This window comes from Rhinoderma darwinii, chromosome 3, assembly GCF_050947455.1.
Source record: "Rhinoderma darwinii isolate aRhiDar2 chromosome 3, aRhiDar2.hap1, whole genome shotgun sequence".
Taxonomy (NCBI): Eukaryota; Metazoa; Chordata; class Amphibia; order Anura; family Rhinodermatidae; genus Rhinoderma; species Rhinoderma darwinii.
In genome coordinates this window covers 346,351,869-346,423,957 of record NC_134689.1, presented here as the reverse complement: position 1 = coordinate 346,423,957, position 72,089 = coordinate 346,351,869, and positions in this window count along the sequence as shown.

Below are 72,089 nucleotides of genomic sequence, written 5' to 3'. Positions count from 1 at the left end.
TCTCTCAAGTGTCTTGCATTAAAAACGTCTTTGTGAAAGGGACATATTTCACTGAATGTTGTTAGGAAACTGCAGAGAGACTTCTTTCCCAGCTGTTCATAAAACGCCAGTGACATTTCTGCAATAAGCTCATCTGTTGAGCAGATAATAGGATTAGCACCTCTTGTCCTTCAAAGAACTAGGAGGGGCTGGCCACATGTGTGTCTCGTGTCCTGACCTGCTGCTGGGATCTTTAGTATTAAGAAAGCAAAGCATCTCATTTTGCAATTACTGAGATATTTATAAGATATTTATAAGTATATTGTATGTTTTTGTCAAAACTTGTGTTAAGCTCGGAAACAGTGACCTTTGCAAACCATGGTTTGTAAGGATAAATATGGTACGGATGTGTGAGAAGGGAATATGGGAAGAAAGTTGTAAAAAGCGAAAAGTTTAGCTGAATATCGATCTGTTATAAGAGCATTTTATAAATGTGTGTATTGCTATTTATTTCACAGAGAATTTTAATAATAAATGAATCACAGATTGTTTATGCAGCAATCTTCAGCCTTACAGGTCTAGAAACAGAGGTCAAGCCTTTAAAGGGGTATTCCATCCTTTAGTATATCCAATCAGCTTGGACCCACCCCCTTCTATCCCCACCACCATCAGATTTTGGCAGAAAAAAAATAATATGGACTACTCATCTTTAGACTGCTTTGCAGCGCACAAAATATTTCTCCATGCAGTAGTAAAAAAATACTGTCATACCCATAAAATTCAATTATAGCATATCCAAAAGAAAGAAAATCTGCAACATTCCCCCTTTATTTTATTGACAAATTCAATCTATATATTTAAGAGACCGTAGGATATGAGAATTAGTTGACGGCCGTTTTGTGTTCACTCAATCTTCATCTTTGCACTTGCGAGCCTGCCACTTTCTGCAACAATTTTGCAACATAATAGGCATTCTGCAGATTTCAGCCCCTTGGTGACATGCCACGTTCATGTAAGTGGCAGCCGTTAAGGTGGAAGTATGGAGCGGGCTCACAGGTTGTGCGCCCCATACTTAGCGGGTGATGGCTGTGTTATACAGCCGACTCTTCACTGCAATGAGCAGAATCAAAGATCACTTTGATTCCGCCAGTTTAACATTTTAAGGCCGGGTTCCAACGGAACGGATACGCTGCGTAAAAACCACGCAGCGTATCCGAGCTGGAACCCGCAGGACCTTCCGTCCGAAAGATCACACCACATTGTGGTGCGATTTTTCAGACGGAAATGACGCTGCATAATTAAGCCCACATACTTACCCCTCCCTCCTCTGACGACCGCTCCGGCTTCCCTGGATGACGTTTCAGGCCATATGATGCTGCAGCCTGTGATTTGCTGCAGCAGTCACATGGGATACAACGTCATCTGGGTAAACATGTTTTTGTTTTTTTCCGGCGTTGCAATTTTTGCGGAGCAAACGCTGTGATAACGCCGCAAATGTCGCAATACATGGCTTTCTGTTGCGGGTTTTGCATCTCCATTGAATTCAATGGGGAAAACCAGCAGCAGAATACCAATGAAAACGCAGAATAAATTTACATGCTGCGGAATTAAATACCGCACCGCAGGTCAACTTATTAACGTTTACACTGCAGGTTTTTTTTCTGCAGCATGGGCATGAGATTTACTTTCTTCTCACCCATTTTGCTGTTACTGTAAGCACTGTGGAATTTCCACACAGAATTCCGTTGTGGAAACTCTGCAGAGTTTACACTACTTGGGGACGCGGCCTTAATGCCATGGTCAATCGTGACCGCTGCATTTAAATTGTTAGAATCAGGAGGTGGCTCCCTCCGACGTGCCATCGGCCCGCTCACAATGCGATCGTGGGGCTGATAGTCGTCATGGCAGCCTGGGGGCCTAATGAAGGCCCACAGGTCAGCCATCTTTGTACTACTTTGCACTCCTTTGAAGCCCTGCCTCAGGCAAGGCTTTAAAGGACACTGTCAATATAGCAATATACTGCAATACATTAGTGCAAGTGACCCAATGATTGCTGGTTCAAGTCCCCTAGGTGGACTAATAAATAAAGTAAAAAATTGTTAAAGTGTATTTAATGTTCAAAACAAATATTTCCCATTTTTTCCCTAAAGCAATGTTAAAAAATATAAATGTTAACATAACTGGTATATCCGTAAAATTAGGAACTATCACAATATAGCATTGTTTAACCTGCTCAGTGAATGGCATAAAAAATATATACATAAAACACGCAATTGCCATTTTTTGGTCACATTAGCTCTAAAAATATTGAATAAAAAGTGATCAAAAAGTTGTATGTACCCCAAAATGGTATCAGTAAAAACTGCAGCTCGCCCAGCAAAAAAAAAGTGCTCATACCATTCAACTGACGGAAAAATAAAAAGAGTTATGGCTCTCAGAATATGGCGACACAAAGCAATTTTTTTTTAACAGCTGGTTTTTCTTTTCTAGTGTTAAAACATAAAAAAAAGTATAAATTTGGTATGGCCATAATTGTATCAACCAGTAGAATAAAGTGAAAATGTCGTTTTTACCGCCCGATGGATGCCGTAGAAACAAATTCCCAAAAATTGGCATAATTGCTGTTTTTTGCCCATTTCACCCCATAAATATATATTTTTTCAGATTCCCAGTACATTATAAAATAAATCATGCTATGAAAAACTACAACTTGTCCCGCAAAAATCAAGCCCTATGTCGACAAAAAAAGTTATGGCTTTTGGAATGCGGGGAGGAAAATAACGAAAATGAAAAAACGAAGATTGGCTGTGTCCTTAAGGGGTTAAAATCTGCAGAATATTTTGAAAACCCCATTCACATTTATCAAACTGTAATTTTTATCAAATTTTCGATGCGGATCGGCAACAAATCTGCCACATCTGAGAGAAATGGCTAACCTGCAGGTTAGCAGATGGGGAGCACTAAGCGGCTTGTAGAAATTGAGTCCTCAGTAGTCAGCAAGGAAATGGGGATGACTCTAGCTCCTGCTGGTGGTGGGGATGTTGGTAGAGAGAAGAAGTAAGATGCTGATACACAGAGAAAGCTATGTAGAAGGTCCTGAATGGTGAGAGGGATCTTTTTCCTGCTCGGAGGCAGCAGTTGTTTTCTCTTCTGTTCCAGGGCCTCCTAACTTCATGTTGCCTCACTGTCACACTGATGTGGTGCGGAGGAGCCTCTCTTACCGTTGCGACCCCTATAGCTTTATCACTGTTCCCCATGTAGTGCTTTTTACTATTTTTGAATTTGTTCAGCATACGTAATTCTGTAATGCACAAATACTGTGTGCTTGACCCAGAAAGTACCCCAAATTAGAAAAAAATGATTAAGTCTTCAGAATGTTCATTAACCCCTTCCAGCTGCAGCCAAATTTAGTTTTTTCCTCCACACTTTCCAAGAGCCAAAATGTTTTTTTATTTTTCTTTCAACGTATGTAGACATTTCAGGGCTTTGTTTTTTGCATGGCGAGCTGTAGTTTTTCTTAAGACCATTTTGGGATACAACTAATTTTTGCGGAGCATTTTCTTACGCCATTTCCCATGTGGGATAAATTATGTTATGTTGTAATAGTTCGGATCGTTACACTTGTTGCTATACCAATTATGTTTATTTTTTGTTTACATTATTTTATGGAATTGTTTTTTCTTTTAAGATTTGTTCTTTTATATATATTTTATACTGTATACTACTTTTAAATTTGTTTTTGTTTCACTAGGAACATGCGATCATTGGATTACTGCAGTACTGCAGTACTTATGTATATATTGCTGCCTTTTGCTGTTTCCCTTAACCCCTTAATGACCAGCCTATTTTAGACCTTAATGACCAAGCCATTTTTTTACGTTTTTTCATCGTCTCATTCAGAGCTATAACCTTTTTATTTTTGCGTCGACATAGTTGTATAAGGTCTTGTTTTTTGTGGGACAAGTTGTAATTTTTAATAGCACCATTTTGGGGAACATAGAATTTATTGATTAACCGTTATTAACTTTTTTTGAGGGGGGAATAGAAAACAAACAGCAATTTCGCCACACTTAATTGGGTCCTAAATTTACACCGTTTACCATGTGGTATAAATAACACAATAGCTTTATTCAGTGGGTTGTTGCGATTGCAACAATACCAAATTTGTATAGTTTTTGTATGTTTTACTACTTTTACACAGTGAAAACACTTTTTTTTCAAAATTATTTGTTTTTGTGTCTCTATATTTGAAGACCCGTAACGTTTCTATTTTTTCGCCGATGCAACTGTAGGAGGGCTTTTTCTTATCGGTACTATTTTGTAGTAGATGTGACTTTTTGATCACTTTTTATCACATTTTATTTTAAGGCTGGATTCAAAGAAAACAGCAATTTTTGCATTGTTTTTTATTATTTTTTTTTACAACGTTCACCGTGCGGGTTAAATGCTATAATAAGTTTATAGTTGGGGTCGTTATGGACGCGGCAATACCAAATATGTGTAACTTTTTTACTTTATTTTGTTTGTTAATAATAAAGCAGTTTATAAGGGGGAAAAGTGGGATTTAAAAAAATGACACTTTTTTTTTCCCACTTTTTATTAAACTTTTGTTTTACTTTTTTACTAGTCCCACCAGGGGACTTCACTATGCGATTATCCGATTGCATTTATAATACACTGCAATACTTCTGTATTGCAGTGTATTATGCCTGTCCGTGTAAAACGGACAGGCATCTGCAAGGTCATGCCAGAGTCATGACCTAGCAGGCATTCACTACAGGCAGACCTTGGGGCCTTTATTAGGCCCTCGGCTGCCATCGGAGACACAGACACTCGGTGATCTTATCACCGGATGTCGGTGGGATGAGAGGGAGCTCCCTCCCTCTCTCCAAAACAACTCAGATGCGGCGCACGCTATTGATTTAACGGCTCCCTGCTCTGTTTATTTATTCTGATGCAGTGACGTAAAAAGGCTATTGCATTGGAATAAAGCCCATTAGTGACCGACGTAAAAACACTATGGGACGGTCACTAACGGGTTCAGTCCTGCCCTGGCTTAATAGGGGGCCAAAAATGGAAGACCTGGGGGTCTTCCTCAGGCCCCTGGTGGTCATTACATCCCATTGACGCCATGCGACTATGCCTATGGGGTAACAGAGGGGCAGCCCCATCTGTCTAACGGAATAGATGCCACGGTCGCAATTGACAGTGGCATCAGAGTGGTTAAACGACATGGATTAGAGTTATCTCCAATCCCAACTGTTAGAGCAAGATGACAGCTGTAATAAACAGCTGCCACCCACTTTGTATGGAGCGAGCTGAGCTCCTGAGCCCACTTCATACCCCCCCCATCAACTATGACATACATGTACATCGTTGCAAATAATTTGTGTCTCTCTACATGTTTGTTGAGAGGGCGGGCTCTGATGTCTTGTCAAAGCTGAGCTGTGCTTTCTGAGCAAAACAGATGACTACCCCCATTGCTCCTCCTCTCCTCTAATAGCATGCAGTCTCATACAGATACAGAGGGAGAGATACTGCTGCAGCATCCCCCTCCTCCTTGTCTTCTCTTTACGGTTTTACTCTTGATGGATTTCTTGATAAGTGAAGAGATTTGTGTCTAGCTTTAACCTCTATTACAAAGTTTAAGGTGGTGATGTAATTACTCACTGTCTGATACTGGGACCCAGCTCTGCCGTTCTGCTGATATACAGCTGCCCAGCATGTGAAACATGATCCCTCCAGAGACAGGGAGAGGGGAGAACAGACAGCACTGAAGATTATAGGCATGTGTTATGTCCCATATTACAAGAAGAAGATAACCATGTATTCAGTATACAAAATGTCACACAAGCAGAGATAAACACCAAGAACATGGTCATGTGACTGCATGGGAGATTGACTTACAGAGACATTTCAGCTACAGACAGTACATTAGTAAGTGACTAATTTTAATGCAGTTAAATCATATGCAGACAAATTTTAATGATTGGAAAACCCTTAAAAGGTGAGATCCCTCCAAAATCAACTTTAACCAGGAATTAAGGATATCCTCTGCTATTCTTCTCTCCTCAAAGTGTGTTCTTACTCTCTCCCTACCACATTGCTCCTTCCTAATGTTAGAATTAAATCCCTCATATCTTACTTATAAATCTCTCCTGCAATACCTTAAACCAAATTATTCATTTAAAGCGAATAAGCTATTTTATTTAATTTAACAAGAAATTTACAAAGAGGGAACTGGACAGAAATCTGCCAAAATATAAATCGCAGTCTCGAGAATCTTTCTTATTATATGTAGAAACAGGTTTATTCTGCATTGCCAGTAACATAACTGAACATGCAACACAGGGTTTCAAAGTACTGCACACACTTTGCATTTTAATCAAGTACCGAACGGAGCAATATGGCTGGAGCTGAAATTTGCATAAACAAAGAAAAAATAATGACTCTCATATTTCTCATATTTATTAAAGCGCTATGGACGAGTAACTGAATTCTCCCTTCGAGGCCTAACTGCCTGTTTTTCATGCATGCAAATGAGATGCTAGTCTTGCACAGTAGCGAGTCCGCAGTGATGGGCAATTAGCACGTATATTTCATTCCCTATAACAAATGTACGTATCCTGAGACATGCCTGCTGCTCTAGAACTAAAAGTCAAAGCTTGCGTGCCCTGTTAACCATAAAAGTATTTGTGAAACCACGTCTCCCATTGTTTTTCTCATTATACATACAGGATATATCATCAATAAGGTCTAATAGGTTATTTGTTATCAGCTCATAAGAAATAAACCCTAGTGGTAAGTGATTGGCTGCAAATGGGGTTGCCTTCTGCTGGTACTTTGGGGCACTTTGTTTTGTCAGGGACCCACCAGAGGATCTTCCGGCCAGTCTGACCCTGTGCAATATAAACCCTGATAAGCCCCATCCTAGTCTTTTTATCTGATTTTAGGAAACTACATAAATTGGCATATTCTCTGAATACTGAGATGGAGCACAGGCTCTGCTGTTAAATCTCGCAGACCACAGTCAACCTTAGGCTTACGGATTACGAAAGGTCAAGTCTCATGCATAGGCAGATGTGATGACATCATCCTGCCTGCATGCACTGTACCACAAACTACCCAGGCTACACGTCAGAGGAGGCCTGTGTTCTTCACCACTGGACGTAAAGTGCAAACAGGGTTAGGTGAGTATTTGAATTTTTATTTTTGGGGACTTGGTACTCTGGGGGCACTATTACTCTCACAGCAGGGGCGTAGCTAGGGGGGTGCTGCAGAGCTGCTGATCGCTGCTAATAGGCACCCTGTTTGTTGGACACCTGCAGCAGCTATCAGGTTTAGGAAGGTCCAGGAAATCACGCAGCGGCATTCTGACTGGGGTCTGTGACAGCCAGGGAATAGACCAGTCCAGTCACCTGACCTGTCACCTGACCTCACGTCAGTGACATAAGGTCAGGTGACTCAGGTCAGGTGACTCTACAGGTCCACTCCCGTGCTGCAACCTCCCAGCAAGTAGGGGGCGTCACTGGGCTCTGCCTCTACTCTGTGCTCTGCTGTTACACACATGGAGTAAATAACAGCCAAGAAGCAGAGGAGGAAGCTCTACCCACAACCGGTCCTGCAAGAAAACTATAATCCTGTCAGCAAGGATACATGGTCAGTGTCTATGTGTGTCTGTGTGTATATGTGTGTGCAGTGGGTATACAGTATGTGTCTCTGTGTTTGTATGTGTATATGTTACAGTGTGTGTGAGTGTGTATGTCACGGTTTTTGGGTATGTGGACCCACTAGGCTGCACCGCTGTAGCAGGGAGGCAGCTGGCCAAACAACAGGAACCCCAGACATATAAAGTCCCGCACAAGGGTACTTGGTTATTCCAGACAATGGCCGCAGCTCTGGCACGGATGGAGGTGGGTGCAGCAGGTAACGCCAGACGTGGCGGATGACAGCAGGTGCCGTAGGTTGCGCCAGACATGGTGAATCCCTCTAGACATGGCCGATGAAACAGGACGTGGCAGATGACAGCAGGTGCCGCAGGTTGCGCCAGACGTGGCAAATCCCTCTGGACGAGGCAGATGACACAGGACGTGGCAAGGCAACAGCAGGTGTAGTAGACACGACTCCAACTAGTAGGCACAGGAACAAGAACACAGCATGGAATACAGGAACCGGTAACAGGGCACGGGTAACAATTGGAATAGGAAACACTAAGGGACCATTTGCAAGACAGACTTGGGAATACTAACAACGCTCAGGCAAGGATCAGAAGGGCTAGGGCCTTCTTATAGACCAGGAAGTCATGTGATTAATAATGATGATTATTTTACAGGTGCGCAGGCTAGCCCTTTAAGAGCGGGACACAGCAGACCGGAGCAGAAGTGAGCACTGGCGTCTCCTAGGAAGGAGATGGGGACCAGTGCTCATGGATCCATGGCTGATGGCGTCGGGAGGTGAGTAAGTCCAACGGCCCGTGGCCATGGACGCTACAGTATCCACCCTCTTACGCCCCCTCTTCTTGGGGCCAGAGCGAGAGAGGAATTTCTTAATGAGAGCAGGAGCACTGAGGTTCTCTTCCGGCTCCCAGGACCTCTCCTCAGGACCAAACCCTCTCCAGTCCACCAAATAGAAAGTCCTTCCTCCTACCCTTTTGCAGTCCAGAATCTCCCTTACCTCGAACAAATCAGAAGAACCGCTGGGAGCAACTTGGGAACTAGAAATCTTGCTGTAGCGGTTCAGGACCACTGGTTTCAGGACGGACACATGAAAGGAGTTGGGGATTCTCAGGGTAGGAGGCAGCCGCAGCTTGTAGGAGACAGGGTTTATTTGTTGCAGAATCTCGAAAGGGGCAAGGAACACGGGAGCAAACTTGTATGAAGGCACCTTCAAACGAATGTTCCGAGAGGATAGCCAGACTTTGGTACCCGGAAGATACTGAGGTGGCTCTCTTCTCTCGACTGCCAGCAAAATAGAAGACCGGGTCTGTTGCCAGATTTGCAGAAAGTCCCCAAATGCAGAGTCAGGAGCGGGTACCTGAGATGTAGTTGACACTGGAAGAGGGACTCTAGGATATTGACTGTACACAATGTGAAATGGAGTGGAAGTCGTGTACTCACTTGTGTGGTTGTTGTACGAGAACTCGGCCCATGGAAGAAGCTGTACCCAGTTATCGTGCTGTGAAGAGATGAAGTGGCGGAGATAATTCTCCATGATCTGGTTGATCCTCTGGACTTGCCCATTGGACTGGGGGTGATAAGCTGAGAAAAAGTCCAATCTCACATCCAGGAATTTACAGAGGGCTCTCCAGAACTTAGAGGTAAACTGAACCCCCGGTCGGACACAATGTGAAGAGGCAAGCCATGCAAGCGAAAGATGTGTTGAATGAAGAGACTCGCCAGTCGAGGAGCAGAAGGAAGGCCGGTCAACGGGATAAAATGTGCCATCTTAGAGAACCGGCCCACCACCACCCAGACAGTGTTGCATCCTGCTGAGGGGGGAAGGTCTGTGACAAAGTCCATCGCAATGTGCTGCCAGGGGGCATTGGGTACAGGCAGAGGTTGATGCAGGCTGGCAGGCTTGGAGTGAGTAACTTTAATAGAAGCACACACCGTGCAAGGAGAGACAAAGTCCAGAACATCTTTAGTTAGCGCGGGCCACCAGAAGTGACGAGCAATCAGGTCTCGGGTTTTACGGACACCAGCGTGCCCAGCCAGTTTAGAACTGTGTCCCCAGCAGAGAATTCTTCTCTTGTCTGCCAACCGAACAAAAGTCCTCCCGAGGGGATGTTTCTAACCTGCAGAGGATTAGCAGTGGCAATTCAGGACGGGTCTATGATAGTCTGAAGGGACTCCACCGTGTCATCTGTCTCAAACGATCTTGACAGGGCATCGGCCCCCACATTCTTGTCAGCAGGAAGGTAGTGGAGCACAAATTGGAAACGGATGAAGAACAGCGACCACATGGCTTGACGGAGATTTAGTCGTTGAGCGGACTGGAGGTAGGTAAGGTTCTTGCGGTCGGTGTAGATCAGGATGGGGTGATCTTCGCCCTCCAGAAGATGTCTCCACTCCTCCAGAGCCAATTTGATTGCCAGTAGCTCCCGATCTCCAATAGAGTAATTGCGCTCAGCAGAAGAAAAAAGTCTTGAGTAGTAGCCACATACTCCTGCCTTTCCTTTGGAGCTCCTCTGGAACAGCAGTGTACCTGCACCAACAGAGAAAGTGTCCACCTCTAATGAGAACTGCCGAGATACATCAGGATGATGGAGGATCGAAGTTGAAGTGAAGGCTTTCTTGAGGCTAATAAATGCGGACTCTGCCTCTGGAGTCCACACCTTGGCGTTAACACCCTTCTTTGTAAGGGTAGAGATGGGAGCCGTCATAGATTAAAAGTTTGGAATAAACTGCCGATAGAAATTGGCGAATCCCAGGAACCGCTGTATGGCCCTTAGGCCTTGAGGACGTGGCCACTCCAAGACAGCTCTCACTTTCTCAGGATCCATCTTGAGACCTTGATCCGAGATGATGTAGCCCAGGAAGGGCAGAGAACTCCTCTCAAAGACGCACTACTCCAGCTTGGCGTATAAGCAATTCTCCCTTAATCGTAGTAGTACTTGACGGACATGCCTCCGATGAGTCATCGGATCTGGGGAGAAAATCAAAATATCATCGAGATAAACAACAACGCAGACATAGAGGAGATCTCGGAAGATATCATTCACAAATTCCTGAAACACTGCAGGAGCGTTACACAGTCCGAAGGGCATCATTAGGTATTCATAGTGCCCATCCCGGGTGTTAAATGCCGTCTTCCATTCGTCACCTCGGCGAATCCGGATTAGGTTATAAGCCCCCCACAGGTCTAGCTTAGAAACATTTTGGGCTCCTCGTATGCGATCAAACAGCTGGGATATAAGTGGCAACGGGTATCTGTTCTTGACCGTGATCTGGTTGAGACCACGGTAGTCAATGCAGGGTCGAAGGGATCCGTCTTTCTTTTTAATGAAGAAGAATCCAGCCCTCTTCAAATTCTCCTTGATATAGGCCGACATGGATAGAGACTCTGGCAAGGAGAGAGGATATACACGGCCACAGGGAAGAGAGGCATTAGGAACCAGTTTAACGGGGCAGTCATAAGTCCGATGTGGAGGCAGCGTCTCAGCCTCCCTTTTGCTGAAAACATCTGCAAACTGAGAAAACTGGTGGGCTGGCAGTCCCTCCATTGACTGAAGCTGGAGAGGCTGGACAGGATGGATCTGCAACAGACAATGACCAAGGCACTTGCAGCCCCATTGGAGAACCTCTCCAGAATTCCAGTCCAGGACTGGGGCATGTAGTCGAAGCCAAGGCAGTCCCAGCAGAGCAGGATTAATAGCCTTGGGCAAAACAAGGAAAGAAATCAGTTCAGAATGATGGACTCCAAACTGGAGCCTCAACGGCTTGGTTTTAGAAACGATGGGATCAGGCAAACGCAGTCCATTTACTGAGGCAACAGCCAAAGATGTCTCCAGGGTAACTGTGGGCAACTGAAGATTATCCACCAGCTCCTTTTGGATGAAGTTTGCCGCAGACCCAGAGTCAAGATTGGCAGAAACTCGATGCGTCCTCTCGCCGGATACTAGGGTTACAGGAATAGTCAGCTTGGAACAGAATGCTTTATTAGGTACCATTCCACCTAGGCAACCAATCCTAGGCAATGTGGTCTCTCTGGCCTCTGGGGGCACAGATGCACAATATGGCCTCCGAGGCCGCAATACAGACAAAGTTCGGAAGTTCGTCTGCGTTGTTTCTCCTGGTTAGACAATTTGACATAGTTAATCTGCATAGGATCCTCTGGTGGGACGACTGAGGAGGATAGTAAGGATTGCTGGAAAGTAGAATCCAGCCTAGGAAGTTCTCTGTCCCGGAGAACCTCTTAAGAACGCTCCTGGATCCTCATGTCAACCCGGGTGGCGAGTAGTATAAGATCGTCCAGGGCAGATCGCGAGCAGCCAGCTCGTCCTTAATCCCCGAAGACAGTCCCTGCCAGAATGTGGCCACCAAAGCCTCATTGTTCCAGGTTAACTCAGCAGCCAGGATACGGAACTGAATGGCATACTCGCCCACAGAGAGGTCTCCCTGGTGTAGGGTCAGCAAGGATGCAGCCGCCAAAGAAACTCTCCCAGGTTCCTCAAAGATCGAGCGGAAGGACCGTAAGAAGCACTGCAAGTCACGGGACTCAGGTCCCTGATGTTCACACAGAGGATTAGCCCATGCCTGGGCTTTGCCAGTAAGGAGAGAGATGATGAAGGTGATCCTGACGTCATCCGAAGAGAAGGACCTGCCATGAAGTCTGAGGTGGATCAGGCACTGATTCAAAAATCCCCTGCAGGACCTCGGGTCTCCGTCATAGCGTGGAGGTAGCAGCTAGAAGCACAGGGGGTCGGCACTGTCACAGACCGGAAGTGTAGCAGGAGGAATAGCAGGAATGGGTAGGGTGACTTCTGTGGTTGGAGCAAGCAATCTATGAGCAATGGCGTTCACCGACAGGAGAAGTTGGTCTTGCCGTGACTGGAGATCCTCCATCTCGGCCAGCATGGCTTGTGTCGTCAAGGTAACAGGTTGACCAGCGGGGTCCATGGCTTGAGTGTACTGTCACGGTGTGTGGGTATGTGGACCCACTAGGCCGCACCGCCGTAGCAGAGAGGCAGCTGGCCAAACAACAGGAACCCCAGACATACAAAGGGTACCTGGATAGTCCAGACAATGGCCGCAGCTCTGGCACGGATGGAGGTGGGTGTATAAGGTAACGCCAGATGTAGCGGATGACAGTAGGTGCCGCAGGTTGCGCCAGATGTGGCGAATCCCTCTGGACATGGCAGATGACAGCAGGTGCCGCAGGTTGCGCCAGACGTGGCGAATCCCTCTGGACGAAGCAGATGACACAGGACGGGGCAAGGCAACAGCAGGTGTAGTAGACACGACTCCAACTAGTAGGCACAGGAATAAGAACACAGCACGGGATACAGGAACAAGTAACAGGGCACGGGTAACAACTGGAATAGGAAACACTAATGGACCATTTGCAAGACAGATTTGGGAATACAAACAACCCTCAGGCAAGGATCAGAAGGGCTGGGGCCTTCTTATGGACCAGGAAGTCATGTGGTGGATAATGATGATTGTTTTACAGGTGCGCACGCTAGCCCTTTAAGAGCAGGCAGGAGCTTGCGCGCGCACCGTACGGGACACAGCAGACCGGATCGGAAGCGAGCGCTGGCGTCTCCTAGGAAGGAGATGGGGACCAGCGCTCACGGATCCATGGCTGCGGGCGTCGGGAGGTGAATAAACCTGACGGCCCGTGGCCATGGACACTAAAGTGTATATGTCTCTGCATGTGTTTATGTCTCTTACATCTACTACATTATCTGTGCTCAGAGAGTTATCACTGTGTTATCTGTGGTGTTACATAGGACTGCAGGTAACATCTACTACATTATATGTACTCAGTTATTACTGTGTGTTATCTGTGGTGTTACATAGGGCTGCACGTGAAATCTACCACATTATCTGTACTTGGTATCTTTGGGTCTGTTTGTGAATGTGCCTTTTATGTATTTGTATATGTTCCAGTCTGTGTATTTATCTGCCTGTCTGTGTGTGTGTGTGTGTGTGTGTGTGTGTGTGTGTGTGTGTGTGTGTATGTGTATGTGTGTGTGTGTGTATATGTGTCTGTACATCTATATATATATACCTGCATGTATATATTCCAGAATGTGTCTATGTATATTTGCATGTATGTTTAAATATCTGTCTTTATGTATGTACAGTACTGTATATATGTTCCAGTATGTGCGTGTCTATATACAGTGAAGGAAATAAGTATTTGATCCCTTGCTGATTTTGTAAGTTTGCCCACTGTCAAAGACATGAACAGTCTAGAATTTTTAGGCTAGGTTAATTTTACCAGTGAGAGATAGATTATATAAAAAAAAAAAAAAGAAAATCACATAGTCAAAATTATATATATTTATTTGCATTGCGCACAGAGAAATAAGTATTTGATCCCTTTGGCAAACAAGACTTAATACTTGGTGGCAAAACCCTTGTTGGCAAGCACAGCAGTCAGACGTTTTTTTGTAGTTGATGATGAGGTTTGCACACATGTTAGATGGAATTTTGGCCCACTCCTCTTTGCAGATCATCTGTAAATCATTAAGATTTCGAGGCTGTCGCTTGGCAACTCGGATCTTCAGCTCCCTCCATAAGTTTTCGATGGGATTAAGGTCTGGAGACTGGCTAGGCCACTCCATGACCTTAATGTGCTTCTTTTTGAGCCACTCCTTTATTGCCTTGGCTGTATGTTTCGGGTCATTGTCGTTCTGGAAGACCCAGCCACGAGCCATTTTTAATGTCCTGGTGGAGGGAAGGAGGTTGTCACTCAGGATTTGACGGTACATGGCTCCATCCATTCTCCCATTGATGTGGTGAAGTAGTCCTGTGCCCTTAGCAGAGAAACACCCCCAAAACATAATGTTTCCGCCTCCATGCTTGACAGTGGGGACGGTGTTCTTTGGGTCATAGGCAGCATTTCTCTTCCTGCAAACACCGCGAGTTGAGTTAATGCCAAAGACCACAATTTTAGTCTCATCTGACCACAGCACCTTCTCCCAATCCCTCTCAGAATCATCCAGATGTTCATTTGCAATCTTCAGACGGGCCTGTACATGTGCCTTCTTGAGCAGGGGGACCTTGCGGGCACTGCAGGATTTTAATCCATTACGGCGTAATGTGTTACCAATGGTTTTCTTGGTGACTGTGGTCCCAGCTGCCTTGAGATCATTAACAAGTTCCCCCCGTGTAGTTTTCGGCTGAGCTCTCACCTTCCTCAGGATCAAGGATACCCTACGAGGTGAGATTTTGCATGGAGCCCCAGATCGATGTCGATTGACAGTCATTTTGTATGTCTTCCATTTTCTTACTATTGCCCAACAGTTGTCTCCTTCTCACCCAGCGTCTTACTTATGGTTTTGTAGCCCATTCCAGCCTTGTGCAGGTCTATGATCTTGTCCCTGGCATCCTTAGAAAGCTCTTTGGTCTTGCCCATGTTGTAGAGGTTAGAGTCAGACTGATTAATCGAGTCTGTGGACAGGAGTCTTTTATACAGGTGACCATTTAAGACAGCTGTCTTTAATGCCGGCACCAAGTTGATTTGGAGCGTGTAACTGGTCTGGAGGAGGCTGAACTCTTAATGGTTGGTAGGGGATCAAATACTTATTTCTCAGTGCACAATGCAAATAAATATATATAATTTTGTCTATGTGATTTTCTTTTTCTTTTTTAATATATGATCTATCTCTCACTGGTAAAATTAACCTAGCCTAAACATTCTAGACTGTTCATGTCTGTGACAGTGTGCAAACTTACAAAATCAGCAAGGGATCAAATACTTATTTCCTTCACTGTATGTGGTTAATTTTTGGTTTGTGTAGGGGGCGGCAATAGAGAGTCCCGCACAGGGCGACATCCAACCTAAGACAGGTCCTGGCTGTCACCGACCCTAGTCAGAAGGAACTCCGCCGCTGCCTGCGCCACATGACCTCCTCGGCTCCTTTGCTAAGTCACGCCAAGCAGAGCGGTGAGTGGTAGCGGTAGGCTTCCGCTCACCGCTCTGTTAACAGTGTGGCACTATGTACAAGGGGGAGTGTGGCGCTATTTAACCCCTTCCCGCCCAACCACGTACAGTTACGTGATTAATACTGGTGTCTTACCGCCTTTTCACGTAACTGTACGTGATGGAGATGAAGCTGGCTCAGGAGCTGAGCCAGCGACATCACCACCGGGTGACAGCTGTATGTTACAGCTGTCACCCTAAGGTATCAGCCAGGACCGGAGCGAGCATCCGATCTGGCCGATTAACCCCTCACATGCTGCGGTCAATAGAGATCGCAGCATGTGAGGAGTTTATAGGCACCGGCAACCCAGCAACGTGATCGCTGGGTTGCCGGTGGCTGCAAAGGCGATCGGAGGGCTAATACTTACCTCCCTGTCCACCAGTAATGGAATCCTCCTATGCCCCGTAGTCGGCGGGGCCCAGGAGGCTTCCGGTACTATCGGCAAGATGGCGCCGGCTCAGCTTCCGGCTCAGAAGCTGAGCCGTCGTCATCAGCAGTGGGTGTCCGCTGTATGTTACAGCGGACACCCCGATCTATCGCCAGGAACCGGAGCTAGCTCCGATTCCTGGCATTAACCCCTTCGATGCAGCGATCCATTGTTATCGCTGCATCCTAGAGGTTTGTAGCAAATCGGCAGCCTTGCCACGCGTTGGCAAGGCTGGCGACTGCTACCATGGCAACAAGAGCCCTAACAATGGACTCCGTTCTGCCATTACGTAAGCTGATTAGGCCCCGCCCAGAGGCGGAGCCTGATCGGCTTGCTGTCAGTGAACAACTGACAGTTCTAATACATTGCACTACATAGGTAGGGCAATGTATTAGAACATCAAACAAACAGTTGGACCTTCAAGTCCCCTAGTGGGACTAAAGAAAAGTGTAAAAAACAAAAGTGTAAAAAAAGTAAAAATAAAAGTTGTAAAACATACGAATAAAAGTTTCAAGTAATAAAATAAAACACAATCACCCTTTTTCCCTTATCAAGTCATTTATTATTGAAAAAAATAATAAAACCATACATATTTGGTATCGCTACGACCGTAACGACCTGAACTATAAAAATATTATGTTATTTATTCCACACAGTGAACGCTGTAAAAAAAAACTCAAAAACACTGCCATAATTACTGTTTTTTTGGTCACTGTCTTCCAAAAATTGAAATAAAAAGTGATCAAAAAGTTCCATGTATCCAAAAGTGGTACCTATAAAATCTATACCTCGTCTCGCAAAATCAAACCCTCACACCGCTCCATCGACGAAAAAATTTAAGTTATGGCTCTCACAACATGGCGACAGAAAAAATACATTCTCTTTCCAAAAGTAATTTTGTTGTGCAAAAAGTTATAAAAAAATTCTATAAATTAGGTATCGCCGGAATCGTACTGACCACCAGAATAAAGGTAACATGTAGTTTATAACGCGTGGTGAACGCTGTATATTAAAAACTAAAAAACTATGGCAGAATTGCTGTTTTTTTGTCACCTTGCCTCCCAAAAAAGGATAACAAGTGATCAAAAAGTTGCATGTACCCCAATATGGTACCAATAAAAGCTACAGCTCGTCCCGTAAAAAAAGAGCCCTCATACCACTATGTCTATGAAAAAATAAAATAAGTCAAGGCACCAATAAGCCAGGAAATAAAAATATGCAGTTTTGCCGGCCCGAGGGGAACGTTTCTTCTGTTTCAAAAGGCGATGTATCAAGGCACTAAAATTAGGGAACCAGGAAGGGAAGGGCGCCCGTATTATACCAGGACAACACTTTCCCGGCAAAATTCCCCAAACTGCAAAGGTGCGGAGTGTGGACCAAAATGGGGATAAGTAAGGACATTTATCAGTGCGACACCGGCCTATGCAGAATGGATCGATCACAGCGTAATACACATCTATGAATTATTTTATTAATTTTTTTACCTTATTATTATACCACGTAACTATGCCCCTGATGTACTCTGCCGAGCTCACATATGCCCCACATTATAAACGGAAACAACAGTGATACTCCAAACAAAACTATTACCAAGCAAATTCCACGCTCCAAAAGCCAAATGGCACTCCCACCCATCTGAGCCCTACAGCATGCCCAAACAGCTGTTTACGTCCACATATATGGCATTGCCACACCCGGGAGAACCCTTTTAGCAATTTTTGAGGTGTGTGTCCCCAGTGGCATAAGCTGGGCACGACATATTTGACAATGAATTGGCATATCTAGGGAAAAATTTTAATTTGTACCTTCCGCAGCGCAATCATTTATGGGAAAGACACGTGGGGTGAAAATGCTCACTACACCACTTAATAAATGCCTTGAGGGGTGCAGTTTCCAAAATGGGGTCACTTCTCAGGGGTTTCTTTTATTTCACATCAAAGCCTCTGCAATTGTGAAGCAATACTTTATATGTCGCCAAATTAGGCCTCAACTTTACATGTTACTCTTTCACTCCTGAGCCCTGTCGAATGTCCAGGCAAAAGATTAGGGCCACACGTAGGGTGTTTCTAAAACAGGGAAAAACCGCATAATAATTAGGGAGCTGTCTTGTTATGGTGGCACAAGCCGGGCACCACATATTGGCATATCTATGGAAAAAAATCCCATTTTCACTCTCCCACATCGTGTGCACACGAATTTCTGCAAAACACCTGTGGGGTTAACATGCTCACTACACCCCTAGGTGAATATCTTGAGGGTGTTGTTTCCAAAATGGGGTCACTTCTGGGGGGGATCCACTCTTTGGCTGGGTTCACACGACCTATTTTCAGATGTAAACGAGGCGTATTATGCCTCGTTTTACGTCTGAAAATAAGGCTACAATACGTCGGCAAACATCTGCCCATTCATTTGAATGGGTTTGCCGACGTACTGTGCAGACAAGCTGTCATTTACGTCGTCGTTTGACAGCTGTCAAAAGACGATGCGTAAAATTACAGCCTTGTCAAAAGAAGTGCAGGACACTTCTTGGCGTTTTTGGAGCCATTTTCTCATAGACTCTATTGAAAACAGCTCCAAAAACGGCCGAAAAAACGGCACGAAAACGCCGTGAAAAACGTGAGTTGCTCAAAAAATGTCTGAAAATCAGGTGCTGTTTTCCCTTGAAAACAGCTCCGTATTTTCAGTCGTTTTTGGCTCAGCGTGTGAACATACCCTCATGGTTCCACAGGGACTTTGCAAATGCGTCCAGAAACCAAATGCAGCAAAATCTGTACACCAAAAGCAAATGGCGCTCCTTCCCTTCTGAGCCCTGCCGTGTGCCCAAACAGCAGTTTATGACCACGTGTGGGGTATTGCCGTACTCCAGAGAAGTTGCTTTACAAATGTTGGGGATTCTTTTTTTCCTTTATTTGTTGAGAAAATTAAAAATTTGGAGCTAAAGCTACGTCTTATTGAAGAAAAAGGATTTTTTTTATTTTCACTGCCCAATTCTAATCAAATCTATGAAACACCTGTGGGGTCAAAATGCTCACTACACCCCTAGATGGATTCCTCAAGGGGTGTAGTTTTCTCAATGGAGTCACTTTTTTGGTGTTTTCACTGTTTTGTCCCCTCAGGAGCTTTGTAAATGCGACATGGCCTCCGCAAACCATTCCTGCTAAATTTGAGCTCCAAAAGCCAAATGGCGCTCTTTTCCTTTTATGCCCTGCCGTGTGTCCAAACAGCCATTTATTACCACATGTGGGGTATTGTTTTACTCGGGAGAAATTGCTTTACAAATTTTGCGTGCTTTTTCTCCTTTAGTCCTTGTGGAAATTAGAAATAATTAGCTAAACCTACATTTTATTTGAAAGAATGTCGATTTTAATGTTCACAGCCTACTTCCAATAATTTCTGCAAAAAACCTGCAAAAAAATGCTCACTATACCCCTAGATAATTTACTCAAGGGTTGTAGTTTCCCAAATGGGGTAACTTTTGGGGGGTTTCCATTGTTTTGGCACCGAAAGAGCCCTGAAAACCTGACATGGAGCCTAAAATATTTTCTAATAAAAAAGAGGCCCAAAATCCACTAGGTGCTCCTTTGCTTCGGAGGCCGGTGCTTCAGTCCATTAGCACACTACGGCCACATGTTTGATATTTCTAAAAACTGCAAAATCTGGGCAATAAATATTGAGTTGCATTTCTCTGGTAAAAACTTCTGTGTTACAGAAAAAATAGATTAAAAATGAATTTCTGCAAAAAAAAAAAAAGAAATTTGAACATTTCACCTCTACGTTGATTGAATTCCTGTGAAACGTCTAAAGGGTTAAGAAACTTTCTAAATGCTGTTTTGAATACTTTGAATACTTTGAGAGTGAAGATTTTAAAATGGGGTGACTTTTTGGCGGTTTCTAATATATAAGGCCCTAAAAGCCGCTTCACAACCGAACTGGCCCCTGCAAAAATAGCCTTTTGAAATTTTCTTGAAAATGTGAGAAACTGCTGCTAAAGTTCTAAGCCTTGTGACGTCATAGAAAAATAAAATGACGTTCAAAAAATGATGACGATCTAAAGTAGACATGTGGGGGATGTTAATTAGCAACAATTTTGTGTGGTATAACTGCCTGTCTTACAAGCAGATACATTTACATTTAGAAAAATGCAAATTTTTGCAATTTTTCACAAAATTTTGGTATTTTTCACTGCTAAATATTGAATTTATCGACCAAATTTTTCCACTATCATAAAGTCCAATGTCTCACGAGAAAACAATCTCAGAATCGCTTTGATAGGTAAAAGCATTCCAGAGTTATTACCACATAAATTGAAATATGTCAGATTTGAAAAAATGGGTCTGGTCCTGAAGGCCAAAATTTGCTCGGTCCTGAAAGGGTTAAAAGGGGGGAATGTTGCACTATTTACAAGGGGGGGGGTGTGGCGCTACTTACAAAGGGGCAGCGGGCTGTGTGTGGCACTATCTACAAGGGGGAGTGTGCTGATATTTTCAAGGGTTGGAGTGTGCTGCTATCTACAAGGGGGAAGCGGGCTGTGTGTGGCACTATCTACAAGGGGAGCTTTGTGGCGGTATTTACAAGGGGGGCTGTGTGTGGCGCTATCTACAAGGGAGGGGCTGTTTGTGGCACTATCTACAATGGGGCTGTGTGTGGCGCTATCTACAAGGGGGCTGTGTGGCGCTATCTACAGGGGGGGGCTGTATGGTGCTATCTACAACAGGGGGGTTGTGTGGCGTTAACTACGAGGGGGGCTGTGTGTGGCGCTATCTACAGGGGGCTGTGTGTGGCCTCTTTAATTTATTTTCTTTTAATTTATTTTATGCTAACTACGTTATATAACTATATTGCTTGTAAAATGTAGAAATGCATTTATGCTCAAGTTACATTAAAAAAATTGTGGAAAAAAAATTACACCTCATTGATTGGTAGAGAAAGCAAACATGGCGAGGGGGAAGAAGATCGGGAAATAAGTTGGGGAGGGGCGCCAATCTGAATCTTTGCACCGGGTGCAGGAGAACCTAGCTACGCCTCTGTCTCACAGGTACTCTGCTTGCTACAATTAAGGGGCACAGTAAATTCTGGGGACACTATGAGGGCACTCTGATTAGCACAATTAATGTGGGGACACTATGTGAGCACTTACTGTTGGGGCACTCTTCTAGGCACTATGGGGGCACTCTAATTCATACAATTATTTTGGGTCATTATATGGGCACTTACTGTGAGGGCAATTATCCGCTTAGTGAAATTATTATAGTGGGTTCTATTACTGATAGAGGGAATGTTCTGCTTGGCACAATTATTATTGGAGACGGATTACGGATTACTGCCAAGGGCACTATTTCTTCACAATTATTTTCTGAGGGTGCTATGTGTGACTAATTACTAATGACTGTTTGGGGCACTGTCTGTAGAACCCCAATTCAGAGGTATTTGATGGAGCAAATTCAGGTTCTGTGCATGCCACTTTAGTTCCTCCACACCAAGCTCGTCAAACCATGTCATGCTAGAACAGTAGAGGGCTTCCCCAAACTCTTGCCACAAAGTAGGAAGCATACAATTGTCTAAAATGTCTTTGTATGTTGTAGCATTAACATTACCCGTCACTGGAAATAAGGTGCCTAGGCCAACACCTAAAAACCAACCCCATAGCAATATCCCTCCGCCACTAAACTTTACAGTAGGCACAATGCATTTCAGTAGTAGAGTTTTCCTGGCCTCCATCAGTTCATCCATCAGAATGCCAGATAGTAAAAACTGATTAATCACTCGGAGAAAACATTTCTACTGCTTCAGAGTCCAGAGGTTTCATATGCCAGTCTTAATGTACCAGGGCCATGAATGCAACGCATCACACTACATCACACACATCACATCACACTACACTATTATTCAACTTATTTATTAATGATATAGAAGATGGGATTAATAGCACTATTTCTATTTTTGCAGATGACACCAAGCTATGTAATATAGTTCAGTCTATGGAAGATGTTCATGAATTGCAGGCAGATTTAAACAAACTAAGTGTTTGGGCATCCACTTGGCAGATGAAGTTTAATGTAGATAAATGTAAAGTTATGCATCTGGGTACCAACAACCTGCATGCATCATATGTCCTAGGGGGAGCTACACTGGCGGATTCACTTGTTGAGAAGGATCTGGGTGTACTTGTAAATCATAAACTCAATAATAGCATGCAGTGTCAATCAGCTGCTTCAAAGGCCAGCAGGATATTGTCGTGTATTAAAAGAGGCATGGACTCACGGGACAGGGATGTAATATTGCCACTTTACAAAGCATTAGTGAGGCCTCATCTAGAATATGCAGTTCAGTTCTGGGCTCCAGTTCATAGAAAGGATGCCCTGGAGTTGGAAAAAATACAAAGAAGAGCAACGAAGCTAATTAGGGGCATGGAGAATTTAAGTTATGAGGAAAGATTGAAAGAATTAAACCTATTTAGCCTTGAAAAAAGACGACTAAGGGGGGACATGATTAACTTATATAAATATATTAATGGCACATACAAAAAATATGGTGAAATCCTGTTCCTTGTAAAACCCCCTCAAAAAACAAGGGGGCACTCCCTCCGTCTGGAGAAAAAAAGGTTCAAGCTGCAGAGGCGACAAGGCTTCTTTACCGTGAGAACTGTGAATCTATGGAATAGCCTACCGCAGGAGCCGTCACAGCAGGGACAGTAGATGGCTTTAAAAAAGGGTTAGATAATTTCCTAGAACAAAAAAATATTAGCTCCTATGTGTAGAAATGTTTCCTTCCCTTTTCCCGTCCCTTGGTTGAACTTGATGGACATGTGTCTTTTTTCAGCCGTACTAACTATGTAACTATGTAACTATGTATACCTTCATCAGAATTATGTGTGCTGAATCGCATATAAGGCCCTGATGCTACCCAGCGTTACGACCTTGTATGTGCTGTGGCCTGATGTGTGAACCTGAGGAGATCAGGGGGGGGGGGGGTGGAGTAGAAAAGGAGCAGTGAGCTGAGTAACTTTTTACAATTACTCTAATGTATTTTAATATCTGATGGGGTGGGGATACGGGGCCTGGCCATTGACGGATTAAGTAGACCATAAGCCCTGGGCTGTTAACCAAACTTTCTCCACCACCGCCCTGCAGCGCTGTAACTATTGTTAATACTACCTTTTTGTGCAAGCATTATCAAATGGGTGTTATGATTCCCCTTGTCAAAGGGCTGTGTCCCTACATACTGACAGTATCACACTGTGCAGGGACACATCCTCCTGACAAGGGGAATGGTAACACCCATTTGTCTATACGGGACAGACTGCACAAAGACTTTTTGTGAAATACAAGGATTTCCTATAATAAACATGTCAGGAGAGGTGACAGATTCTCTATAAATCCAGGTGACGACTTCTCAGATTCTAGTATTTTTTTTTCCTCTTTTCTTTTCCATCCGGTCCAAACTTCATGACGACTTCCCCCGGCCATAACCCATTTCTGCAGAATTTGTCACTCAGATGTCTTCGGTTCCTCACTTTTTCAACATTTCCACACCTATGAACAAAGATAAATTGAACAAAAAAAAAATGACCATGGTGCCACACATGGTGCCCCTCTTGTAAATAGTGCCACACAGCCCTCCTTGTATATAGTGCCACAAGCTCCCCCACTTGCATATAGTGCCACACAGTCCCCCCTTGTATATAGTGCCACACAGCTCCCCCCTTTTATATAGTGCTAAGCAATCCCCCCCTGTATATTGCCACATAGCCCCTCCAAAAAAAAATGTTGTACTTACCTTGCCCCATTGCCGCCGCGAACGGAGCGCTGCACATCCTCCGGGCGGGAACCTTGCGCAGTGCAGTGCATTGACGTCATCAGGCCGGCCTGCGCATGGAGTCTTCCCAGCGCCTTATAGGCTGCAGGTCGAATGTGGCCTGAAGCCTATAGTATTCATTTGTATCTGCATCCTTTGGTGCTAGCGACGCCACTGGGCATGAGGGGGGCCTGTGCCGCCCTGCCCATAAATGTTATGGGCCGGGCGGCCTGGGCCCCCTCATGCCTTGGGCTCTGTAGCAGCAGGGGGCCCTCGGCAAAAATCCTGTCCCCTCCCTAGAGCCAGCCCTGTAGGGCGGTCATGGGCCCCCTGGGAGCCTTGGGCCCCGGGTGCCACCTGAATCACCCTTATGAGGATTTGCCACTGGGCCTGCCTCATCCCTGTTACACCCCTGGTCACTGATAATTTACGAGTTATAATTTAACATTTTTTGGCGTAAATTATAATAAATTTGTTAGCCCGCAGGTTGCCCTGTACCCTTTCACTAAGCTATGTGTACTTTTTATAAAATTGGTGAGAGCGGCACAAACATCCACAAGCTCTTCAGTAAGACCCATACTACTAGCAATGTTTGTCTATGGAGATTGCATGGCTGTGTGCTTGATTTTAAGCACCTGTTTGCAATCAGTGCGGATGACGTACCTGAACCTCTGGTGTTTTTTAACTGGGCAATTATCGGGCAAACGATCTTTCATAGAACACTCTTTGACAATAATTGCCCTGTGTAAACGATCAGCAGATTAATGAGCAAACGCGTCCGGTGTAATAGGGCCTTTAGGTAGGGTACCCACACACCTAGCGAATTTGTTGGGGATTTTTCCATAGAAAATCTGCAGTGAAATTTCACTGCAGATTTCAACCTTTCTAGATTGAAAAGGGTGAAATCCACTGTGAACAGCAGCAACAGAATAACCATGCTCAGATTTAATTGCGGAGAATGTTTCCGCAGCATGTAGGTCTGTTCAAATATCAACCACATGGCTGGTTCTCTAATCCGATTCTGATTTCACACACGGACAATCCGCAATGAAAATCTGCAGCATATCGGTCCTGTGTGGACTGGGCTTAATTAGAAGGGGTGTCCACATACTTTTGGCCATAAAGTGTTTGTAAAATAGAATGTTGTAAGTGTTGCAATTGCTGTCTTTTTTTATTTCCTTATTAATGACTGTATATTTAGACCACAACAAAACCAGCAGCAGCAGGAGACTATAAAATAGAAGCAGTTTTATGTTATTACTTTTCAGTAATACAACACCCAGCAGTGCTGTACAGCAATACGTTACTTATAATAGCTGTAAAAGATTAATATACACTACATGAAAACAAATATATGACTGAATGGAGGAACTTTTCATGTATTCATGGCTTAGGTTTACTTTTGATTCATTTTATATACAGAAATAACCTAACATGCCAAACATCTATTTATAGGCATAATTTGATGCTCCTGGGCCCCAATGCAAAATCTGTAACATCCCCTCCCTAATGTACCATGTAAGATATGCCATTTATCACTGGCGTCTTCTTATGTGGCAGAAGGGCCTTTATGTTCCCTTAGGCCCTAGGGCCATGTTGCCACTGATTCCTCTGCATCTCCTATAGCTTCATAGGCCAAAACATTTATTATACTTTTCCGTTTCCAATGGAGTTAATCCCATATCGGAGCAGGGAAACCTAAAGGAAAGACATTCTCACTACTCTATAGCCAGTCAATAGACATAGCTTGCCCTAGACAAAATTTAAATGGTCTTCTAGGGCCAGCCATGGTTGGGGTCTGATCCAGCCATGCACATACAGGCAGCACTTCCAATAATAGATGTATATAAAGAATCACTGTATTTACCGTTCTCTACCATATAAGCAAAGGTTTTTCTTTAGTTTAAGCAAGATGTACTTACGTTTTCAAATGATACCCAGCGCTAAAAAAGTACAGTATTTCTTCTCACAATCAGGTGCCATCACCAGGAGAAGCCACGTTTGGTTATGCAGCAGCCACTGGTAAATGTAACATAACAAATTTGGACATTAAAATTAGTGGCTAACCATGTAATGTGTGGACGAGTTGAGAATGGCTCTCCATTTTGGCTCATAGAAGGGGTCGCAAGGGAGAGATCCCACCTGATGTCCAAATGCCCTAATACGGCAAGTGGACAAGGGTTGGACAACCCTTTTACTTTTTGATACACTAGTTTTCAGAATACAATATACAATTCTGGCTCCCCTATTTACCAGCCACCTTCCCTAAGACCTTACCTCCTGACAAAAAAAAAAACATTCACAAAACTAAATGTAGGCAAGATGGGTAGACAGGGAAAAAAAAAAGATCTCCTTTGCTTCAGCTATACTAATCATAATGAGGTCCCCTCCTGCCTTGCTTCCCTCGGTTTGCTCCTCTCTAACTTGTTCTCCTCTGTCCGCTCCTAATCAATTCTTCCACTGTCTGCAAGTTCTCAAATGAAGATTTAATGAGTTCAGTGGTTACTTGGTTTGTCTAGATACTGCGTGTCCACTTTGTCATTGTTCACCCATCATTATGAGAGATTATTCATATCACCTATTTCAATTGGAGTACTCTTCACTGGCAAATATTTTTTTTACATATGGAGACCTTTGACAGTAGATCTCATCGAACAAATATTTCTCATTAAGTTGCAATTGGCGGACCACAGATTAAGTTGCAGCAACTAATAGTCAAAATATCGTATTGAACTAAATAATAAAATAATTATAACTTTAATTTAATGATTTCAGCTTTAAAAAACTTTATGTGAAAACACATCAAAACTAGTTTCTTCACTGACAATAAAAAAAAATTACATCACCCAAAAAACATATGAAGCCAAAAGAACTATCTCATAACAGCATGCCAAGAAATGTAGGCACAGTATTTGCAAAGGGTACAAGTAGCAGAGATGATTTGTAATTTTCTTTCTGCTAGTAGGTGTTACTGCACTTAATAAATGGTCCCAAAAGTGATCAGGGAGGCGTAGAAAGAGAGTAAAGCAGCATGTATCTTTCGTTGGATTGTCGAAGAGGGATTGTGACTGGCAAGAATCACGGAGCCGGTCAATTTAGTAAATTAGTTGTGAAGAATGATCTGTTTTACATCCTGACAATTCACTAGGAGTTCACAGGGGGTATTATGGCAACTTTAAGATAACTCTTCTGCCTATACAACTGTGACCAACTGTATTACATAAATATATAAATACTTAAAAATATTGCAATTTTCACGCTGGCCACTAAAACAGTTACAATAGTTTGATGTTCTCTGTAGCTCACTTGTCAGCTTTGTTGTATACAGTATACAGGCACAGGGTGAGGAAAATTATGTCATTATCATTAGAGCATGGGCAAGTTAAGATAAGGTAAAATAGTAAAGGCCCTATTACACCGGCCAATAATCGGCCGATGCAGCGAGTGCCGATCAACGAGACATACTCTATGGGCCCTCATTTGCTCCTGTCACACGGAGCTATGGATAGGGACGAGCGGTCATTACTCCGATCGCTCATCCCCATACATTATTATCATATCGGCCGCATGTCTCCATGTTTACACAGGGAGATGTGATGCTGACAACGATAATATTTTATTTTTTTAACCCCTTCGCGCACCCAGACGTGCTATTACGTCCGAGTGCGGGGGGAGGGTGATGTTTGGAGCATGCTCACTCGTTCCATATGCTGCAGGTGTCGGCTGTATTTTAAAGCGGACACCCCGGGACTAACAGCCAGGAGCAGCGGTCGCGCTGTACCTGGCTGTTTAACCCCTAAAATGCTGCGGTCAATAGCACCCACAGAATCGACGGTGTTGAAGAGAGGGGGGCGGCCCCCTCCAACAGCTCATTGCCCCCACCTGCAGTGAGATCGGGGGGTGACGACGGTTATTATGACAGCCCAGGCTGCCTTCACTCTGCCTCTGTTAAACCCTGCCTGTGGCAGGGCTTAACAGAAGCCTGTAAAAATGACGATATAATGCAATACGTTAGTATTGCAGTATATTGTACCAGTGATCTAATGATAGCTGGTTGAAGCCCCCTATGGGGCCTAATAAAGTGTGTAAAAGTTTTTAGTAGTGAAAAAAAAAAATATATATATATTAAATGTTCAAAAAACCTACATTTGCCCATAAAAGTAATGTCAAAAATAGAAAAAGTAAACAAAATTGGTATTGCTGCGTCTGTAAAAGTCGGAACTATTACAATATAGCGTTATTTAATGAGCACAGTGAATGCCATAAAAAATAAAAATGTAAAACGCAAAAATTGCTGTTTTTTGGTCAACTTAGCTCTAAAAAAAATGTAAGAAAATGTGATCAAAAAGTTCTACATACCAAAATGGTACCGATAAAATCTACAGCTCGTCCCACAAAAAATAAGCCCTCACATCGCTCAATCAGTGAAAAAAAAAAAAGTTATGGCTCTCAGAATGTGGCGACACAAAACATTTTTTTTTAACTAAAGGTTTATTATCAATAAAAGTAGTAAAATATTACAAAAAAACTATATAAATTTGGTATCACCGTAATCGTATTGAGCCACAGAATACAGATAAATTGTCGTTTTTACTGCACGGTGAAAGCCATCAAACTAAACCTAAAAACAATTGAGGAATCACAGTTTTTTCCAACTCCAGCCCGCATAGAATATTTTTTCAATTTCCCAGTACATTATATGGAAGTATAAATGGTACCAAAATAAACTACAACTCCTCCCACAGAAAATAAGCCCTCAAACCACTCTATTGACGAAAAAAATAAAAAAGTTATGGCTCTTGGAATGCGTGGAGTGAAAAACAAAAATAAAAAATGGCTTAGTCCTGAAGGGGTTAAAACTGTACGATCAGCAGATTGCTTGTTCATCTGCTGATCACTGCCCTGAAGGGCAATTATCGAGTACGAGTCTTCTTTGAACGCTTGTCTGCCCGATAATCGCCCAGTGTAAAACCCCCTTAATACTATATACTCACAGATAAGGCTCTGTACGCACCACCCCTGGTCTCTGCGGGAAGGGCCTGCACTCCATCACTACCTGGAGACTGTAATAATCTATGACATTTTCCTGTCATTTGACTCCTATTCATTTCAGCTGCCATAAAGCACCTACACCCTGCAGCCCTGTTTGTGTATAACAATACAGTAGGGAAGTGTGTGTGTGTCTCCAATATGGCAGCCAGTCCTTAAATGGAGAATAAAAAATAAATAGCTACATACAACATTTAAAAAAAAGACACATTTCTCGTCTACACACTTACATCTACTGAATAAAACTAAAATTAATATATGTAACATTCCCTTTCTGGTGTTGTCTCACAAGGACAACCCCTGTCATAAGCCCCATTATATATGTATATGGACGTCATGGAATGGGGTTCCCTGCTCTGGACGCCCCCTCTATGAGTCAGTATGGAGATTATCTCTATAAACAGCAGCTTCCACTCTGGCAGATTCTGGGTGTCCATGTATTACATGGTAGGCCTTCATCTGAATGGCGCACATGCAATGCTACTTGTTCCCTGCAGCATCTGGAAATCATTGAGCTGCAAGGCCCATCTCCTGGTGCACACCTTCACATGGTTGGGTGGTACAAAAACAACCCCTCACCCAAGCAGTATTTCCGGTACCTAGAATCTGAACTTAGGGCTCAATTTAGAACCATGTCCCATAGAAGTAGCAGAATCGGACTTTAACTACTTGACATGACACTTTTTTTTAACACAAAGTGTAATTTAATTACACTCACGTAAAAAAAATCTTGTCGTATTCAATAATGGCGCACTTTCCCATTGATGTCGACATTAGGGTTAAATCAAGCGTTTTTTAACGCATATTTTGGCACATTTTGCACATCAAATACACTCCGTGTGAACAGGGTCTTAAAGTAAAAGAACATTGTAGAATTGGTTTACAAAATATTATTCATCCTCTAGTCGGCTTTGCAATGCGTACCCTGAGAATGAAATCATAAATCATGGGCATTCTCAGACTGGCACATACCTAATGACCCATGTCTTTGAATATTTTTTTCTTTAGTGGTCATCCAAAAGTGTGAAAGGCTCATGACAAGTTTTAATTTTGTATTCTCATTGTTGTCCTATTTCCATCTGCCTCCTCCTTCACCTGTGACTGCATTTGGAGGTTGTCATGAGTTCAGCAGGGAACGTAAAGTTCTCTTCATATCCTTCTCCTTAAGCCAATCACCTTTTTAATCGCTGTTATTTCAGCACTCCAATCAGAAGGCTACCAAAGGGCTGACACCGGCAATCATTCTCACTGCCTGCCTGTACATAGCTGTATTTTGTGGTAAGCAGGGCAAGCAATATCATAAATTTGCTGATTTATGACTCTCCTTGGCAGGTGATGGACTTACATTATGTTTGGTTTTGGTGATTGTACAGAAATAAAATATATAGGGGGCTGTTAGTCAGAGTCAAGGAAAGACTTACAGGTTTGCCGCTCTTCCTTCCCATTGTACCATGGCTTTAAAGGGTTTGCAATGTAAACTGAATTTTAAGTATTAGTTTATCTTGTATTGGTTTCTGCAAAATGATAAACATGTGGATGATCTCTCTTTATCAGTGTGATTTGTGCAACTTTATAATTAGTTTTTATTAAAAAATATTTTAACTTTTTGAGATACAGCTGATTTGTATCCTTGAGGGCGGATTTACACAAACGTGATTTGCGTCCGTGCAACGGACCTATGCAAGTCTATGGGGCAGTGCAGACTGTCCGTGATTTTTGCGCAGCGTAAGTCTGCTGCGTAAAACTCATGACAGGTTCTATATTTCGGCGTTTTCCGTGCATCACGCACCCATTGAAGTCAATGGGTGAGTGAAAATCACGCGCTCCACACGGAAGCACTTCCGTGGGACGCGCGTTATTCGCGCAACAGCAGTAAAAAGATGAATGTAAACAGAAAAGCACCACGTACTTTTCTGTTTACAAACATCCAAACGGAGTGTCATTAATGATGGCGGCTGCGTGAAAAGCACGCAGCCGAGCACCATATGAACAGGACACAAGGAGCTATTAAGTGCCTTTTGTGCACGCAAAATGCCGCATTTTTTGCATGCGCAAAACGCACACGCTCGTGTAAATCTGCCCTTATACAGAGCAGCTGTATCGTGCACTAGGACCTGAATTTGTCAGGTTCGCAGGACAGATGGGTTCAGTGTAAATGGGTCCTGCGTGTTTCTCACTCACAGGATCCACCTTGTAATCGATCACTTAGATGTGATGGACAACACGTGGATCCTGCGTGTCGGAGACACACTGAACCCGTCAGTGCCGCTAACGTGATGGGTACAGGATTCAGCGTAAGATACAGCTGCTCTGTATACAGGGTAAAAAGCAGCTGTATCTCAAAAAGTAAAAATTATTTTTAATAAAAACTAATCATAAAATTGCACAAAACACACTGATTGACCTTTTTATACAAAAAACTAAATTAAAAATAGCATTCAAAGGTTTACATAGCTTTTAAGTTCCTTTTACATTCCTATAATCTCCTTTTAAGCAGTTAGCTGGAAACGTTCAAACACTATAACTATTGGGCATTGAGTAAAGCTATATTTTAAACAGAACCTGCACTCAAATAAAATAAATATAAACATATTCATAAATATTCTGCACATGACTGCAGGATCAGACATCACACAGGGTTTGTCTGCAGAGTGTAACCATGGACACACATTGGTCTTTATAGGAGCTGTATACACAAAATGGTAGTTAGTCAAAACTATTTGCAATGTATCTTTATTTGCATTGCTGCAATAACAAAAATGTAGCAAAAGTGTTCAAATACTTTTATAGTACTGTCAATTAAGATTAAGTTGATTATATGACATGGGTGGTTGTGTTATGTACATCTGATTAAAAAATGGATGTAATACGGATGTGTCCTCCTTTACTTTCTCTCTAATTCTGACATGTATGGTGCATGGTGTATGGTGTGAGATGTTAAACAAACATGTAAAAAAAGCCTTAGGGCATGACCACACGTGGCGGATTTCCTCCGCAACTGTCCGCATCAATGCCGCACAGAATCTGCGTTGCAGATTCTGCTGCGGATCTGCACAAAATGTGCAGTAAATTGATGCGGACTAGCTGCTGCGGACTGCGGTAAAAGTACTTCCCTTCTCCCTATCAGTGCAGGATAGAGAGAAGGGACAGCACTTTCCCTTGTGAAAGTCAAAGAAATTCATACTTACCGCCCGTTGTCTTGGTGACGCGTCCCTCCTTCGGCATCCAGCCCGATCTCCCTGGATGACGCGGCAGTCCATGTGACCGCTGCAGCCTGTTATTAGCCTGTGATTGGCTGCAGCCGTCACTTAGACTGAAACGTCATCCTGGGAGGCCGGACTGGAGACAGAAGCAGGGAGTTCTCGGTAAGTATGAACTTCTTTTTTTTTTACAGATACATGTATATTAGGATCGGTAGTCACTGTCCCGGGTGCAGAAACAGTTACTGCCGATCGCTTAACTCTTTCAGCACCCTGGACAGTGACTATTTACAGACGTCTCCTAGCAACGCTCCCGTCATTACGGGAGCCCCATTGACTTCCTCAGTCTGGCTGTAGACCTAGAAATACATAGGTCCAGCCATAATGAAGAAATGTCATGGCAAAAAAGCAAGACGCATCCGCAGCACACATAACATGTGCATGACAGCTGCGGACTTCATTGCGGAACTTAGAATCTCCATTGAAGTCTATGGAGAAATTCCGCCATGAGTCCGCCACTGCTCTGCAACAGACAGAGCATGCTGCGGACACCAAATTCCGCTCCGCAGCCTATGCTCCGCAGCGGAATGTTACGCATCGTCTAAACGAACACTTCTAAATAGAAGTGGAAGTCAATGCAGAAACGGCTCCGCTGCGGATTAACGCTGCGGAGTGTCCGCAGCGGAATTTAAGTGAAATTCCGCCACGTGTGAACCCAGCCTTATACCTCTAACGGATGCCTCCAACGGATGTCTTCTTTCAGCGATCTGTCGCTCATAGACTCCTATGTTAGAAAACATATACATCGCAGCCATCCAGTAAAAAGACGTATATGTTGAATGTATATATTTTTTGACATGATAATCTATAGAGGACGGATGGAATTCATCAGAGGCATCCATCGGCCATTCGTTGCCCATAGAGTCCCATGTTAAAAAATCTTATTCGTTCAACGTATTCATTTGTTTTTTTTACTGGGTTCGGCTGCAACGAATACCTCTGATGGATACCATCCATCAGCCATTTGTCAGCTGTTCATCGGTCATAGACTTGCATGTTAAAAAAACTACTTTTTTACTGAATGGTGTAAGATTGTATTGAATTGGTATCATGACAAAGTGTATAAAATAAGGGTGTATACCTTTCACGGAAAGCCTGCATGCAATGTATCTGTAACGTCTGTGGTCGCTGACCACGAAACCATTCCATTTGAAGGACCCCAGCACTGTCTGATTGAATTTTTTGTTGTTTGGACATACTTTGATGTGCCCTAATATCCTAAACTTATAAAGAAAAGACTGATGCATCTCCCTTCTTTTGTGTCCACTTCTGTGTTTGTCTAAAAATACTGAGCCAAAAACTGGATCAAAACTTTGTGTGTGATCCTGGCCTTAATGTTACGGAAACGTTAGAAAAACCATTTCAAAGAACCCTATTATCTGATGCAAAGATAAACTTTTTTCTTAACTCCACTATTTCTGTCACAACTATTATTCTCTAATGGCTACTAAGATTTTTGGAGGAGACATGCTATTTTCTTGTGTAGGTAATAGGGTGATTACAGATTGTCATTAAATGATTGTTGTTTCTCTCCCAAGCGTTTTACTGGTTGCCACAGAGACCATTGCACCAAAAATACATTGCTGAGATTCTGCTTCAAAGGTGGCCGCACAAATTGCTTTCAAGTGAAGCATTGTTAAATTAAACAAGCTACGGAAATAGGATCATTATTATTACTACATTCCTGTATTACATGCCATCACAGGAACAGTTATTATAGAGAACATTCCGCTGTCTATAGATGGGGCAAGATGACTAACCTGTCTTAAACAAATGAAATTACATAAAAAATACATTCAGCCTCGCTAAAATGTATCTCTTTGTTTAACATTATTACAATAAAGCTTGTATTTGTGCAATTCTATATATATTTCTATAAGTATTCAAGCACAAGAAGGTTCTTGTTGGCACTACTCCACCTCCGTGGCGAAGCTCTGGGATATATTCACTGCTGGGCTCTGTGGTACTTCAGCTGCATATATGGGTTGTGCTCTGTGCATGTAAACTGTCACTTCCAACAATATACAAATGTAGAAATAATTCACGGCACTCACCCTTGAAGATCAGTCACAGCACTTTATATGCAGGAGTTAAAATGCAGGTAATCAGACAAGAGACATGCACATAGCAATCGGTCTACAGCTATTTTAGATCTTCAAGACGCTTTCTCAAGGCCTTCTGAGATGTAGCGTGTTCGCGTCAAAATCCCTAGCCATGCGACAGCGGTAACAAAATGTATCAGTATTGTTAGCAAACTGTCAAATCCTATTTGAAAATAGATACAAACAAGCAAATCGGATGGAACATATTCATAAAGTAGACGATAGGTCATTCCTATCATTTAGACCCAGAGATCCTAGCGCCTCCATTTGGATGATCCAATTAGCTTCACATCTCAGAATTTTAACATGCCTGTCACTACTATGGGGTAATTGCTCGCTGTTATCCTACAAGCAATAAATGTTTTGGATCTCCCTGATGCCCATCCCTCATATGGCTAATCAACCTTGATGCTCCTTTTCCTGTACCCAGGGAATACATATGTTCGCAAGATCTCTTAAATAATGGGCAAATTGTTTTCCCACTATAAAAGAGTTTGCATGAATACAATACTGCACAGTAAGAAGCTGTGAAATATTGTACTGTATTGCTTCCATCCGCACAGTCTTACCTGTGTGCATATATTTGCAGTAGGAGCAATGTCCACACCTGTGGTTGCCCTCAGGGGCAAGGTTTCCCAGCCAGTTACTTATAGCCTCCTGAAATCCCCCCTTACCAGCTCATTTGTACATCACCTGAACGAGATAATTGGTTGGTGGGAAACTTTCTCTGTCAAACCCTCATCTGCCTCAATAGTGTGTCAGTGTTTTTTAAAGGCCCTTTTAATCAGTCCTGCTAGGGGACTATATTGAAATGAGAAAACAAATCTTTCATTCTTAGACTTCCTCTGATTACCAAACAATAACTTGGTCATGTCCTGACTCATCACTCTCCATAGCCCCTTTCCCTCAGCCTGTCCATCAATTCAATGAATTGTTCCAAAAACTTAATGTAGTCACTATTAATCCTTTTCTTGTCATAAAATTTGGCCATATGGAAGTGACCATTTTTTTTTTTGCGGGGGTGAACACGCTCAACATGGAGGAGCACATTTGTTTCCGTATGCTTCCTAAAGACACTGGTATTCAAACTAACTCCATCTGCCACAATTTTAATATCTAGGAACTGTACATGATCCCTCCAAAGTTAGCCGTGAATGCCTTATTCAGCTGATTATTGTTAATATAAGGTGTAAATTCTTCAAACTGCCATTCAGCACCAGACCACACTATCAAGACATTGTCAATAAATTGTATACAATAATGAATATACTTGACAATGCGTTCTGTAGGTTATATAGGTGTCTTTATTCCCAAAACACTAAAAATAGATTAGCAAATGTTCGGGCCACTGGCGTCCCCATTACTGTCCCAGTTTTCTGTGCAAACCATTGATCTCCAAATTTAAATGCATTGAGAGTTAATACATAGTCTAAGGTGTCACAAGTGAAACAGGAATCCTCTTTACCTGTCCTTTCCAGGAATATTTTAATGGCCTCAATACCATCAAGGTGGTGAATCCTAGTGCACAGGCTGACCACATGAATTGTGGCCAGACTATAATTTTACCGCCAATCGAAATGTGTCAAATTTGTAACAATGCCTTTGTGTCTAATAAATATGATGAGACACTTTAAATTGGTGGTCAGAGATACCAATCAAGGTAGAAACTTTAAAGACGATGAAACATTGAAACATCTACAGATCCTTAACTTTTCTTGAATTGCTTAAGTTATACAATTTGTCATGACACCAATTCAATGCAATTTGCTCCATCCCGTAAAAAAAAGGCATCTGTCGGAGGTATACTTTTTTTTACATGTTTGTTTAACAACTCGCACCAGACATCTCGGAATATGTCGGTTTTAGAGATAATTTAAGGAAGGACATATCTGTACATTGATACAGTGCCCATAAAAGAAAAGGTGGAAACAAATGTTTATAAGGGGATCTACGCACATTCATCAAAGTTGTGAAATAATTAACTATAAACCCCTGTTATGCCAGGTTTACACAAGGCAATTTGGCACAATTTTTTATGCAGATTTTATAGCTGAAGACAGGCGCAGATTCTGAGGCTATGGATCCAGAGCAACAAAGTGTTATTTTCTATGAGTAAAACAGCAAGAAGTGTCAATCTCCGTGTTTTTCTATGGAAAAAAAAAGTTGCAAGCTACTGATAGTGGCATGGTTGCTTGTGACCTTTTTTTAACCGTCAAGCAACATTAAAGATGACGCGAAGTTTAATAATGTAATAATCACCATAGAGCCCTATTCTAAACTAATTCAAAGAATAACGGCAAGACATTTTTTTTTGCGTTGACTCAAAAAATGCACTGTGTGAACTTAGCCTTACTATGAATCGCATTAAGACCTCTTGCACATGCCAATTTCAAATTGAGGCTTTCTCTGGCAGATTCCGTATGAATCAGAGAAGAAAGCAATGAATCAATATGTCATAGGACACTCTATTATGAAGGACAATATATCTCACATTCAGCGCCCCCAGTGGTACCATACTGTGATCCTTAGTACAGAGCCACAGTGGACTCTGTGTGCTGCTGTACAGCCTCCTGTAAAGCCATGTGCATGAGGACAAATCATCATTGGAACAAAGAATTGTCCTTAGAAATTTCATACTATAGCAGATGGAGATCTCCAATGTGCAAAGTTCTCCAACCTGTGTTTAGAAAATTAACAACATAAAGCCAAAGCCCTATGGCAAAATAATAATAATTCCTTTTTGGGTAGGCTGTACTCAAAGGAGATCACTGGTGAGGTCAACCACCAACAGATCCGTATCAAGCTACCATAGCTGAAATGACAGAGGTTACGGATACAACTGTTGCCCAAGTGCTTCACCAGTTTAAGATTTTTGGGATAGGGACAAAAACAAACTCCTGAAAAACCTCAGAAGACATCTCAGCTCCGGTATGCAAAAGTACACGTGGCAGACACGGAAAAGCTGAAAAGGTAGCGTGGTTCATGTTTCCACAAACACAATGCAAACACCCCACGCCACCAAAAATAAACCATTCCCATTGTAAAGTATAGTAATAACCAAATCCTGCTGTTTGGGGAATTCTCTGTAGCAGGAACTGGAAGGCATCTAAAAGTAGCGGATTAAATGAATGTGGGGAAATAATGCTACAGTCTGCAAAAAATCTCCAACTTGGAAGAATATTTATTTTCCCGCAAGATTGAAAAAATGCAAACATAAAGACAAAATGACAGAAAAATGGCTGAAAAACAATAATGTCCAGTCCATGCCATAATTCAATTAAGAATGTGACTTGTCTAGAACATGGCTGCACATCCACCATGCCAATGCAACTTGACAGAGTCCAAGGCTGTAATTACTAGGTTCAACTTCTAAATACTGACTTTAAGGGTATGAATAGTAACACACACACACACACACACACACACACACACACACACACACACACACACACACACACACACACACACACACACACACACACACACACACACACACACAATGGATTTGTGTTTACTTATTGTAAACAATGTAGATTATTTTATAATTTTTTTACTTTAAACAGACTTTTCTTTTGAACAGTGTCAAACAATAAGTGCAATTGACCAGAATTCAATTTCTAGGGCTTATCCAGACGTTAAAAAATGGACAACACACCACAGACCAATGCAATTCAATGGGGCTGTTCACACGGCCAATGTTTTAACGGACCATGTGAAGGGCCAGAGAAAAAATAGAACATGTCTTATTTGTATTCGTTTTCACAGATTCCTCAATAGACTCAAGTCTATGAGGGATTCGTGAAAACGGGTCCCGCACGGGTGCGACTCAGAGAGGAAAAACCTCAGTTTTTCACGTCCGATTTTACACTCGTTCGTCTGAATAAGCCCTTACACAACTGAGGAAATACTTATCTAGACCCTGTAATGTGATCATTTACAAATATGATGAACTGTATCTAGCCATAGAAAGAATCTAACTAACTAACTAACCAAAATAAGTGCTGCAAGAACCTAGCAGACACTTTGATAGCAAGGTTAAAGAGCAGCAGTAAAAATAGGCATACCTTTTTCGGTGTCTATGTGTAGGACATTTGGAGTATAGTACATAGTTTGAAGAAATTCTGCTGGCCATAGACATAGACATTGTCTGACAAATGATTAGCGACACATTGTTCATATGACTAGGTGAGGACTGATGTATATATGTATATACACATAATTGTAGCGTGCAGAGAAACAGGGAAGAAAGCACTTCTGCATAATAAGAAGGACTGGGGATGGATGGAAGTGTGTGCTGTACATATTTTTCTACTAATATATATATATATATATATATATATATATATATATATATATATATACATATATATATATGTGTGAAGAAATGATCGCAGCACTCAAATAGGTTGATGTCAAACAAAAATGTGGTTTATTGTTCCATGTTTCAAAGAATAAGCTACGTTTCAGTCCTCTCACAGGACCTTTTTCAAACTTCTTCCACCATATATATATATATATATATATATATATATCTATATATATATATATATATATATATAGTGGCAACTTGGGTAAGGTAGGTCACAGGATCGCCATCTCCGGGGTCAAGATGGTTGGCACACTTAAAAATTTTAACTCCAACAGAGTGGATTGAGTATGAAACTGGCGGCAACCAGCTTAAGGCCCTGTTCACAGTTTTTTGCAGGCGAAAAAATCTGCTTCAAAATTCCTTCAGAAACTCGCTTTGCCGTGTTTTTCGCGACGTATTTCAGCCGTGGCCATTGAGTGCTGCCTCCCATTGATGTCAATGGGAGGTTAGAGAAGAAAATGCCCGAAGAAAGGGCATGATGCTTCTTTTTGGGTGCTGTTGGTGGTTGCTCCCTCTGCAGGTGCTGTGTTGCAGCGACACAGGTTGCCATGGCATACTACACCTAATAGTGTAGGGACCCACTTAAGAGGTCACCGAGAAGTGGCAAGTGGGATTATACAGTTTGATCAAAGATTTCTTCTCCCCCTTATTGATAAATATTTTATATAAGTGGCAACTTCCATTATATGTCAGCAATTAAGTACATACTGTATTTTTCGGACTATAAAACACAGTTTTTAGCAAGAATAAATCTTTGCTAAAAAGTCTCTGCGTCTTATAGTCGGCAGTCAAGGGACCCGGCAGCACCGGGCCCCCTGACCGCTTCTTACTTAAACCCATCCTGACCCGTGATGTGCCGGCACATCATGGAGAGGGGAGGGGATGATGTTTGGAGCGGGCTCACGCGCTGAGCCCGTTCCATACAATGCAGGTGTCAGCTTCTGACATGCTGCTCTAACGGCTAGGAACAGCGATGGCGCTGTTCCTGGCCGTTTAACTAGTTAAATGCCGCGATCAATAGCGACCGCGGCATTTATAGTGGTTTTCCCATGAAGGACATTTATGACATATCCACAGGATGATTGCTGGTTCAAGTTCCCTAGGAGAACTAATAAAATGTGTAAGAAAAATAAAAAATGGGTGATACATTATCAGGAGTGTAAACATTTTTTCAAATTTGAAAAAAAAACCTTTTCCCATTTTACCCAAAGCACAATGTAAAATTTAAAAAAAATTGGTATCGCTGCGTCCGTAAAAGTCTGAAACTATTACTATATAGCAAATATGACAGCATAAAAAAAATAAATTTAAAACCCCAGAATCGTTGTCTTTTGGTCACCATAGAGCTAAAAAGAATTAAATAAAAAGTGATAAAAAAAATCGTATGTACCAAAAAAAATGGTGCTAGTAAAAACTACAGCTCGTCCCACAAAAAATAACCCCTCACACCGCTCAAACGGTAGAAAGATATAAGTTATGGCTCTCAGAATGTGGTGAAACTGAACAAATTATTTTTTTTAACCAATAGTTTTTTCTTTGTAAAAGAAGTAAAATATGAATTTTTTTCCTATTTTCTGTTGTCTAAAACCTGGGTGTGTCTTATAGTCCGAAAAATACAGTATGTTTTATATTTTATGTGCAAAATTGTTAATTACATGTTTTTGGCCTACAGATATATAAGTTATTTGTTGATATCTGTTTTTATGTATACCCTTGTCACATTCCTGTTAAGAAGAAATAGATAATCACAGGTATAGACATTTTGCAATAAGGGTGCTAAATGAGAGGTCTTCATTTCCTAGCTGCACTGGTAGCTACTGAACTGTGACTGCCGACGATAGCAGCTATAGTATGTTCCTTGTGAGAAGGCTGGTTCACTAAGGCACAGAAGACGAATATTTTTTCAAGTTGTAAGACATCTTATTACATTCACGACCTCTCCCTTGTCAGGTAAAATCATGTCTCACTGAATATATTAAACCACAAATTATTTTCTGACAACACAGTTGGCTTCACTGTAATATATACATTTGGTATATCAAGCCTTTGCCACTTATATGCTCACTAGTATAGAAAACCCGTTACACAGGTTTCCTAGCAAAAAGAATGATGATAAGTATTTGTAAAAAATATTATAAAAAAATATAAGTGTATTTTAAAACCTAATTACCAAAATTTTAAACCTAAGAAAAATGCGGAAGCGTTTGCTGAATAATAGATTATTCACCAAGGGTAAAGGTATAATGTAGAAGATGTTATCTGCAGTCCTATTGTTCACACAACAGGGTCCGAGTGTCGCCTGATAAAAACATCCGTTTTGGTAACATTTTCTCGGCCGTTTTGCATCCGTTCCGTTCCGTTTTTAACGGCGACTTTGACCTGTTTTACATCCATTTTTTTCCCTGTCCGTTTTAAAAACGGATGAATTTTATTTGTAAATTTTCTAAGCACACACTTCCCTCTGTAGATAATGCCACACCCTGCCCTCTGTAGATAATGCCACACACAGCCCCCTGTAGGTAATGACACACAGTCCCCCTGTAGGCAGTGCCACATAGCCCCCCAGTAGGTAATGCCATACAGGGCCCCTGTAGGTTGTGCCACACAGCCCCCCTGTAGTTAATGCTACACAGCCCCATGTAGTAGTCCCACATTGCTCCCCCTGTATATAATGCCACACAGCCCCCCTGTAGGTAATGCCGCACAGCCCCCATTGTAGGTAGTGCCACACAGCCCCCCTGTAGGTAATGCCGCACAGCCCCCATTGTAAGTAGTGCCACACAGCCCCCCTGTAAGTAGTACCACACAGCGCCCCTGTAGTTAATGCCACACAGGCCCCCTGTAGGTAATGCCACACAGCCCCCCTGTAGTTAGTGCCACACATCCCCCTGTAGGTAATGCCACACAGCCCCCTGTAGGTAGTGCTACATAGCACCCTTGTACATAGCCACCCCCAATCGATGGCACCCCCCAATTACCTTCCTGTAGGGGACCGCTCCAGAAGTCCCTGACTTCAATGTCCATATATGGTCAATGAAATCAGGGACTTCTCCTGGATCTGAATCACCGGCCGCAGCACCGGGAATTCCACTTAAGAAGTCCCTGACGTCACTGTCCATATATGGACAGTGAAGTCAAGGACTTCTCCTTGAGCGGAATCACCGACCAAAATGCCATGGATTCCGCTTCAGAAGTCCCTAATGTCACTGTCCATATATGGACAGTGAAGTCAGGGACTTCTCCTGGAGCGGAATCACCGGTAACAGCGCCAGGGATTCCGCTTCAGGGGTAGGGGACCGCTCTAGGAGAAGTCCCTGACGTCACTGTCCATATATGAACAGTGAAGTCAGGGACTTCTCCTGGAACGGAATCACCGGCCACAGCTTCAGCAGAAGCTGTGGCTGGGGATTAGGGATTCAGCTCCTACAGGAGCAACAACATACCCTCCTCCTCACATGCACTTCGCATTGTGAGGAGTAGAATAGAGCAAGCGAGCGGCAGAATGCACGGCCATCACTCTGATCACATCCGAGTGACAGCCGTGCATTACACAGCCCCATAGACTTCTATGGGAGCTATGCGGCTGGGAGAACGGCCCAAAATAGTGCATGTTCAGTTTTTACCGGACATGTGATTAGCCCCCTTTGGGGTCTATTGTTCCTACTGCGGCCGTGTTTGTCAAAGAACGGCCGTCGCTCGGCCGAGAATCCCTGTCGTGTGAATAGGGCCCTAACACCACAGATACCACAGATAACACACAGTGATAACTGTGAGTGCATATAATGTAGTAGATGCACACACAGAAATACATGCACATACAGAGATACATATATAGGCAATTAGACACACAAATACACAAACATAAAGACACACATGCAAACATACTGGAACTTATATACACACAAACACAGAGACACACAGACAAATTGTTAAGAATCTGCCAGGCACAGCTTCTGTATCTACGCCCATAGGTAATCAGTCTGCACCTGCCTCTATGCCTGTGAGACTGACTCCATCTTCCACCACTCAGGATGGCAGGCTTAGGAGTGGGAGAGCCTATCACAGCCTGGCCAGACGGAGCTAGCTCCCGCCCTCTGTCTATTTATATCTGCCTTTCCTGTTCCTCCTTGCTTGTGATTCTTCTTCTTTGGTTTCCTGGCCCTGCTGCAGCTTCTTTGACTATTTGACCCTGCTTCATATTGACCCTGGCTTACTGACTACTCTCCTGCTCTGCGTTTGGTACCTCGTACACTCCTGGTTTGACTCGGCTTGTTCACTACTCTCCTGCTCTGCGTTTGGTACTTCGTACACTCCTGGTTTGACTCGGCTCGTTCACCACTCTTGTTGCTCACGGTGTTGCCATGGGCAACTGCCCCTTTTCCCTTGCTTCTGTGTACCCTTGTCTGTTTGTCTGTCGTGCACTTATTGAGCGTAGGGACCGTCGCCCAGTTGTACCCCATCGCCTAGGGCGGGTCGTTGCAAGTAGGCAGGGACTGAGTGGCGGGTAGATTAGGGCTCACTTGTCTGTTTCCTTACCCCCGGCATTACACAAATAGAGGCACAAACAACAGACAGACTGAGCACTCACATCTCCTTCCTCACAGGCTTCTTGCAGGTCGGGCTGTGGGCGGAGCTAACTGTGCCTCGAACACCACGTCCTTGCCAAAAATATATTATATTCTTGAGCCTTTGGTCTACATAACATGCCATTTCAGAATCTTTCAATGTATAAATTTGTGTAAGGAAGACTTTCTTTTAAGATGGGTCAAGCCTTTAAGGTATGGACATATTGAAACTGTAGTTATTGCATCAACATTTTGGAAAATAACCCTAATTCAAGCAAATTACATCATAACTATATCTGTTTAGTGTCAGAGGGGAACATTAAATTACTATCTAGCTGCAGGGCTTGAGTCATACTAAACCAAACTCCATTTCAGCACCATGGACAGCGACATAATAACCACATACAGTAAATCCAAGAGAGACTATTCTTTAAAGGAACAGTGTCACGGAAAAAAAAATTTAACATCAGTTTGATTTTAGTCTTTTATTAAAAACTTTTATTTTTATTTGTGTGTTTGTGTTTTACTTTTTTTTATCTTTACACTTTTTCTTCCCTATGGGGGCTGCCATTTTTTACTCCATTTCTGTATGTGTCGATTAACGACACATACAGACATGGAATACGGCAGCTACAGTCCCATAGTGAATGCGAACAGGGCCCGTTCCATCCACTATGGTGTATGCCGTCTGTGTGGGAACGGCGCATGCACCGCTCCCACACAGTCCAAGTTGAACTGAGCGCCGTCCGGCGCCATTTTCCTGTAGATCGGAAGTCGCGGCCGGACAGTAAGATTACTACTTCCGGTCGCGGCTTCCGGACATGTGCACTTGGAGCAGCGGCAGCAGACGGAGCGGACGGACCGGAGGGAGCGGCGGCGGCAGGAGCAGGTAAGTGATTTCTATGTATGTTCGTGTTTCAGTGTGTGTTTACTAGTGTATGTAAACCTACTACACTGTGTGTTAGCTCAAAAAATGGCGACACACAGTGTAGGAGGTTTGACCGTTCAATCCCCTCGTTTCTCCCGGCACTAGCCAGGACAAAGGAGGGGGGATTCTGAGAGCTCACTAGAGCGAGGGATTTTTTTCCAATTTTGCAGCATAAAGCAATGTGGTTGCTTTACCACATGCAATTCTGCAATTTTGGGAATTGCTACATCTAGTGACCAGTGCTGGGAAATATTATAAATTAGAATCTAATTTATAATATTTCCTGACTCGTGAAAAAAAAAAAAAAAATGAGAACAATGTTTAATCACCTACACACTAATTGTTTAACTAAAAAAAAGAAAATTTTTTTTTGCTAACAACACATTCCCTTTAAATAATGTATCTGTTAAATTGAATCTCTAGTTGGGGCATTTTAACTAACATATTAGAGAACTTGAAGAATTGGAGCACTTAGAGCATAAATACATCATAGCGGGGGGGGGGGGGGGGTTTGAGATCCACCTCTTTGAGCCAGAGCAGAAGACCACAAACAAGCAGCAGCTTTTGCTCTGGTCCATTCCATTTACAGTATTACATTAAAGTCTGAGTGGACACAATGTAATATTCCATTTCCTCTGCAACGGTCGGTAAAGAGGAAACTTCCCCTGTCAAAAATCAGCTTTTTGTTGGGTTCCTCTGGTGCTGCACCCGTGGCAATCCCATATAAAGTTATTGTCTATGAAATTCAAGAATATTCAAATGCAATAGTTAGTACATTTGAAAAAGAATAAGTTAACGAATGTCAGTCTATTTTTATCTTATATCATGTAGTATTAATTTTTAATTTATTGCTATTATCAGAATTGCTTAATAGGTTTATTATCGGAAATGTCAGTAGTTTCAGGTTTTTTTCTCTCCAAAATATGGACTTTTAAATTGCTTGTGTTATCATCACAACAACCCCTTTTAATATGGCCTATTAGGACATATGGACATCATCATTTTTCCCTCATTCAGAATCTACCTCTGTGAATCAGTGTAAAAAGGTGCTGCAAAGAGTGGATCCTGCTCTGGCAGACTTAATGTGACTATGAATGACATGGTCTCCTACAGATTTAAATAGGCTGTGTGCAATACTATATTTGCCTTGCAAATTTTTTTTTAAAAAACGAGTCATCCTCACACCAGAGTTAAAGAAGCCAGACTCATGACATTAAGATGATCTCTGGGGGTGGCTTCAATCGGAGAGGGTTTTTGCGTAGTTGGGTTAACCCCTTCTAAAATTCTAATTCATAGAAACAATCAGCTAAAATAAGGATGACTTTACAGTTTTAGAATGGGTCTTAATTTTATAGAGTAGTTTATAATAATATCGTTATTTTGTTTTGTCTTGAACATGTGATCAACATTGCTAAATATCATGGTTTATTCTATTACATTTGATCATTTACTAGTCGGGTCACTTTTGACTCTTCAAGTATCATTGAATTACGACTCCAACTGCTAGGGAGGCATGTGTAAAATATGCTTCCACCACAGATGGAGAGCCACATACATCCTAAGCTTTCTCTAGGCTACAGCAGGATGCTTCAACAATGGAATAGGAATATCTAAACTACACATGTAGCAACCCAGAGTTGTATTTTGTGATCATTAGACTGTGCTAACCGCTCTGCTTTCTTCAGTCTGTCTCTAACAGTGTAAATGTTGTCTCACCCAGTCCTGCACTCCTGCCCCGAGATTCACCCACAGCCTTAGTGTCCCTGGGAGCCTTGTGCCTTGTTTATCTGCCATTGTCTCCCAGCAGGTAGCAGATTGCCCTGGAACTGACCCTGGCACGCAATAGCCAACTGGGAACACACAGACAAAAGTGTTTTTTTTTTAGCTGTTAAAGGCTGTACTATAATTCAATAGCTCACTAGCTCCAATTTGTTTTGTTATAATTTCACCTCCTTGTATAATATACCATAGCACAAGGGACTGATAAGGTTGACCTTAAATGGCAGCGAATCCATTTTTTAAAGCAAGTCTATTAACGCTATGAACATGTATTTTGTAGAGTATATTATACATTTCATGTACCTTAGATGTATTTATGCTTGAGTAGAGCTTCATTAGCTATCATGACATCCTCTGCAAAATGTATGAAAAAGGTAGAGTAGGAATTTCTATTATAGTTTTGATAAATTGAACGATGTAGTACATGGTGGACACCAGTATACAATCCACTCATGATAACACAATATAAATACAGCCAAAAGATTATTTTATAACTTATTATTTTCATTATATTGGTCAAATATTGTTATAGGAATGACTAACTTGAGTTTTTTTTTTTACCTAGTTCAAACGGGCTCTTAAAGCAAAGATGCAGTACTAGGCACATCTGGTCATACGGACAAGCCTCTGTACCTATGTAAACAATTAAGGGGTGCAGTGCTCGAAGGAGTGTCACGGCTCCTTAATTGTGCTGATCAGCCAGGGTCCTGTAGGTCAGACCCTCGTCAATCAAATATTGATTCTAAGGATATGTCATCAATGTTAAAGTGCGAGAAAACCGCTTTAATTGCTAGCTTTTTGTCTAGCAAAGAACTATTTCATTGACCACCTTGTTTTCCACATATTAGTTCTGAATGAAGCATGTTAGTACTGTAGAAGAACACTCTCAGATCTCAGCTTCTCAGACAAGTGAGCATGACTTCAGGTTGAGTGGGAGATGATGTTTGACCAGTGTTGTTATATTTTTTAAGCAAATCAGATTGATTTACTTTTACCAAATTAATGGAGAATTGAATTTTTAAAGACTTGCTCATCTATAGAGATAATAGAATTGATTTTCCAGGTTCAATATTCGCAGTAAATCAGATTGATGTAAATTTTGAACAATCCTATGTAATGGAATCACTAGTTAAACAATTCCCCAGAGTGCAAGTTATGGAACTGCTGTGTAAGCGATTCCCCAAAGGCAGCTGCAGAGTTTCTGGATAAAGCGTGCAGGTAATCCACTTCCTCAAGTCTATCACTATTCTGATCAGCAGAGTCTAAGGCAACTCTATGGTCTTCACCAGAGCCTGCTGCAAGGCAGGTTGGATTAGGCTACATAGAACCCAGGTTGCATTAACAGAACACAGTGTTGGACACGAGGTGCAATGCAGGCAATACCAGAGCGGGTAAACAGCAAACAGAATAACCAGGAGAGGATGTAAGTCCAAATCAGAAAGCAGAGGAATACCAGGAGTTGCAGAGGTCAAAGCCAGCCGAGAGCAGAATGTCCAAATCAGAGAGCAAAGGGTTAATCTAAAGACAAGCCGAGATCCAGTTCCAAGAATCCAAATAGTCAGGTGATACAGGGTGTGGCCAGGAGCTTGATGCGATACTTGCATACACAAAGAAATTCAGAAGCAACAATGAACGAACTGACCAGACTTAAATACTCCGCCCTAGAATCTGATAGGAAGAAGACAGAGAAATGAGATTGGCTCTGCAACTCAAACCAGAACCCCGCAGAAGCTAGACTAGTAGTCATGACACGCTTAAAGAGACGGACATTTTCTAACATTCACGCAGAATATAATTTAAAAAAAAAATATTATTCTCTAGTCCTGTAACATATTGGGCAGGTGTAATGACAAGGTAGGGAGACAGACAGGTGAGCCCTAATCTACCCGCCACTCAGTCCCTGCCTACTTGCAATGACCCGTCCTAAGCGACGGGGTACAACTGGGCGACGGTCCCTACGCTCAGTAAGTGCAAGACAGACAAAACAGACAGGGGTACACAGAAGCTAGGGAAATGGGGCAGCTGCCTTCGGAGACACCGTGAGCAACAAGAGTGGTGAACGAGCAGAGTCAAACCAGGAGTGAGCGAGGTACAAAACGCTGAGCAGGAGAGTGGTCAGAAAGCCAAGGTCAATAACAAGCAGAGGATCAGTAGTACAAGCAGCAGCAGCAAGCCAGGAAACAAGCATAGAAGAATCACAGGCAAAGGAGGAACAGGAAAGGCAGGTATAAATAGACAGTGGGCGGGAACTAGCTCTGTCTGGCCAGGCTGTGATAGGCTCTCCCACTCCTAAGCCTGCCATCCTGAGTGGTGGAAGATGAAGTCAGTCTCACAGACATAGGAGCAGGTGCAGACTAATTGCCCACGGGCGTCGACACAGAACCTGTGTCTGGAAAATCCTTTACAGTACCCCCCCTTTTATGAGGGGCCACCGGACCCTTTCTAGGTGGACCTGGTTTATTGGGGAAACTAAGGTGGAACCTCCTGAGCAATACCCCAGGGTGAACATCCCGGGCGGGTACCCAAGTCCTCTCCTCAGGCCCGTATCCTCTCCAATGGACCAGGTACTGGAGGGAGCCTTGGACCATCCTGCTGTACACAATATTGGCCACCTCGAATTCTACCCCCTCAGGGGTGAGAACAGGGTCCGGAGGTTTCCTCGAGGGAGCCAAGGACGGGGAGCAGCGTTTAAGGATGGTCCAAGGCTCCCTCCAGTACCTGGTCCATTGGAGAGGATACGGGCCTGAGGAGAGGACTTGGGTACCCGCCCGGGATGTTCATGCTGGGGTATTGTTCAGGAGGTTCCACCTTCGTTTCCCCTATAAACCAGGTCCACCTAGAAAGGGTCCGGTGGCCCCTCATAAAAGGGGGGGTACTGTAAAGGATTTGCCAGACACAGGTTCTGTGTCGACGCCCGTGGGCAATCAGATCTGACAGCTCCCTGCTTTGTTTACTTATTCCGATGCCGCGGCGTAAAAAGTCTATGGCATCGGAATAAGGCCCGTTAGTGACCGACGTAAAAAGACTATGGGCCGGTCACTAATGGGTTAAATAGCTTTTGGGGTAATTGTTCCGTTACCTTTGTTCCCTTAAAAAAGAGGCAGTTACATATTAAAGAGCCGTAATTCTTAAACCTTTCCTCAAATCAGGATGTGAATACCCTCAAATTAAAGCTGTTTGTCTGCACTATATTCAATATGTTTTGGTAAACAGCTGAAATGTCAAAACTTGTGTCACTGTTCAAATAATTCTGGACCTAAATGTATGTGCCCGTGTATATATAAATTTAACTGTATGTCTATATATATATTTGCCTTTATGTATTTTTAAATGTTCCAGTATGTGTGTGTATACATGTGCCTGTGTGTGTATATACATGTGTATATACGTGTCGCGTGTATATACGTGTCTCACAGAACTGAGTCATGGCAGAAGTTAAACTGCTTTTTACTAGGAAAATACTGAATCAAATCATAGAAAACAAACTATCTCCGAGGTTAGCATATGCCCATCTACCCTATACTGCGTTCAGATAAAAGACCTGACAGAGCATCTTTATGACATTGATGGCATATTACAAGGATATTTCATCCATGTCTATAGTAGGATACTCTATTTAATGTTGTAGAGCAACACAAATTGACACATTAAGACTATAAGATTTATTAAAAAGAAAAAAGGATAAAAGAACAATAACAGAATGATTGTTCCCACATATAGTATTAGTTATTTAGGCTAAACAAGGTTAGAGAGAATTATTCCCTCTATGATCAGGTTCTGTGGGATTTTTTTATGCAACATACACAATTAGATGATGAAAGATCTATAGATGTGAAGAAAAATACTTATCATCACATTTTGGATGAGCAAGCTCAACTCTCCTGGGATAAACATGATTATACTGAGATTAGACAGGGGACATCCTCGAAGAGCAGCATGTTTATCAAGCTGAGAGAAATGTTCTAAAACCTCAGTGGTCAAAATGTGGCATAGACTGTAAGAAATTGCCAGGATACTAAACAACCCTTGTTAATTGTAATTTTCATCATTAGCAATAAGATGATTGCTACCCAACAACTGGTTTCCCCATTCCTTTGCATACAGTTCCCTATGCCTGCTGCGTTGCCATTTTTCCACTATTAATCTTACCAGGGATTAATTCAGCCTGCAAAGTCTAATATGCACATTATGCCCTACATAGGAATATGTTACAATTATTATTGCTTTAAATGACCCTTGCATTCCTTAAATCGACATTAAGTATGCAAAAGTAATTAGCTTTAATTACATCTCAAGCACACAGCAGGATGAACAGTAAATAGTTATGACATTACTGTTGAGATTTTTTTTTCAAGTGTATATTTTATGCATAGTGCCAAATATAAAGAATTACACAAATCTTCTTAACCCTATATAACAGAGCGATAACATTTCACAGAGCAATTCGCCAACATTAGCTATTCCTCACTTGCAACACTCAACGCTTAAACTTAAAGGGGTTTGCCCATCAGGGACATTTATGACATATTACCTGATATGCCATAAATGTCAGATAGATGCGGTGCCATCACTGAGCTATGCTGGTCCGTAACTCTCATAGAAGTGAATGGCAGTTATGGAAGCAGCGTAGCACGCGAAATACACTATTTACGTAACTGCCATTCAGTTCTATGAGAATTTTAAAAGTGTTCAGAAAGTAATCATAAAAAGGTAAAAATTTGTATAAAATGTCAGTAAATCCAAATGGGGGTGGTGCACATGGTAACAAATCAAGTAACAGCTTTCAAATCTTAGGCCATGTTCACACTGGGTTTTTTGTAGGCATAAAAATCTGCCTCAAAATTCCTTCAGGAATTTTGAGTCATATTTTGACCTGCCTGCACTTTCTTTGCTGCGTTTTTCGGGTGCGGCAATTGAGCGTCGCAAGCAAAAAACACAGCGAAAACCGCTTTCTCTGCCTCCCATTGATGTCAATGGGAGGTCAGGGACGGAAACCCGGGAAGAAAGAGCATGACGCTTTTTTTCCTGTGAGCGTTTTTTTTCAGTGTTAAAAATAACGGAATAATTTTACTACAGATATAACGTTGTGCTAAAAAGTTCCACTTTTGGTTCATCTGTCCATAGAACATTTTCCCAGAAGTATTGTGGAACATCCAGGGGGTCCCGGGCAGATTTGAGAAAGGCTGCACTGTTTCTTTTTGGAAATCAGTGGCTTCCTTTGTGGTGTCTTTCCATGGACACCATTCTTGTTCAGTGTTTTTCTAAGGGTATGTTCACACGCAAACTCAAAAACGTCTGTAAATACGGAGCTGTTTTCAAAGGAAAACAGCTCCTGGATTTCAGATGTTTTTTTAAGCCACTCGCGATTTTCTCAGCGTTTTTTTACAGAAGTTTTTGGAGCTGTTTTCAATAGAGTCTATGACCTGCACTTCTTTTTCGCGGCTGTTTTGTTACACGGCCGTTTCCAAAACGGCCGCGTAAAAAACGTCCCGTCAGAACAGGACGCTGTTTTTCCCATTGAAATCAATGAGCAGATGTTTGGAGGCGTTCTGCTTCCGATTTTTCGGCCGTTTTTCGGGTGAACATACCCTAATAGTGGACACATGAACGGATTTTTGCAATATGTATAGTCTTCAGTAGGTCTTTTGATGTTACCCTTGGGTTCTTTCTGACCTCTCTCAGAATTGCCGTTGGGCCTTTGGACTAATCGTAACAGGACACTAGGTAGAGTAGCAACAGTCCTGAATTTTCTCTATTTGTGGATAATATAATTTACCGTGGATTGATATACACCCAGGTCTTCAGCAATGCTTTTGTTGCCTTTACCAGCCTCATGCATCTCTATAGAATGTTTTCTAAAGGTCTTTTAAAAGTTGTTTGCCTTGAGGCATGGTTCACACAAACCAATCTTTCTTGAGAAGAACAGATTTGTAAGTAACCAAGCTTTAAGTGCTTTTATTTATCGGGCAAAGAACATGAAAGCCACACTTCAAATCTCATCTCCTTAAGGCCTAATTCACACGAGCGTATTTCACGTCCGTGTTACGCGCGTGAAAATAACGCACGTCACACGGACCTATGCAAGTCAATGGGGCCATTCAGACATTCAGTATTTTTCACACAGCGTGTGTCCGCTCCGTGAAACTAACTGCTTGTCCTATACTTGTGTGTTTTTTGCGCCTCACGCACACATTGAAGTCAATGGGTGTGTGAAAATCACGGATAGCACACGGACGCACATCTGTGTGCTGTGCGTGATTCACGCAACATTTGCTAAAGAAATGATTTTGAAAAAAAACAACATCTCCTTCAGTTTATTTTACTGACGTGAAACGCGTGACATACTGATGACATACGCGCATAAAAAACGCAGACACGCACCATATACTGATGTCACACGGAACTGCAACGTAGGAAAAACACTGCGTTTTTTACCCACGCAAAACGGACACGTTCGTGTAAATAAGAAGACAACCAAAAGCGAACAAAATAGGGACATAGCCCTAAGAATGATAGTAAACTATATAATATAGAAAAGTAAACAATCTTTATTAGAAATGATACAACAAATATCACGGAATATAAAAACGAATGGACCACATATGGAGACAAAAACAGTGCGGTCAGATGTAAAAGACCATAAACATACAGAGTCAGCCAACCTAGGGAAGTCACAAACCGCTCAAATGACCCACAGGGAAATATAGAGTGACAATGCCCAGATATATAGAGAAATATGAAAAAAATATATGACCTGTCTATGCATATGATGAATGCTATATAGCTCTATAAGTGGGCTATGAAAAATCCCAACACAATATCTGGGCAGAAATTGTAAGGCAGGGTAAAACTGTGATAGTACATAAAAGGACAGAAATTATGTCATGCAGAAACCCGATGCCAATACATACCCTGAGACATGATGGGGAGCGGAACAGACGACCCAGAAAGGAAGGATGAAAGACGCCTCGACGCGCGTTTCGCCAAGCAGACCGGCTTCGTCAGGAGGCTAAGTGACCTAAAACTAGGGGGGCTTATATGGGAAAACGCTATGGTTAACCTCAGCTGTGACGGGCGCAAATCGGCGCTGGACACGCCCACCAAACAACACACACATCCCGGGACGCGCCGCACGTCAGATGACCAGGCGCCGCATGATGACCTCAGCTGAGAGTCACCATGACAACGTCAGACGCTAAGCGGCACTCCCGGATGCGGGTCGCACGGCGCATGCGCAAACCAGCGTCTGTGCACACACCACAGCTAAGGAAACCAGAGTGACTGGGACGAGACAGGTAAATGAATGACAGAAGTGGGGCTAATATGGTAAATGTCCCAAAAAGGATAAGGATGGCCAGTAGATCGAAATAGGTACATAGATATAAATATGTAACATACACTAATAGTGTCCAGCGCATACAATCATATATACAATTATATCAATAACAACAACAACGACACGTTCGTGTAAATAAGGCCTTACTGAAACATATTTTGCCAATCAGGTCTTGGAGAAGTCATTAACACCTCTACATTGAGGATGTTTACTCAAAGTGCTTGATAAAAGACACAACCCACTGGGTGAATAAGTTTATAGACATGTTCATCTTCTTGTGTAATTGTGTTATAACTGTGTAACAAAAAAGATTAAAAGATAACTTTTATTTTCTTCAGTAAAAATTGCTGAATTTCACACTTTACTCTGCTTCCATTTGCTGCAAGTTTTAGAACGACCGTTCCGGTATATAGTTTTCTACTATTTGAGCATTGAGCTACTCTGGGATTAAATAGGCTTATTTTTCTGATTTATATTATCCCTGACTCTCTAATAAGAGTCAAGATTACTGATCTAATATAGTCTATCACCAACTAGAGATAGCCCACAACACTATGACCCAACGCATTTCCATCAGAACAGACATCAGGGGTCTAACATTCATAGTTTTTTCATTAATATTTTGTTAAACAATTCAGTATCATGGGGTTCGGCATTGATAATAGCCTTGATGCTCTGGCACGAACGCAGGGTTTATTACCTATCTAACTCCTCATTCTTGTTAGACCAGCCTCCATTCTCCACCATCACAGCAGCACACGTCATTGTTAAGTGGCCACTGATTACAGGGTATCAGGACTATTGCTGGCCGGGGTTGGATAACTTGCCACATTATTATGGAGACGCAGGATGCGCTCCTGTATAGAACTGAGGTTTCCTTCTTATAGTTAACACAAAATTACCCGCAGACATCTCAGTGCTTGTCAGAGGCTGGTTTATATGATTATTCATTGTACTTAAAGAGGATCTGCCACCACTCCAGACATGTCTGTTTTAGTGAATACTGATATTCCCTATTTAATAACACTATCTAATAATCCAAAATGAAACTTTGATATTTTTCATTTCTTCCTTAGTCCTAAAGTGCAGACACTGATCACAGATCTCTGTGCTGAAGACCTGGCCACTCTTTTTAAAATTAAAATTGACAACATCCAGCATGATATTACCTCCCAGTCCCCTAGTAACATCGATCCCTTTCCCTCCCGCACTCCTTCTTCTTCACTTTCAGCATTTGACCCAATAACATAAGAATACGTTTCTAGGCTCCTCTCTCCTTCTCGTTCTACTACCTGTCCTAGTGATCCTATTCCCTGTCACCTCAACCAGTCTCTCTCCCCAGCTGTCACTAATCACCTAATTAAAATATTTAACCTCTCTTTCTTCTGGAATATTTCCTCCTCTTTTAAACATGCCATTATAAACCCATTACTGAAAAAACATCTCTTGACCCATGCTCTGCTGCTAACTACCGACATGTCTCTAATCTCCCCTTCATCTCTAAACTCCTGAAACACCTGGTCTACTCTCGCCTTATCCGCTATCTCTCCGCTAACTCAATTGTTGACCCCTTACAATCTGGTTTCCACACTCTACGCTCCACAGAATCTGCCCTTACTAAAGTCTCAAATGATCTCTTGGCCCTAACCTGTTAACGCCGAAGGACGAATATATCCGTCCTCTGCAGCTGCAAGTTCGCGCAGGAGGACGGATATATCCGTCCTGTGATCGCGCGGGTACTGACAGTGTACACCCGCGATCAGCGGCCGGAGCACGGCTGTTATACACAGCCTGGCTCCTGCTGCAACTGCTGGAATCGAAACGCGCTCCGATTCCGGCAGTTTAACCCATTAAATGCCGCTGTCAATAGCGACAGCGACATCTAATGTGTTTGACAGAGGGAGGGAGCTCCCTCTGTCACCCCATCAGCGCCCCCGCAAAGAAATTGTGGTGTGCCGCCGGGTTTCCATGGCAGCCGGGGGCCTAACAAAGACCCCCAGGTCTGCCTTCAGCAAATGCCTATTAGGCATGGCATGGCCTAATAGATTGCCTGTCAGTTTTACTTAGTTTTACTAAGTATACCAAAACATTATATATGCGTTTAGCAGATCGCATAGTGAAGGCCCCTGGTGGGACTACAAAAAAAAATGTAAAGCAGTTAAATAAAGTTTGTGAAAAAAAAAAAAAATTTTACAGTCAAAATCAAATAAAACTACTTTTTTTGCCATAAAAGTGGTTTTATTTAGTAAAAGTGCCAAAACCAATAACACATACACATATATGGTATCCCCGCGATCGTAACGACTTAGTTTAACACATTAATTTAACCGCCGGATGAACGGCGTCCAAAAAAAACGCAAAAAAACAACGGCAAAATTCTCTCTTTTCTCCCATACCCCCCATAAAAAATTAAATAAAAGTTAATCTATAAGTCCTATGTACCCCAAAATAGTTCTAATGAAAACTACACATTGGCCCGCAAAAATCAAGCCCACATACGGCCACATTGACGGAAAAATAAAAAAATTACGGCTCTTGGAATGCGGCGATGCAAAAACAAGTAATTTTTTTCTAAAAGGGTTTTTATTGTGCAAATGTAGGAAAACATATAAAACCTTTACATATTTGATATCCCCGTAATAGTGCCGACCAATAGAATAAAGTTAACATGTTATTTACGCTGCATAGTAAACGGCGTAAATTTATAACTAGAGATGAGCGAACTTATCAAAAGTTCGGTTCGGCTAGTTCGCCGAATTTCACAAAAAAGTTCGGTTCGGACCGAACTAGTTCGGACCGAACCTGTCACTTACGTGCGCCGAGAATGCTACTGTCCGGGGTGCTGATAGAGTTAATGGGCTGCACTAACTCTTTCAGCAACCTTGACAGTACATGCTCGGCGCGCGGAAAATACAATTTAAATGTAATAAAAAAATAAAAATTATACGTTCGTACTTACTTTCCTCCTGTCCGGCCTCCAGCGATGACGTTTCATCCCTTTCGCCGCTGCAGCCAATCACAGGCTGTAGTGGCGGTCACGCACGTCAGGATGACGCTTCATCCCACGTGACCGCCTCTGCAGCCAATCACAGGCTGCAGCGGCGACATGGATGAAACGTCATCGCTGGAGGCCGGACAGGAGGAAAGTAAGTATGAACGTATTATTATTTTTTTTTGGCATGTATGTATGTAGGCATGTATGTATGTATGTATGTTGGCATGTATGTATGTTGTCATGTATGTATGTATATATGCGCATGTATGTTTGCATGTATCTTGGCATGTATGTATATATGTGCATGTTTGTATGTATATTTGCATGTATGTATGTATGTTTGCATGTGTGTATGTTTGCATGTATGTTTTTTTGCATGTATGTTGTCATGTATGTATGTATGTTGTCATGTATGTATATATGTGCATGTTTGTATGTATATTTGCATGTATGTATGTATGTTTGCATGTGTGTATGTTTGCATGTATGCATTTTTGCATGTATGTTGTCATGTATGTATGTATGTTGTCATGTATGTATATATGTGCATGTGTGTATGTATATTTGTATGTATGTATGTTTACATGAATGTATGTATGTATGTTTGCATGTATGTGTGTTTGCATGAATGTATGTTTGCATGTATGTATGTATGCATGTTTGTATGTATATTTGCATGTGTGTATATATATGTATGTATGTATGTTTGCATTTATGTATGTATGTTGGCATGTATGTATGTTGTGATGTATGTATGTTGTCATGTATGTATATATGTGCATGTATGTTGGCATGTATGTATATATGTACATGTGTGTATGTATATTTGCATGTATATATTTGCATGTATGTATGTTGTCATGTATGTATGTATATATGTGCATGTATGTTGGCATGTATGTATACATGTGCATGTTTGTATGTATATTTGCATGTATATATGTTTGCATGTGTGTATGTTTGCATGTGTACAGTGAAGGAAATAAGTATTTGATCCCTTGCTGATTTTGTAAGTTTGCCCACTGTCAAAGACATGAACAGTCTATAATTTTTAGGCTAGGTTAATTTTACCAGTGAGAGATAGATTATATTTAAAAAAAAACAGAAAATCACATTGTCAAAATTATATATATTTATTTGCATTGTGCACAGAGAAATAAGTATTTGATCCCTTTGGTAAACAAGACTTAATACTTGGTGGCAAAACCCTTGTTGGCAAGCACAGCAGTCAGACGTTTTTTGTAGTTGATGATGAGGTTTGCACACATGTTAGATGGAATTTTGGCCCACTCCTCTTTGCAGATCATCTGTAAATCATTAAGATTTCGAGGCTGTCGCTTGGCAACTCGGATCTTCAGCTCCCTCCATAAGTTTTCGATGGGATTAAGGTCTGGAGACTGGCTAAGCCCCTCCATGACCTTAATGTGCTTCTTTTTGAGCCACTCCTTTGTTGCCTTGGCTGTATGTTTCAGGTCATTGTCGTGCTGGAAGACCCAGCCACGAGCCATTTTTAATGTCCTGGTGGAGGGAAGGAGGTTGTCACTCAGGATTTGACGGTACATGGCTCCATCCATTCTCCCATTGATGCGGTGAAGTAGTCCTGTGCCCTTAGCAGAGAAACACCCCCAAAATATAATGTTTCCACCTCCATGCTTGTCAGTGGGGACGGTGTTCTTTGGGTCATAGGCAGCATTTCTCTTCCTCCAAACACGGCGACTTGAGTTAATGCCAAAGAGCTCAATTTTAGTCTCATCTGACCACAGCACCTTCTCCCAATCACTCTCAGAATCATCCAGATGTTCATTTGCAAACTTCAGACGGGCCTGTACATGTGCCTTCTTGAGCAGGGGGACCGTGCGGGCAATGCAGGATTTTAATCCATTACGGCGTAATGTGTTACCAATGGTTTTCTTGGTGACTGTGGTCCCAGCTGCATTGAGATCATTAACAAGTTCTCCCCGTGTAGTTTTCGGCTGAGCTCTCACCTTCCTCAGGATCAAGGATACCACACGAGGTGAGATTTTGCATGGAGCCCCAGATTGATGTCGATTGACAGTCATTTTGTATGTCTTCCATTTTCTTACTATTGCACCAACAGTTGTCTCCTTCTCACCCAGCGTCTTACTTATGGTTTTGTAGCCCATTCCAGCCTTGTGCAGGTCTATGATCTTGTCCCTGACATCCTTAGAAAGCTCTTTCGTCTTGCCCATGTTGTAGAGGTTAGAGTCAGACTGATTAATTGAGTCTGTGGACAGGAGTCTTTTATACAGGTGACCATGTAAGACAGCTGTCTTTAATGCAGGCACCAAGTTGATTTGGAGCGTGTAACTGGTCTGGAGAAGGCTGAACTCTTAATGGTTGGTAGGGGATCAAATACTTATTTCTCTGTGCACAATGCAAATAAATATATATAATTTTGACTATGTGATTTTCAGTTTTATTTTTAATATAATCTATCTCTCACTGGTAAAATTAAACTAGCCTAAAAATTCTAGACTGTTCATGTCTTTGACAGTGGGCAAACTTACAAAATCAGCAAGGGATCAAATACTTATTTCCTTCACTGTATGTATGTTTGCATGTATGTATGTATGTTTGCATGTATGTATGTTGTCATGTATGTATGTTGTCATGTATGTATGTATATATGTGCATGTATGTATGTTTGCATGTTTTTATTTTTGCATGTATGTTTGCATGTATGTTTATATATATGTGCATGCTTGTATATATGTATGTATGTATCTTTGCATGTGTGTTTGTATGTATGTATGTTTTCATGTGTGTGTGTGTATGCATGTATGTATGTATGTATGTATGATAGTTTGCATGTATATATGTGTGTATGTTTGCATGTATGTATATTTGCTTGTATATATGTGCATGCTTGTATGTATGTTTGTTTGTATATATGTATGTATGTATGTTTGCATGTATGTTTGTTTGTATATATGTCTGTATGGCCATGTATGATACTGTCTGCTGGCGCCCTGTATCTAAGTCAACTTCACGGCAGGCTTCTATACATGGTATAACAGTCAGTATCACACATTAAACTGAATCTAAGCCTACAACGTTTTATTTCATTTTTTTTTATTTTTTTTACAGGTTTGGTGTTTGGACTACGTCGGTTTCGAGGACTACTTAGATGACGTTTTTTTTCTACAATAAAATGGTTAATGAGGGTTGTGTTGGGGGTGCTTTATTTCAATAAAATATTTTATCTATATCTTTGTCTTTTTCTTTTCAAATTTTATTACTACCACTTTAGTAATGGCCGCTGTCTGAGTGACAACATCCATTACTAAGGCGAGGCTTAGTGTTAGCCGGTGCAGAGGCTAACACTAACCACCATTATTACCCCGGTACCCACCACCACCAGGGGTGCCGGGAAGAGCCAGGTACGATCCAGTACCCGACCATCTGTTGTGATGGTAGGGCTCTGGGGCGGCCGCAGGCTGGTATTATGAGGCTGGGAAGGGCCAAAAACAGTGGACCTTCCCACCCTTGTAATGCTAGGCTGCTGCTGCTGTGTTGTATCTGGCTGGTTATAAAAGTGGGGGGGACCCCACGTCATTTTTTTTTATTATTTATTTATTTATTTATTTATTTTTTAAAAGACATGGGGTTCCACCCAATTTATCATAACCAGCCACATACAACACAGTGTTATTAGCCTGGGAATGGACAAAACCAGTGGCCCTTCCCACCCATGTAATGCCGGACTGCTGCGGCCTTGTATATGGCTGGTTACTAAAAATGTGGGGGACCCGTCTATTGCTAAATTTGTTAAATTCAAAAAAAAAAACGACGTGGGGGTCCCCCCCATTTTTATAACCAGCCCGATACAACACAGCAGCAGCAGCCTAGCATTACAAGGGTGGGAAGGTCCACTGATTTTGGCCCTTCCCAGCCTCATAATACCAGCCTACGGCCGCCCCAGTACCCGACCATCACAACAGATGGTCGGGTACTGGATCGTACCAAGCTCTTCCCGGCACCCCTGGTGGTGGTGGGTACCGGGGTAATAATGGGTGGTTAGTGCTAGCCTCTGCACCGGCTAACACTAAGTACCGCCTTAATAATGGATGCTGTCAATCAGCCAACTGCCATTATCTAGGCACTAATAAAGTTTAAAAAAAAACACAAAGACAATTCTTTTTTATTGAAATAAGAAATCCCCAACAAAACCCTCGTTAACCATTTTATTAAAATTTGAAAAAATGTAGATCTACGCAGTAGTCCAACGAATCGAAGATGTAGTCCAATCGGTACATCAAAATCTGCAACAACATAAAAAAAAACAGTTATCAATGTGAACAATACCAATACTTCTACTCACCTACACACATATATACACGCATACACAAACAAACAACCATACACAAACACACACATATATACACAAACACAACAAGATATACACACACACATAAACAGACAAACACACGCACATATACACAAACTCACACATATACAAACAAAAACACACATATCCAAACACACACACAGTTATACACACACACACACACACACACAAACTCACACACACACACAAACTCACACATATACAAACAAAAACACACATATACAAACACATATACACAAACACATATACAAACAAAAACACACATACCCAAACACACACATATACACAAACACATATACACAAACACACCCATATATACACACAAACACACACACATAAACACACACCCATATACACACATATACACAAACACACACATATACAAAAACACACACAAACATCTACACACAAACATATACACAAATACACCCATATATACACAAACACATATACACAAACACACCCATATATACACAAACACACACACACACACACACACATATACACAAACACACATATAAAAACAAAAACAGACAAAGACACATACCCAAACACACATATATACACAAACACACACATACACAAACACAGTTTCTTTTAAATGCTGCTGGGGAACCCGCTCGATCCACTATATAAGGCTGCGCTACTGTGCAGCATTTAAAAGAAACAGGATCCTGACCTGTCCACAGAGTTTAAGGCAGCACAGAGTATTTCAGGAGATGAGCGTGCAGATTCAGTGCTGCTGTGAACTCTGCTCTTACCATTACGTAGCTCTCAGTCTGTTACCTCTCCTCCACTCCTGTCCTCAAGAACACCTTCACATGATTGGCAAGTCATGTGAAGGTGTTCTTGAGGACAGGAGTGGAGGAGAGGTAACAGACTGAGAGCTACGTAATGGTAAGAGCAGAGTTCACAGCAGCACTGAATCTGCACGCTCATCTCCTGAAATACTCTGTGCTGCCTTAAACTCTGTGGACAGGTCAGGATCCTGTTTCTTTTAAATGCTGCACTGTAGCGTAGCCTTATATAGTGGATCGAGCGGGTTCCCTAGCAGCATTTAAAAGAAACAGGATCCTGACCTGTCCACAGAGTTTAAGGCAGCACAGAGTATTTCAGGAGATGAGCACGGGCAGCCGTTCGTTTTTCAGAGCCGTGCTCCCATTATGCACACGACCGTAAAAACACCCGTTATTGCGGGTCGTAATTACGACCCGCAATAACGGGCTCATAGACTTCTGTTACCCACGGGTACCTTTCCGTTTTCTCAGGGGAAGGTGCCCGTGCCGTTAAAAAAATAGAACATGTTCTATTTTTCTATTTTACGGGCCGTGCTGCTATAATTATAATGACAGCACGGTTCGCAAAAGCGGCCGGCTGCCCGTGGCCGGCCGTGCTCGTAATTACGAGTCGTAATTACGAGCACGGCCCGTAAAATAAAAAAATAGAACATGTTCTATCTTTTTAACGGCACGGGCACCTTCCCGTGAGAAAACGGGAAGGTACCCGTGGCTAACAGAAGTCTATGGGCCCGCTATTTCGGGTCGTAATTACGACCCGTGATAACGGGTGTTTTTATGGTCGACTCGTGTGCATGAGGCCCCGTAATGACGGGTGGCTACATGTGTGCACCCGTCATTACGGCAGCGCTGCTAGGCGACGTCAGTAAGGGTATGTGCACACACACTAATTACGTCCGTAATTGACGGACGTATTTTGGCCGCAAGTACCGGACCGAACACAGTGCAGGGAGCCGGGCTCCTAGCATCATATTTATGTACGATGCTAGGAGTCCCTGCCTCTCCGTGGAACTACTGTCCCGTACTGAAAACATGATTACAGTACGGGACAGTTGTCCTGCAGAGAGGCAGGGACTCCTAGCATCGTACATAACTATGATGCTAGGAGCCCGGCTCCGATACTTGCATCCGAAATACGTCCGTCATTTACGGACGTAATTAGTGTGTGTGCACATACCCTAAATAGTCACTGTCCAGGGTGCTGAAAGAGTTAACTGATCGGCAGTAACTGTTTCAGTACCCTGGACAGTGACTACCGATCACAGTACCTGTAAAAAAAAAGACGTTCATACTTACCGGGAAATCCCTGCTTCCTCCAGTCCGGTCTCCTGGCCGTTGCCTTGGTGACGCGTCCCTCTCGACATCCGGCCCGACATTCCTTGATGACGATGCAGCCCATGTGAGCGCTGCAGCCAATCACAGGCTGCCGCGGCCTCTGCAGCCAATCACAGGCTGCAGAGGCCTCTGCAGCCAATCACAGGCTGCCGCGTCAGAAAAGGTCGGACTGGAGGAAGAAGAGGGACTCGTCACCAAGACAACGACCGGGTACGTATGAAATGCTTTTTATTTTTAATCAGCAGCCTCTTTTCTCTATCAGTGATTGATAGAGATAAGTGGCTGCCGATTTGTATAATGTTTTTGACCGGGTTCGGTCAAAACGGGTTCGGCCGAACCCGGTGAAGTTCGGATTCGCTGCGAACCGAACTTTTCCGGAAGTTCGGACCGAAACCGGGTTCGGTTGTCCCGGTTCGCTCATCTCTATTTATAACGTGAAAATCAATGCTGGAATAGCTGCTTATTTTCAATTCTCTCCTAAAATAAAGTTAATCGATATATTATAAGCATCTAAAAATGGTACAATTACAAAATACAATTCGTCCCGCAAAAAACAAGCCCTTATACGGCTATGTCGACGGAATAAAAAAAAGTTCAGACTCTTGGAATGCGACAGTGAAAAAACAAAAAATAATCCTTGGTCATTAACGCACAAAATAGCCTGGTCATTAAGGACACTACTCTCTCTTGGATTTCTTCCTATCTCTCTGACACAACATTGCTCAGGCACTGGAACACAGGGCGGGCCAGATTATATAGCCCAATGTGCACAGGGAAATGCTAGGGAAAATTTTAGTGGTGCGCACGGTGGTCCTTTATGAGACCACCAGAGCGCGCACCCTATGGGAGCGGAGACCAGGAAGTAGCACACACTGGCATCCCCAGGGAGGAGGTGGGAGATGCCGGCATCGAGGTAGAAGCTGACGGCCGCCAGGGGAAGTAGGATGGCGGTGGTCGGCGGCTGTCAGCGCTACACATCTCCTCCTTCATCTCTGTCTACCAACCTATCCGTGCTCTACATTCTGCCAACAACCTTAGATTAATATCCTTTATAATCTGAACTTCCCACTCCCATCTCGATGACTTTTCTCATGCTGGACCACTCCTCTGGAAAGTGCTACCCCAGACAATCCAATTAATTCCCAACATCCAGTTTTAAATGTGCCCTGAAAAAAAATATTTTTAGACAGGCCTATAACATTCCCTAAGCTGGCTCTTTCCTTCGCTCCCCTTTTACATTAGTCATGAGGACTTGACCCCCACATTCAGCAGTATCTCCCATACTCCTTGCACCCTCATGTACTTCATGTCTGTCATACACAGGTACTGGCTGGTGACTGGCTCATGCGGCTTTGTGTACTACCCCATGTGTATAAAAGATCGCTGGACCATTGTACTGAACAAGCACTTTTTACATTTTGTGTCTTCTCTATTTCCTCATAGATTGTAAGCTCTTGCGAGCAGGGTCCTTACTCCTCTTGTTTGAATTGTATATTAGTTTTGTCACTATTTAATGTCTCATAATGTCTGTACATGATCCCTCTGAATTGTAAAATGCTGCGGAATACGTTGACGCTATATAAAGATTATTATTATTATTTTTATAATAACCGTTCTGGAACATCTTTTTTTAGAACTCAGCATTGTGCCACTACTCTGTTATTTCTTCTAGAAATGTATGAATAATTTGACAACTGGGTGTTACCATTCCCCTTGTCAAATGGACAGGTCATTTTTAATTACTATGCTTAACGGATTCCATTTTAACTATTTTTGACGTATTAGTAGCAAGTTTATATTTTTCACTTATTGCATTTATGTGATTTTTAAGAGCTTATTCTATATTAGTTTTTGTTACTTTAGATTGTTCTAAATTAGTTTATGTCACATTTGGATCGATCCTAATGTCATAGTTGTGGCATTAAAGTTTCTCAGGTAGGTGTGTATTTTATTGCATAATTGTATATTTTATAGTGTTATAGCTCCTCGTCGCCATGGTAATTAGGATGCTACTTCTGTGTCTTTATAATGTGGATAAAATATGTCTTAATTCTAATTAGCATATCTTCCAGAGGTTGCAGCATTGCATCATGTTCTTTCTGTTGCACTTCTCTCTTGATGTTATTACTATTTTATAGAAGGTAGTAGGCAAATTCTACATTTATTAATACACAGAGACTTAACTTGGAGCTCCGGGGCCCCAATGTAAACTCTAAAACAGGGCCCCCACCTAACATATATAATTTATTATACTGGTATTTAATATGCGGCCGATTGCGACTGTTACGCTACCGTTCAAAAGTTTGGGGTCACCCAGACAATTTTGTGTTTTCCATGAAATCTCACACTTATATTTATCAAATGAGTTGCAAAATGACTAGAAAATATAGTCAAGAAATTGACAAGGTTAGAAATAATTATTTTTATTTCAAGTAATAATTTTCTCCTTCAAACTTTGCTTTCGTCAAAGAATGCTCCATTTGCAGCAATTACAGCATTGCAGACCTTTCGCATTCTAGCTGTTAATTTGCTGAGGTAATCGGGAGAAATTTCACCCTACCATAAGTTGGATTGGCTTGATGGGCACTTCTTGCGTACCATACGGTCAATCTGCTCCCACAACAGCTCTATGGGGTTGAGATCTGGTGACTGCGCTGGCCACTCCATTACAGATAGAATACCAGCTGCCTGCTTCTTCCCTAAATAGTTCTTGCATAATTTGGAGGTGTGCTTTGGGTCATTGTCCTGTTGTAGGATGAAATTGGCTCCTATCAAGCGCTGTCCACAGGATATGGCATGGCGTTGCAAAATGGAGTTATAGCCTTCCTTATTCAAAATCCCTTTTACCTTGTACAAATCTCCCACTTTACCAGCACCAAAGCAACCCCAGACCATCACATTACCTACACCATGCTTGACAGATGGCGTCAGGCACTCTTCCAGCATTTTTTCAGTTGTTCTGCGTCTCACAAATGTTCTTCTGTGTGATCCAAACACCTCAAACTTCGATTTGTCTGTCCATAACACTTTTTTCCAATCTTCCTCTGTCCAATGTCTGTGTGATTTTGCCCATATTAATCTTTTCCTTTTATTAGCCAGTCTCAGATATGGCTTTTTCTTTGCCACTCTGCCCTGAAGGCCAGCATCCCGGAGTCGCCTCTTCACTGTAGACGTTGACACTGGCGTTTTGCGGGTACTATTTAATGAAGCTGCCAGTTGAGGACCTGTAAGGCGTCTATTTCTCAAACTAGTGACTCTAATGTACTTGTCTTGTTGCTCAGTTGTGCAGCGTGGCCTCCCACTTCTCTTTCTACTCTGGTAAGAGCCTGTTTGTGCTGACCTCTGAAGGGAGTAGTACACACCGTTGTAGGAAATCTTCAGTTTCTTGGCAATTTCTCGCATGGAATAGCCTTCTTTTCTAAGAACAAGAATAGACTGTCGAGTTTCACATGAAAGCTCTCTTTTTCTAGCCATTTGGAGAGTTTAATCGAACCCACAAATGTAATGCTCCAGATTCTCAACTAGCTCAAAGGAAGGTCAGTTTTATAGCTCCTCTAAACAGCAAAACTGTTTACAGCGGTACTAACATAATTTCACAAGGGTTTTCAAGTGTTTTCTAATCATCCATTAGCCTTATAATACAGTTAGCAAACACAATTTACCATTAGAACACTGGGGTGATGGTTGCTGGAAATTGGCCTCTATACACCTATGCAGATATTGCATTAAAAACCAGACGTTTGCAGCTAGAATAGTCATTTATCACATTAACAATGTATATAATGTATTTCTGAATAATTTAATGTTATCTTCATTGAAAAAAACTGTGCTTTTCTTTCAAAAATAAGGAAATTTCTAAGTGACCCTAAACTTTCGAACGGTAGTGTACCTCTACACCGCCTACAGCTATGCCCCTTCTGTTAGCACCATGCAAACTAGTCAAAACTTAGTTACTTGACTCACTTCATTTTTTAATATAAAAAAAACGACAAAAACAACGTAGGGTGCCCCCATTTTTCATAACCAGCCAGATACAATAAAGCAGCAGCAAGCTGGCATTACCAGGGTGGGAAGGCCCATGGCCTTTGGGTTTTCCAGCCTAATAATATCAACCTGTGGTCGCCCCACTACACGACCATCACTTCAGATGGTCGGGTACTGGATTGTACACAACTCTTCCCGGTACTCCTGGTGGCAGTGGCTACCGGGGTAATATTGCAGGATTAATGCTAGGCTTTTCACCGGCTAACACTAAGCCTCACCTTAGTAATAAACATTGTCAATCAAACAGCGGCCATTACTAAGTAAAAAAAAAAACACCAACACAGAGTAAATAATTTATTGAAATAAAAACCTCCACACAACCATTGTTAACCATTTTATTCAAAATAAAAATACTGTCATCAAACTAGTCCTCAAATCCGAAGTAGTACAACAATCGAACCTGTAAAAAAAAACAAAAAAACATTAGCAACACATAAAAAAGCGAATCAATTATTATACCTACCTTCGTGGGTCTGTGAGATTTAACTAAGCAGTGACAGCCCTAAGCTGTCATTAGATAGTTTACATCACGTGGTCCCAGGTTACCTCAGTTCATTGTCCCACTTTTAAAAGTAGGCCAATAAACTGAGGTAACCAGTCACCACATGATGTAAACTAAGTAATGACAGCTTAGAGCTGATACTGCTTAGTTTACTGAGCCTTGTAAGTGGCACACAATTACCCAAGATGCGCCAGAATTTTGGTGTATCTCGGGTGCGTGCACCACTATTAACCTAGTGTGGGGACTCCTTGAGATACAAAGGAGTCCCCGCACTAGGAATTACTAGCGTCGGCCCGGGATCATCAGTTGCCGTTGATGCAGAACTGGTCTCTTCTGATCAGGCCTGCACCAGTGAATTGACGCCTTCGCCACAAGAAAAATGCCGAATGGCGAGGCAGGGAACTGATGGTTCCCTTGCTTCGCCTGTGCTTTCAATTGTATTCACATCATAAGGACACAGATACAATTGAAGCGACCCTCCGCTTCCGGAGACCAGGACAACATAGAAAATAATACATACCTGGTGCCATGCCGTGGATCCGCCATTCCCCTCAGCTCTGTCCAGAAATGGCTGCAGCGCTTCTTAGACTATGAGTCTGAGACACTCGCACTGTTCTCGGATTGGCTACAGCTGCTCACGTGAGGAGTTCTGTCTAATCCATGAACAGAGGGCATGTTGAGCAGTCTGAGAAGAGCTTATGTAGCCACATTTCCTGCCCTGTGAGAGACCTGACCGCCAGTCAGTCAGGTCACAAAGTTCATTTTTTAGAAAATAATTTAAAAATAAATAAATAAACGATCCTGCAGATTCTCCCCCTACTGGATGCCCTAGGCACTGCATCCCCAGTGCCAAGTGGCAAACACGGGCCTGTGTTTATATACTTTTCTACACTAGTTAATACGTTATCACCTTCACAACACCACATATATATTTATAAATATAGATATGGATCTAGCTATGATTATCCAACCTAGGTATTATTGAATAGATCAGTGGTTCTTATTCCTTAATTTTAGCGGTTATCCAAGACAATAGAACATTATAATATGAATAATTAGCCAATAAAGCAAGTATATGAAATTTGCTTAATCAAGCCATTTGGATTATTGCTACTTAATCTAAAGATCCATTGCGCCTCTTTTTTTAATATCTGCTTGACCAAGTCCCCTCCCCTCATGCGGGAACACGCTCCACGCTTGGAACTTAAGGCACTTGCTGTTTTCCCCATGTTGTTCATATACATGTTTTGCAACCAATGTCTCTTTCTTATTTATCACATCACAGATATGATCTCTGATTCCTGTCCTGAATAGCCTAATCATTTTGCCCACCTACTTTTTGGGGCATGTACATGTGATAATTGATATATTCTTTCTTGGTACTGACACTCATTACGTTTTTCGCTTTCTTTTAAATATTCGCATGCAGAACTTTCTCCACACTGGAATGTACCATGTGGTTTATTACCCAGCCAAACTGGAATTTGTGGTTGGCAAGGGAGATAGCTTTTGACTAGGGGATCTTTGATATTTTCTCCCCTCGATTTGTGACTGATGGAAAACCAGATATCTCAACTCTTATATCGGCATCATTTTTGAGTATTTTCCAGTATGTTAACAGGATCTCACTGATTTCCAAATTTTTTTCATCAAACGTCCGTATCAACAAGGTAATTTGATCAGTGTCTTGTTCTACATTGTTTTCTTTTTTCGTCATTAATAAGTTTTGTCTCACAATCTGTAATGCATGATCGTATGTTTTTTTCAATTTGGTTCTAAAGAGCCGTATGTCCTAAATTATTTTTTTTTTAGGTCTTTCACTCAACTCTTAAACTCCCTCTGTGTTGAACTATTTCTTCTTAGCTGCAAATATTGCCCCTTTAGTATAATTTTTTTTAGAGCACGTGGTTGACAACTTCTCTATTGTTGAAGATTATTTGTTGCTGTTTAGAGTCAGTATAGATTTTTCTAGCCTACCATTCTCAGTTTTAATGATATTTAAATAAAAAAATCTAAGTTGTCTAGGGTAAATTTTACTTGTGATTTTCAATTCCAGATGGTTCACGTTTAGGGCTTTGACGAAGTCATCAAAATCCTTTGGGGTTGAAGTCCAGTCTATGAGAATATCATCAATATAACTTGCCAAATGGATACTGATGACATCCATTTTGATGTTTGTCCATTTTAGGTCCTCCCAGCAGTCCAGATACAGGCTTGCATACATGGGGGCACAGGGCCTCCCCATGGTTGTACAACTAAACTAGTGGAAAAATTGGTCCCCAAAAACAATTTTTTTTTTGTTCAAGGACGCATTTGAGGATGTCTATTACCATTTAATTATGTGGCTCATGTTATTTTTCTCTGGTTGACAAAAAAAAGATTAAACTGCCTGACAGAGTTAATCGAGAGGAATTGATAAATGCAGAGCCTCAATGTCTAGGCTTGCTAGTTCTATACCTTCAAGAGGTTTGAGGACATCTGTTGTGTTCCTTATGTATAATGGTAAAGCTTCCAAAAGGGTCTTGTCCACATATATACTCAAATTTTGAGTCAAGTTGTCTATGTGGCACACTATTCGTCTACCTTATAAAGGGGTCAGTCCTTTATGTACATTAGCAGTACTATAGAGAGAATACAATTTTATGCTCCCCAAACACCCAAGGCTAGCCGATAGCCACTGGCGTAGCTATAGGGGTCGCAGCGGTCGCAATTGCGACCGGGCCCCGAAGCCAGGGGGGCCCACGGACGCCCGCACCACATCAATAAAAAGTTACTATAGTAACTCGGGCCGCGGGCCCCTGTTACTATAGTAACATACTTTACTTACCTTCCTGGTTCCGGATGGCAGCAGAGGTCCTGACGTCAGGCGCTGTGCGCAGCGCATGACGTCACAGCGCTATGCGCCGCGCACAGCATCGAGACGACAGAACTCCCGCCGCGGCCGAAGAGGAAGGTAAGGTATGGCCTTACTAACGGGGACCGACTCCCGGGACCCGCCAATCAGCTGTTTTGAAGTGGCCGCAGCACTCGTACGAGAGCTGCTCCCCTTCATTCCTGTCACACTGTGAATCCGTGTCGGCGATTCACAGTGTGAGCAAGTAATGAAATGAAGGGGAAGCAGCTCTCGTACGAGTGCTGCGGCCCCTTCAAAACAGCTGATTTGCGGGTCCCGGGCGACACATCAGCTATTGATGGCCTATCCTGTGGATAGGCCATCAATGTTTAGGGACTGCACAACCCCTAAGCCTACGATGTATCAGGCTTAGGGGGCCCATGAGACAGGATCACAGATTGTGTGATCCTGTCTGCTGGGCCCTGTATCTAAGCCAATCATATGGTAGGCTTAGATACATGGCCCATGTGTGATCCTGTCTGCTGGGCCCTGTATCAAAGCCAATCACATGGTAGGCTTAGATAGATGGCCCATGTGTGATCCTGTCTGCTGGGCCCTGTATCTAAGCCAATCACTTGGTAGGCTTAGATACATGGCCCATGTGTGATCCTGTCTGGTGGGCCCTGTATATAAGCCTACCACACTGTAGGCTTAGATACATGGCCCATGCGTGATCCTGTCTGCTGGGCCCTGTATCTAAGCCAATCACATGGTAGGTTTAGATACAGGCCCCCAGCACACAGTAATCTTATACTGTATAAGATTACTGTCTGCTGGACCCTGTATCTAAGCCTACGTTGTGGTAGGCTTAGATACAGGGTCCCACAGACAGTATCACACATGAGCCCAATATCTAAGCCTAATACATGTGTTACTAATCGTTTTTTTGTGTGTTTTCTTACAGGTTCGGTCGTTGGACTACGGCGGATTCCAGGACTACTTCGATGACAGCTTTTTTTTTATTATCAATAAAATGGTTAATGAGGGCTGTGTGGGTTTTTTTTTTATTTCAATAAAATATTTTTTCTATGTCTGTGTTTTTTTTTAAACTATATTACTACCGCCTTAGTAATGGCCGCCGGCTGATTGACAGCATCCATTGCTAAGGCGGGGCTTAGTGTTAGCTGGTGCAGAGGCCAACACTAACCCCCTTTATTACCCCGGTTCCCACCGCCACCAGGGGTGCTGGGAAGAGCTGGGTACGATCCAGTACCTGACCATCTGTAGTGATGGTCGGCCACTGGGGTGGCCGCAGGCTGGTATTATCAGGAGGGGAAAGGCCAAAAACAGTGGCCCTTCCTACCCTGGTGATGCTAGGCTGCTGCTGCTTTATTGTATCTGGCTGGTTATGAAAAATGGGGGGGGACCCCACGTCATTTAAAAAATAAATAAAAAAAATAATAATTGGAAAGATCGATGTGGGGTCCCCCCAATTTTCATAACCAGCCAGATACAACACAGCAGCAGCAGGCAGCATTACCAGGGTGGGAAGGGCCACTGTTTTTGGCCTTCCCCAGCCTAATACTACTAGCCTGTGGCCACCCCGGTGCCTGCCCGTCACTACAGATGGACGGGTACTGGTTCGTACCCGGCTCTTCCCAGTACCCCTGGTGGCGGTGGGTACCGGGGTAATAATGGGGGTTAGTGTAGCCTCTGCACCGGCTAACATTAAGCCTCGCCTTAGTAATGGAGGTTGTCAATCAGCCAGCGGCCATTACTAAGGCGGTGATAATAAAGTTTAAAAAGATACAATCACATAGAAAAAAATATTTTATTGAAATAAAAAAACACAACCCTCATTAAACATTTTATTGAGAATAAAAAAAACGCCGTCATTGAAGTCCTCTTATCCGAAGTCCAACAACCGAACCTGTAAAAAACCCAAACACACAAAAATAATCAGTAACACATAAA